Here is a 72,089-nt window from a genome sequence, read left to right as displayed (position 1 = left end):
CAGCCGACCGCCTGACGAATATTTGCAAACAAGACATCTATTTGCAATACAATTATCAAGATTAGAGTAGTCATACATAGGTTTGCTATATACAGATAAAATTTGCCTAAAAGAAAGCAACTCATCTATTCACACTGCATTCTTAAATCTACCAGTGGCAATAAAGATAAAGAGACCAGCACCATGCATAAATTCTTCTTTTTTTATTATTTTTTCCTGCAGTGTGAGTAGAACTCCTGACTGCCTCGATAAGCTCTCTATTTTCCAACATCTCTTTTCAAATTCTTTTTCCTGAGCTTTTACTAGTCAATCATAAATCAGCGTTTGTGACATTTTAAGAAATCATCATCACATATTGTCCTTAAAGGTGGGTGTTATGATAGCAGACCTGAGACAAGCGTCAGCAATCAAGCATGAACTCTACCAAACACCGCAGAATCTTAAATGATCAATGACAAAAGCACACCAGTCTTTCCCAACAGAGTAATGCATGCCAGTTACAAGAGAACATCAATTCATCCAAGTTAGTCGCTAACCTACTCTTCCTAACTAGCTGTAATTCTTTCAGCAACAACAAAAAAAGAACCATTTGAAGTAAGAGCTTAAAATTCTTCTATATTCAACTATCACCTTGTTTCAAGAAGGTTTTGAAAAAAAATAAACAAAAGAAAAGAATATCAGAAGTCTGTCCTTGAAACCATGTTCAAAAACCACAATTTATGGAAAACCCACCTGCAAGAATATATATTCTTTGAAATGCCTTCAAGAATACGAATTGCTACTTTTTATGTAACAAAAGCCCTCTTCTTAAAAGATTATGCATAACAAAACAGAAACAGTGCTCCTGTTCCCAAAACAGAAACAGGTCTACCACCGGAACCAAATTAAGTGGAATTGGAAGAAAAAAAGAAGAAGAAGAATTTAGAGGCATGATGCATTTGATAAGAAGATTAACAATCACTACTTCATCACTGACAATTTCATCGAAACTAATAGATACTGATCCAAACTAACTTGAATGGATAAGTTTTTTTTATAATTACCTTAATAAATAGTATTTGAATATTATCAAATACAATAAAAACATAATATGATATATATATATATATATATTGAATAATAAATAATACTTAGATAATAGATAATAATGTGAATATCTAAAACTCAATTAATAAAATATAAATATCTAATTTTTTATTTGTTAAATAATAAATCAAGTACAACTATAGTAAAAATTCCATCAATTATACCCATTACCATCCCAAATGATCATTGACAACCAACATGATTATGCGTGTCAAGTTTTTTATTTTTTATTTCTGGGGAGGCTTTTTTGGGTTCGAAAGAAACGAAAGGGCAAAATTCAATCCGAAACTGCACTGGGCTAAAATTCATTTATGCTTACTGGACCCTAAGAGGTTTGTTTCTCTTAATCTAAGGCATTTGAGAGATTAAATGCCTTAGATTAAGAGAAAAGGGCCTCGAGAGAATCAAGCCATTTCAGTTTGGCAGAAATTACAAGATACACTCCCGGATCCCATCATCCACATATATACGTTTCATATATTCCACTTCTCCATGTAAAAGATAGAGAGAATAACGTTGGATGCAAGAATAATTACACTTGAATTGATATGAAATATTTTTGTATGTATATGTTTTTATATAATTGAGAAACTAATTCAGATATTTAATTATTTTTAATAACATAACATGTCATAAATTCCAAACATCTTAAATAAGAAAATCACATTTCAATGTAGAAAGGCTTGCTAACAAAATTAAGTTGTGTGGTGATTTTATTGTTGATGCGGAACCATTTATTCTCTAACAAATCACTATAAATTGAAATAATCAATTTAAAAAATTAATTTTGTTCTCAAATTATTTTTTCACAATTAAACATTTTTTAGCCTAAATTGATGATCGATTGCATATGTTTTTGGAAGAAAGGATTGGATTAATAGACACAAAATCAAAGTGAAAAGAACAGGTAAAATAGGTGGCAACTTCAATTTTCATACAAAAAATTTATTTTGGTTTCTCATTTTTTTTATTTATAAGTGTGCTTGGTCTTTTTAGTTGTCAAAAATTCAATTTTGGTATTAATGCAATCCAAGTAGCACGAAAAGATTTGTTAAAAGTTCTAATTGGTCTAATGACAAGACTTACAGCTAAGAGGTTCGGAAAAACTTTCAATTGACTTCTTCAAGATACATGGACTAAGATGGACTTAAAGAAAATATTAAATAATAAAGTACAAGTCTTGAATAATTGAATTCATGTTCAATAAAAGCTTATAGGTGGGCATTTAGACATTACAAAAATATTGAAATAATAAGATTCAAATCTATCAATTTTGACCTTCGACTATTGTTCTAGTCATAACTAGATCCTTAGAATAAATCTTAATGTGATTTAAGTTTAATTGAAAACTAGACATTCATACCTTTCTAATTCATTAAGACGAGAGAGAACCATGTGATTGAAGTTTAGTTTTGATTCTGTTAGCAAATTACAAAAACAATTTTATTCTTATTTAAATTAGTTATGCTATTTTTTTTATCTTTTAGCTATTATTAGGACTTTTATAAATATAAAGATATTTATTTTAACTTTAATTCATTGGATTATTATTACTATTTATTAGGGATATCCTATTAGACTTATGGTTCTTTCGAGGATAAATATTTTTGTAAAGACTTTTTTAGGGAGATTTTTAGTAAAGAAATCAACATTTTTGCTATCTTTTTTGTGGTTGAGTGATTCTTATACTAAATTTTTAATTGGACTTACAAACTCTTTAAAGGATTGAACAACTTCGTTTATGATTTTATGCTACTCGCTCATGTCTCTTTATAGGTGTAGTTAGGAGTAAGTATTGTGTATAACTTTGGTTCTCCAAGAAAAATAGGTTCTTGTTGGCTCAAGTTGCAAACCATTTAAATATGATTTTAGGGTATATTGGGATATGTTCACATCAGTTGGTATTAGAACTTGTGTTATTATCATATTATAACATTTTAATCTTTAGTTTGTGTCATTTCTTGATTTTCTTTATTCCTAGTTTTGGCTAAGCTCTTGTTTCTTCAAAAAAAAAAAAAACAAAAACAAAAAAAAAGAATTTATTCTTCTCTTATTATTTAAAATTCTGCATCAAACACTATATGAAAAAAAAAAATCATCTTACTTAGATTCTTGATTTTGCTAAACACATCAAAGAAAAATTATGTTCTCCATCTTTATCTTCTATATTTCTTGACTTTGGCTTAGAGTAAAAAAACAAAGAAATCTTGTTCTTTCCAAATTGTGTTGATAAAAAAAAAAAAAAAAGAGAGAGAGAGAGAGAGAGAGAGAGAAGAATTGAAGAAAAAATTGCAAGAATTGATTGAACTACCAAGTTAGGGCATAATCAAATTCAAGCCATTGAATTTTAAGGTTGGCCAAAAGTTTCTTGAGTATTTTCTTGATTTTTTCCGAATAGGTACATACTAAATTTTGGTGTTGACGCATTGAATTCTTGTTTTTCTCGGATTATCTTGCCTTATTTCATTAAATTTTAGTTCATATAGATCTTTCTTGCATTATTTTAATTGTTTTCCTGAAAATTTTTGAAGTTGAATCTTTAATATAAACTCCATTGCTTATAGGTCATGTCTTCTTTTTATCATTATATTTTTCATGAATTACATTTCTATTTATAAATTTATCCTCGCAAGTTTCGCATGTCAACCTAGAAGGATCTATGTAGATCAAATATGTTTTCTTCTCAATATTAGATAAAAATTTCATCTAATATACAACTAATTTTAAATTCATGGTTAAAATTATTTTTCTTTTTAAAGACACGTTAACTATACTTAGACCCTTTTTTGCATTTGAAAGGAATTTTACTCCAACTTGTTGCGTAGTATCAGCCAATAGACTAGTCAAATTCTATTATTTCATGATCACGCCCTCTTTGCATATAATTATAACTAGCTATAGACCTGCATTACGCCACAAGCATGATTTGTTTTCATGAAAATGATGATTAGGTGTCACAAATGCATTTCATAGAAGAAAGATAAATTCATGACTCGAGTCATAGATCTAACTAAGTTAAATAAGTTGGTTTTATTTTAATTAAACAATAATAAATAAATAAAAAAAGGTAACGATAATAGATGGACTATGTTATAAAATTATCACAATAACCTGGAAAATAAATTCCTAAAGGGAACAACTATGTAGCTTAATTCACAACCCATTAAATACAAAATGATGAAATTAGGTAAAAAAAAAAGATCTAAAAAAATCAATTCAAGTCAACCAAAGTTTGCATGACAAACCTATAATTATGGTAATCAGGTCCGAGTCAACCCGATTTAGCTCAACAAACACATGATCCTGATCATGACCAGGATAACACGATCAAAAAGAAAATTAAAAAAATCACAAAACCCTTTTTTTTTAAATCACAAAGCCAATATTTTTTTAAAAAATATTAAATGTCAACCCCCATTAACTTTTAAAACTCACAACTTGTGTTATTAGATTGGAAGCACCCTATCTAGAAAAATCATAAAATAAAATTCTAAATTAATCAAATGTTAAATGATGAAATTGAAAAAAGAATTTCAATTATACAAAAAGATTAAAAAAATAGAAATTAAAAGAATGAGGATCAAAATTAAAACACAAAATAAGTTTACTTTTGATTGAAGGGTAAAATTAATAAGAAAAATCAATTTATTAAAAGGACCCAAAAATATCAAAAGAATAATGATGAAAATTGAAATAAGAAATACAACCAATTTTTGATTGAATGGTGAAACTAAAAAGAAAAATAAATTTAACAAAACATCATAAAAGAAAAACAATTAAAAAAATGAGGATTGAATTGGAAAAAAAAAAACATGTATCCCAAATTAGGATTAAGGGATGAAATTGAAAACAAATCTTTTTTATATATATAAAAGAACCAAGAACAACAATTAGAAATCAAAAGAATAAAGATCGAAGTGGAAATCCTCATAAATCATATAACAACTCTGAAATTATGCATGGCCACTGTGAATTTTAAAAGGAGGAGAGAGAAAACTAAAGGGGGAAAGAAAGCATCATTAGTGATAAATAGTGTCATCAACAACCACATTCCCACCACAGATGTAACAAGAAAAAACTGCACTTGTAATAACATAGTGCAAGGAGAATTTTGGCTGTTAAGAGGCACCGCACACGCCATTTAAAAAGCACAAACGCCTCTCATATGTTGGCACTTGGATAGTGCACACCAACAAATTTTTATTTTTATTTTTTATATTTATTAAAAATACTAGTTTTTCTTAAGTTTACTTTATAATAACAAAAAAAAAATCATTGTGAAAAGCGAAAAAAAGCTTCTTGACACCAATTTTAAATTTGTTACTTTAAAGGGTATTTTAATCGTTTCATTCTGCTTTTTGTTTTTTTATATATGGTTAAATACCAAATTGTCACTCGGCTGACCTAAAAAATAACAGAAAAAAAAAAGCATTATGAAAATACAAAAATACCCTTTAATGACAATATTAATTTTTTTGCTTTCAATGATATTTTAGTTGTTTCACTATGCTTTTGAAATAGAAAAAGACTTATTTATTCCTATCCAATTTGGTAATGACTAGTGGATCTTGTAAAAAGATTTCAATGTTCTCAATAGCTAGTTTTAAGGATTTTAGTGAGAAGGGGAAAAAAAATATAAAAACATTGTTTTAATGAATAATATTCTCACTTAGATGCTACACTATTTTTCAATCTTGTTTAAACTTTTTTTAATAAGTCATGCAACAAGCTTTCAAGTTTTTTTTTGTTTTTTTTTCCTTCTCATTTTTAAATTAAACGATGCATCAAAAATATTTCCTTTATACTTTACAAAATAAAAGGAAAAGGAAAATTTATAATCTCTCCCTTTTTTGAAGAGAAATTTGAGTGGTGAGAGTAAGCAAAGAAAATTTTCCTTACCTTTTTGTGTCATATTATTATTGGTAAAGGCTTTTTGCTTTGTAAAATAACATAAAAAACTTAGGTTGCTTATCAAAGCCCACATTTATATTTCATTCCATTACTTGTCAAGAAATTCAAGGTGAGCTAGTCACCATAGTCCCCATCGTATCTAAACGAACATATTTCAATTTCCCATCTATAGGTCATATAATTCCTACAAATAACAAAATTCAAGAATTTAGTTGAACCACCATATACTTGAAAGCACTTTTGAATTATAAAATTGAAGGCTAGGAAAGTTAAAAAGAGAAAGTGATAAATATTATTGAAAAAGTTGTGTGCATGTACGAGGTCCTGAATTAAGGCATATATGAGTATTGTGATGGGAAATTCGCGTATATCATTCTTACAACTTACAACAACCAAAGATATTGTATTATTTTATTATTATTATTATTATTATTATTATTATTATTAATGATGATGTTGTGAAAACTTCAAACATGAATGAGATTTTTACAAGTTATGTCTTGTGTTGTGATCTCTCTATGCTTGGTGTTTCCTGCACCACATGTCCCCCTACTAGAATAATGGACTATTTGATGATTAAATTAGTAAATATAGGAGGAAAGAATAATGTATAAAAAGAGAAATAATAGGAAGAGCAAGAGAAAAATGAGTGTGAATGGCTTTTGCTTGCCTGACTTAACCTGGATGTTTTACCTGATGTCCATAGATATTGTTAGACCTTAATCACATCAGCTTACCTTATGAAGTGTGGAGAGTGCTGTTGCAGTACCTTGGTGTGTGTGTGTGTGTGTGTGTGTGTGTGTGTGTGTGTGTGGAAAGAGTGGAATCGTATCATTGGTGGAAAGGTTGGAGCACATCATTGGTAGTCGTTCTTGTTGTGTTATTGGTGGTGAAGTTGGTAGCGCAAGAAGTGGGCACATAATATCCATTGGTAAGAAAAGTGATGCCTACCCTATATATACACATGATATGTCACTCCTGCACATATATTTTATGTGCAAAATGTATCGTGCCTAATATATGTGTGCTTGAATGTGCACAATGTATGTACACGTATTATATGCACTATAAATGTGCATATAGAATTTATATGTGCGATGTATGTGCATGTATTAATTGGTGGTACGTAAGTTGGGATGTGTTCTTAGGTCATTATTAGATAAACAGAGGTAAGTTGGGATTGGGCGAGGGAGAGCCATTCAGTCCAGACTAGAATGACCAAGATCCCGACCATTTAGGTTTTGGCCTAAACGGCTAGAAATATATATTTCTTTTATTGTACTATCAATTCCCCCCTAAGTCTTTGAATAATCATGTTTGAAAAATTTAACTAGTACAAGTAGGAGGGAATGTAAATACTTATTGTTTTATACAACTGTTGTTACCTTTTTATGACATTGGTTAATGTGTTTTTATAAAAGTATTTCTCATATTTTTTTAATTAATATTTCTACAAGAGAGATGAAAATTTAATTGATTTTATGTATTCCTCTTATAGTATAGTATATTAGAAAATAGAGAATGCTTTGTGCTCATGAAAGTGGAGTTAAAGAATTGTGTAAGGAGATGTTATATAAAGACAATGAGATTTTGATGGAGATATCAATATGGATATTTTTTTTGAAGACATTATAAACACATTTAGGGACCTTGAGAATTATTTTAGAGACATAGATATCTTGACATGGAGATTTTTCATTATAGACTTGAAAATATGTTTGAAGACATGGAAAATTCAATGTAGACATATATATCTCTAATGGAGATTCTTGTTAAATACATTAAAGATGTAGATAAACATTATTTTTTTTTTATTAAAATGTTTAATATATATTCTTAAGTAGAGATACAATTTATGGAGATTATGTGATCTCTAATAGTTCATGGTGAGTATCTTTCTCTAATTATTTAAAGAGTTAGGTTTCCTTCCTTAAGAATGATTAAATGTGACCATTAACGATCAATCTTTTTTTAGAGTATCACACCATTAGTATCATAATCATGGTTATAGTAAAAATGATAGAACTTGTAATGGTTCCATATGTTTGTTCCACCTTTTATAGAAGGTGGGTATCATATGAAATCATTTTCCTGAATGAAAACTAATACCCCAGCACATATAGTGGTTATGAGGTTAGAAAATGCCAGTTAATCATGAATGGATCCCTTAATGCTTCTCTTGGATGTATGTAGGAAATTGATGGCATTGGGAAGATTACACTCTTTGGCAACAAGGGTGTCCCCATTTGGTCATATTTGTTTTTTCTACTCAAATATAGTTTTTCATTATGAGTTTCATATTGAGAAAAGTTATATTGGGAAAAATGTATAGTCATTCTCATAAAGAGAATAGTTTTATATTTCATTGATCAACGTTGTAAATCATCGGTATAAAATCGATAAATATGGGTTAAATAGAGTAAATATTAATTAAAAAAAATTATGTAAAACCCTACATAAACATGGGATCAAAGATAGTAAGATCCCAACAAGTAATGAAAACTCAATATGGGGAGAAATGAATAAATGTGACAAGTAATAAAGAGGATGACCTCCATAACTAAATTAAAGATACTGTGGAAGTTGAAAAGAGATTTACAAAATTTGGGTTCAAAATTCATAATATCGGTGAAAACAATAATGATTTTTGATAAATAATAGAATAAGGAAGAAAAAAATTGAAACTAAAATATATTTTTAAATAAAAAATGGTATCAAGGATGTAGTAGAATGATTAATGCTAACCATGCAAGGATTAAAAATGAAATTCAGATTTTAAGTGTTAAATAACATGCTATCTAGTTTTATGTTATATATATAATTTTTAATTCAACTATTAGATAGAGTTAAAATTTAATAAAAAGTCTTCTAACATATTATTTGATCTTGAAATAAAATTTCATATCAATCACAATTATAAAAGCCAACAGTCAGGTAAAATACTGAAATCATTAATGGAGAGGCCATTAATTGAGGCACAACCGATGCTGCTAGCATGTCTAGCTATCTACCCCAAGCCCAAACAGTTAGATTTTTAATTTTAATTTTAATAATTTTTTATTTTTTGTTCGATCACCAAGATCTTGTAGTCTTGTACTAAAGCATGATAATATGCAGAATTACCGAACATTAATTCTCAAAACCTAACATATCGATAAGATACAGAAATCTGATTAACAGTTTAATTAATTGTTCTTGTTCAAGAAGGTGCCAGTGTTTTTCTTCCGCTTTTTTAATTTTATGTATTCTTTTTTTCCCACAAGTATATTTAATTATTGGAGAGTTCACCGGTTTGCTTAGCTACCGAGCAGCTTGAAACCCTTGTCTCCCAGCAAGCCATTTTTGGACAAAAGCACGAAGCAAAGAAGCAGAAGGGTAGATGTGAAAGGCAGTGCAATCAGATCTGTAGATGGAGATCACCTATATTTCAATACGTTCCGTGCAGGCATAAAAGACATGAAGAGAATTCAATTTGGTTTATATGTAGGGCATAGATAGGCCAATAAACATAGTAAAGAATAAGATATAACACGTAGTTTGACAGAGACATTTGCCTCGCATATAATTTGTATTTCTGGTAATTTATATGTTCTTTTTCGATTGAATTAAGTGCAGTTTTACACGTAAGTGTGAACTATGAAGGCATTTGTTTGAAGTAGATAGCAGTAAAGGACCTGGAAACTAGTCACTTTTTAGCTTTGATGGTTGCAGCAAGCTTGGATGTGGGTGAACCGACGTATCCATTTAAATTATATACTCTCGAAAAGTTCTTTCTTCTTTCTTCTTTCTAAAGAAAAAAAAGGACAGAGCATCAACCCTATCTGTATATTGTACACGGGTATAAAAGATTATTGAGGCTGATTTATCATACATCATTCTCCAGCAAAACTAGAGGAGGAAACGATCTTACATGAACCAAAGCTTTGATTAATTTTCGCATGTTGACGAAGATGTTAAGAGATTCTGTGATGTTGCTCAATTATAACTTAGATTTGGTTCCTGAAACCTGACTTGGTCAAAGGCTGAGCTAGGTCTGGTTTAAAGTCGCTGGTGTGTCATCAAACATACCATGCTTACGGATTTCAAGAAATTAGTGTCGAAAATTAAAGTCTTCTCTTCCTTGCCGAAGAGATTGCCTAGCTAGGGATAGATTTTTAGTTGTAAGGGGGGCGATTACATATCTTCCCAGAAAGAAATCCAAGAAAATTCGTGTTATAAATGGTTTCACCAAGAATGACCGACGGTCCCTTTTTTTTTAATTAAAAATGCTGCTAATACTCCTATTGGACACGAAAGAATAATTTAATGTTGTTATATGTATGTGCTAATGTAGAGTGTGAACATAAAAACTTAAAAAGAGAATTCGCAAATAGTGGTTAATTGGGGGCGGTGGATTGAATTTTTGCTACTTTTTTCATGTAATTAAAATACGTAGCTTGGCTAGGGAAAGAACCAAACTACTTGTTACCTTTTCTTTTATGCTCTTTTTATCTTCTCCTGTATTTCCCCTCCAAACATTAATTTCAGTATTCACATCATTTTCTTGCTTTCACATTTACAACCCTCTCTCTCTCTCTCTCTCATTCACTTTGAGTTTGACCCGTTGCCAGCCACCGGCAACTCTTTCTCTACTCCAATGGAGACCCCACCCTGCACTCTCTAGAGGATCTTCTTAGTGGAAACATTTATTTCTTGCCAAGTCTTTTTCTCTTTCAGAGCAAAACAGCTTAAATAACCTCCTTCTTCCCTTCATTTTCTCTTTTCCTTCTCCAAAAACCCTAATCCGTAGACATGCCCTGAAGCAGGAGAAGCAAAACTAGCTAGAAAGCTTCACGTATTCCCCCTTTTAGCCTTTACTCTTCACCCTTCTTTTCCTGTTTCTTTCTCTGCTCCTTTTCTCTCTAGCCATCGTGTTAATTTAAGAATATCTGTGTGCATTTTTTTTTCTTTTCACATAAACTTTTGCTGTTAGTGAAAGACAAGGGAGAAATTGCCTCCATTTTAGAGGCTGTAAAAGATATGGGAAACTTTCTCAAAAGCTGATATGTGAGTTTCTTATGTTCAATCCTCACTAGTCTTCATTTACTTGATGGGATCTTTTGCAGAATCCCCTTAAGTACTTTTTTAGATTATCTATTTCTCCTCTGCAACTTGGCAACTACCACTATCTTCTTTCCTTTCTTTTGTTTCAGCTTTTTGTAAGTTATGGATTCCGGTAACAGTGGCAGTATGCAATCCTCTAGTGGTGGTGATGAAGAGTATGACTCAAGACCAGAGTCACTCCCAGCTTTCTTGAATGCTTCTAGCCAAAACTTTGATCCTTCTCTTTTTTCACACCAACAACCAACCACTATTTTCGATCCTTCACCAGCTCTTTTCCATGCTTTCTCTCAATCTCAACCAATCACAAATCCCAATTCTTCTATGCTAAATCTGGACATGGTTCATTCACGAGACCTGAGATCTGACCACAGTTGCACTCGGCTTGGTATCAACTTACCAGACTCATTATCATCAAGCCAATCGGCACCTCTGGGTGCTCAAGGATCAAGTCAAGCTCTACCTCCATCCATGCAATTGCGATCGGTTCATGATAATGGAGTGCGCTCTTCTTCACCGTCAGATCAAACACATGGGGTAGCCAGAAACCCCAAGAAAAGAACAAGGGCATCAAGAAGGGCACCCACTACAGTTCTCACGACAGACACGTCCAATTTCAGACAAATGGTGCAAGAATTCACAGGGATCCCAGCACCACCATTTACAGGCTCATCGTTTACTCGTAGGCTCGATCTTTTTGGTCCTGGATCGGGATTAAGGTCTGGTCATTTGGAACCAATAGGGTCACTTTACCCCCTACGTCCCTCAGCTCAAAAGGTTCATCATCATCAAACCCCACTTCTATCTTCTTCTTCTCCTTCATTTTTTAACAATGATATTGTGGATGGCACTAATATTGCTAGTACTAGTACTACTGCTAACAATAACAATACTATTACCACAGCCACAACCAGTACTTTCAATCCCAGTTCTGTTAACTACCAACTGTCTGCTCATTTAGGCCTACACAAACAACCTCAAAATCTGCTAAACATGCAAAATCAAATGCTTTCAATCCAGCCACTTCTACAGCCTCCTGCTCCTCCTTTTCAACCTTTAGCTAATGTGCCTGGTTTAGGTGCAAAGTCTCAAGCAAGTTTTCCTTTACCTTCCTTTGAGGAATTGGGTATGGGCCATGGAGATGGACATGTTAATGCACATCTTGGTGTGCTAACAAGTCATGTAACAACAGAAGGGATGAGATTATCGAGTGATGGGTGTCAAGATCATAACTTGAGGTCTTTGGACGGGAATTATGGCAATATGAAACGTGTTAATAGCTGCAAGTTGAATTACTCATCAGCTTCTTCATCAGGTTTTCACCATGACAAGGTTTTAGAGAACGTTTCTTCAAGAGGTGCTGAAGGTACAGTTGATTCATGGATTTGCCCTTCAGAGTTCAGAGTAGGAGATCATTAATCAGGTTCGGCGATTAATGGGGCACGAGTAGGTGATCGATGAAGAAGATTTTGCCGCAGGCTACTGATTGTCATGTGTTAATGGTGGTCGTGGTTGTGATGATTTTGGTAAGGAGGGTATAATTGCGTTATTGACCTCGGTCCCCGCTACTTCGGCTAGATGGCAGCATCCTTCTTTTTTCTCTCCTTTTTCAAGAAATAATCAAGAATTTTAGGAGTATTAGATTATGAGATGTCACACTTTAAATTATATACATGTGTGTGTGTGTTTTTTTTCTTTATATTTGGCATTATACATCATTACTATGCATGATTCAGTTTTCCATTTCTGCTACTTTTCTTCTTGCTAGCTAGTTTGAATTAATCCAGTTCCAGTTGAATCTTCATCTAGCTAGTACTCTACTGGTGTGTACTATAATGTAGTCCCATAACACAGTACACAATTGTCTTCCTCGTACGTTATCCACCGGAAGAATAAAAATACGTCGATGGTGCCGCGTCAATGACGATGATCTTGTCTGCTGGGAAAGATCTGCAGCTCATTCCAATAATCCTGCTTTTCTTGAACACCAGGTAGCATACATCCTGCAATGCCACAGTATCATTGAGTTGCAGTACAAAGGAACAATTGTTTTGTAGCATGCCAACAAGCCTGTCATCTATCATGACTTGTTATCTCCTTCGTAATCCTTCAAACAACTCCATTCTTGTACATATAATGCCCTTTTAATTGTCTTTTTTTTTTCTTCCAATTCACTGTTAATTGTGATAAATGAATCCCACATGGTTCATCATCTTCATGGTATGTATGTCTCATGATCTTCTAGGATAATAATTCATTTCACTATAGATTATCGTACTACAGGGGTTATATATAATACAATATAGAGTGATTGGTGGCAAAGATCAGGGGAATCCTTACCTGCCGCAATCATAAACTAGAAGTTAAAAAATCATCCCCATTACATCCATGACATTAAGATTCTTAAGTTGTAATTTATTTTTGCTCATTAATGGATGCCCATAAAGAAAGAAAGAGATCAAACTAGTTTAGGTCGTTAGTTAGCTAGCTTCCTTGGGTTTGAAGACGTGTTAGAGTCGGAGTTCTTGTAGAGATATTTTTTCTTCCCTTTGTTTGTTTTGGATTTAAAATTCGGGAACAAGCCACTTCAAACAAGTGCACACACAAGGCTTTTCTTGCTCGCCTACCTTGAGACCATTCAGTATCAGTCTCTAATGAAGACAACCTCGTTGTTTGCTTTTTTCTCTTTCTTTATTGATGCCGTAGCCCAACAACCTTGCAAGTTAATAAAACCATCGAGCATGAGCATATACAAGATACAGCTTTCATAAGTTTTGTGACAATGTAGGAAATCCAGACAACACGCATATTAAATGGGGTAGTCATTATTAAAATATGGTGGGCTCGTGATCCACACGTTCCATTGATTTCTTAATTATTATTTTTTTATAAGAAACCAACAAAAGAAGAAAGATTGTGGAGTGTCATGTGGGGGTGTGGTGGATATGAGATGATGCCTGAGTATAAATCCCCATATAACTCTGCATCTACAACTTTCATGGATTTACTTCTTCAAGCAGTTCATGGTGTAGCTGATGAGAGTCTACGGTAATATAACAAGTAGAAGCAATCTGTGGTATAATTGATGACAAAATAATATAAGATGGGGATCCTGCCATCGAGGTCAATGATAATTCCAGCCAGTCTCTGCTTTTGTTGATTGGTTGTTCTAGATTTCCTTGCATCGAAGATATTTATCGTGGGAAGTTATAGCTGAATAATGAAGGTATGATCATACAATAACAAGGGCATAAACCGAAGGAGGAGGAGAGAGATTTTGATAACTAAAAAAAAAAAAGAAATCTGTAGTGAATCATTTTGATAGCTAGAGGAAATGATTAGCCATGAGAATTAGGGATAATGGTAGAAAAAGATGAAGAAAATTATTAACCCAATGCAGACACAGAATAATGATAGAATTTTGGGGAAACAAATTGGAAGAGAGATTATTACATGATTAGGTGTTATGTAAATAAGCAATTTGCAAGATGAGGAGAGGGAAGGAGAGTGGTGACATGTGACATATTCTCTTTTTGAATCATGGTGGCCCATGCCAGGGAATAATCTGGTTTTTAGCAATGATGGGTGTTTCTCTCTATCCATCTACCCCCTCCTCTCCTGTCCCTCAGGGTCATGTGAGAGAGAGAGACTGCTCTCTAAGTTTTGAACTGAAAAGGATAGTGCGAGCGCAGGCTCTCTCTCTCTCAATTTTGCCAAAAAGTTTGAATCCTTTTTCCTTCTACCGACCATTTTGCTCTCAGGCGGCAGTGTGTGCAGCTATAAAAAAATTTAATTTTTTTAATTTATTAATTTATTTTAAATTAATATATTTTTAATATTTTCAAATTATTTTAAAATAAAAAACACTTTAAAAAATAACCGTTATTATATTTCGAAATATCCTCTTCATACAATAACATAAATGTTATATTTGCATGTATTAATTTGTAATGTATTCTAGACTTGATATTCCAACACAAGATAAAGGTCACAGTTGTATATGGGTGTTTAAAAATATGATAATAATTATTTTTTAAAATATTTTTTATTTTAAAAAAATTATTTTTAATATTAACCCATCAAAACAATCTGAAAATATTAAAACCATATTAATTTAAAATAAAATAAAATTTTTTAATATTTTTAAAAATACTTCCAAAACATAATGCTAAACCTCGTCCCCAAAGGGAGGAAGCAGTCACTTTTTTCCAACATAATAACCCCAACTAATGTTAATAGTAAGCATAAGATAATCTAAAAGATAAAAGCTATTTAGAAATGCTAAATTTATTCATTGTAATTAATTAATACAACTCCAATTAAAACATTTTTTTTCATAAAAATATATTAAACAGATTTTTAATATTTTTGATCAATATATAGAAATAACTCTCCAACGTATAAAATTTATTTTGACTTTTCAATATAGCATTTTTCTTGGAGCTGTAAAATTAAGAGATTAAAAAGCTAAAAAAATTGTTGTGGCTTTCCATTTGGCGATGTCCTCATAGAAGAGAGGTCTGTCATTCTGTATGACAATGTTTAAAGGGTGTGTTTGGCGCAATATTTATTTTTATTTTGAGGTGTTTTTAAAAATTATTTTTAATTTATTTTTTTAATATTTTATAATTATTTTGATGTGTTGATGTTAAAAACATAAAAAAAATTTAAAAAAATTATTTTATTTATTTTCAAATGAAAAGCTAATTTAAAAAGGCATTATGGACAATAATTATAAGAACACACTTAATTACTCTCATTTTTATCAAAACAACATGATGAAATATAAATACTTTATTAATTAATTAACATTTTCAATGATCATGCTGTAGGTGGCATCCTTTTCACTTAATTTTTTTCAGCTGCTTTCATTGTGTACTAATTTAATTTAATTTATTTATTATTCGGTGAAAAATAGGGCACGTAAGCGATGATGAAAGGGGATTGCAATCTGACGCCAGGTCGTAGAACTTTGAGGACAAGCTAGTTCAAGCAACAGGAACTCGTGCCTAGGCTGGCACTGCTGCAATATTGGACCGTCGCCTTGGTTTCAAAATTAATAATAGATTCCTTTGACAATTATTTGGATTGGTGATTGGCCTCTCTAGCTTCACAACGCTACCAAAGATTTGCCCCTTTAATTAATTTACGACTATGGTGTACAGACATACATACATACATGTGTACATGTGTGCGTGTGTGTGTAAGAGTTTGGAACCGTAAACGACATGTTAATATGATAATTCCACATATTATCGAACCAGAAGAATGGTCAACATGGATTTATGTACAATATAAAGAGATTTGCTAATTTAGGTCCGCCATCGTAGTCATGTCTCCATCCTAAATGCCATTGCGTATCCCACTAGAGAAAAGTCCGAACGCAAGAAGTTACATACATTAGCATATTCCCGAACCATGTTTTTTAAAATGTAAAAATAAGTTATTAACAGCGCAGAAAGTTTTTAGCAATGTTCTGAATTCTAGCAAGATAATAAATTTTTAAGAGCTGATTTGATATAAATTGATTTATTTAAAAGATTTAAAATAAATTTGGATGATGATGATGAGATAAAAAATAAAAGAGAATATCAAGCCATGTAAATTTTTTGAAGAAGTAATCTGAGATATTAAATTTAAAATATCTTCCATAGAAAAGTAAAGAAACTCAATTCTTAGCAAATATAATATCGAATGATGAATTGTTACTATTATTATTATACCAATTATTATTTTCATTGTCATTATTATCATTACTAATACTATCATTATCATTATTGTTGTTGTTTTTATTAATGTTATTTTTATTGTTTTTATACTATTGTTATAATTATTATCACCGTCACTGTAACTATTATTGTTGTTGTTGTTGTTATAACCATCATTATTATTATTATTATTATTATTATCACAATCACAATTATTATTAACCATTACTATACTACATTATTACTAATAAATTTGAAAAAAAATAATATTACTATTGAAAAACAATCATAAATTTGATTTGAATTGTAAAATTAAAAATTATTATTATTATTATTATTATTATTGCTATCACAATCACAATTACTATTAACTATTAATATACTATTATTACTACTATCACCACTACTATCACTATTATTATTATAATTATTAATAAATTTGAAAAAAATATATTATTACTATTGAAAAAAACTCTAAATTTGATTTGAAGGGTAAAATTAAAAAATATAAGAGCTTTGAAAAAAGAGCCAAGAAAAAAAATAAAAAACCAAAAGTAGAAGGATTAAATTAAAAAAAAAACATAATATACATAATTAGAATTGAAGGGCTAAATTGTAAGCAAATAAAACAAAAAAAAAATGACCAAAATCAAAAATCAAAACAAAGAGCATGGATTCTAAAACATCAACAAAAAATAGAGATGGATTTAGGAGGACTAAAACTATAAAGGAATAAAAAATTAAAAGAATAAGGATTGAAATGAAAAATAAAGCATATAAGAAATTGTAATTGAAGGATTAAATTGAAAAAAAAAACTTCTATAAAAGTAATAAGGACGAAATAAGAAATTTAAAGAATGAGAACTGAAATTGAAAAATAATAAACACATAGGACAATTGTGTACTTTAGTTGTCAAGAGAGAGAAAAGAAAGCAAAAAAAAAATCACTGGCAGCAATCCAATCATTATAAGCCTACACATATGTTACACCATGTGGAAGAGGGCACGGTAATGCATGTAAAGAGACGACGGATGGTCAGATTTGACCACTGAGTGGCATCACTCGCACCACCTGAACAACGCGGATGCCGCCCACTCGTCGTTGCATATAAAACACACGCCAAATCATCAAGCATATCACACACACACACGCACGCGCACACACTTTATTGTTATGTTATTGATTGCTCTATAATCAACACACATTCTTTAAATATTATTTTTTAAGTTATAAAAATATAGGAACACGCATGGACTCATGTTTTCTCAAATGTACCCCTTCGACATTAATTTTTCTACTTGTCTTTGAAGCTAATTTGTTTCCTCTAAATTACTTCTATAGGTTGGTCTACAGAAATACATGAATCTTGTACTAGGTCAATCTGATGTTTTATTCTTTTTATATGTGGTAATCTACTAAGAATTTTATGGGGAAATACATCTTAAAATTCCTATAACAAAGAAACACAAACATTAAAAACACATAAATCAAGTTCGTTGGTGTTAAAGTATGCCTCCTAATGCAAGAGTAAAATCATAGGCATATAAGAAAAATAAAAATGAGTAAGATTATTTTGTTTTACATGAAAATCAAAGTGTTTCCCCATTTTTCCTATGTACTCTTTTTTCTCACATTTTTTCTTCTTCCTACTCATTTTCTCTTTATATTTGGCATTTCTTTTAAATTTTTTTTATTTTGATAAAAGCCTTCAAACTTGTTTCCAATTTCCAAAAATTTACTCTTTGGTGTTTCACATTCATGACTCACTTTATTTTCACTTAGCCTCACATCCTCGCCATTATTTTGTAACAAGGCTTGTTCGACTTCTTCTGTTTTCTTCAACTTCAACTAATCTTCATCCACTTGTTTAGGTGATAATAGTGTAAGCACATATGTTTTCCCATCCTTTTCTAGTGTATATCTATTTTTAAAACCATCAAGTGTGGCTTTCCTATCTAATTGTTAAGGTCTCCCAAATAATAGGTATGCAGTAAGCATAAAAACACACATCACATAAAACATTATCCTTATATCTCCCCTACTAAGAATGAGATTACATCCTATTTAATCACCCTAACTTCTCTATATTCATTCAACCATTGAAGCTTATAAGGTATAATATGCTTAGTAGTAGTCAATTTCAATAGTACAGCTGCTATTATTAATAATCATACAACATACCTTACTTTTTTATAAAAGATATTCTCTCTTTGTTGCTTAACATCTCATTCACTAACATAAACATTCAAAGATCTATTTATAACCAAGGATTCACCATTAATAGCATATTCAACACCACTAGCATCTTCAAATGCTATCATGTTTTCACATTCATATTTATCACTAGCTAACTCTACTCTTCCATCATCTTTTAAAATCATAATCTTTTTATTTAGACACTCCAATGCATAATGCCCAAGTCGTTAACACCTAAAACACTTAATCTTTCATTTATGCTTCTACTAAATATTATTTCTTCATTTTTCCTCTATTGTTGTAACCTGTTTTTTAATATATTAAGGTTCGGCAATTTTAGGTACTGATATTGGCATTATTTGTGCATTACCCTCTCTCTTGAAATTCAACTTCCAACTCTAAAACGATCCCAAATAATTGTCTAGTCTTGCACTACCCTTGCTTTTCAATTGTTTTTCTATCTTTATAGCCATATGCACCATATCTTTGAATGCTACATAATGTTGCAATTCAACCACATTAGCAATATCTCTATTTAAACCATTTTAAAATCTAGTCAATAGGGCTTACCTATCTTCAGAAACATTAGCTCTAATTATAGTTATTTCCATCTCCTTAAAATATCCATCAACACCCTTAGAACCCTGAGATAAAGATTGCAATCTATTATATACTTTCTTATACTAATGATTAAAGACAAACCTTTTTCTTATGATTGCTTTCATCTATTCTCAAGTGTCAATGGGTTTTTTTTCATTACACCTCCTACCTGCAACAAGGTGATCCCACCTAATAATAACATAATTAGTTAATTCAACTACAACTAGTTTTACATATTTTTTCTTTGAATATTAATGGCAATCAAATATAAATTCCACATTCTTTTTCCAATCCAAATAAGTATTTGGATCTTTATTTCCCTGAAATGCTAGAATTTTAAGGTTTATGCAACCCAAATTACAATCTAAAACATCATAATCATCAAAATTCCTCTTTTGGCTGAAATATACCACCAAACTCTCTCATTGATCGTGTCTTACATACAAGATTTTGATATGTACAAGATTTTTTTTCATGATTAACTACATCATCATCCTCGTCATTATTTGAGTTTTCAGCTACACTTTCATTTGGATGAGAACAATGATCACTTCTAGAATCAAAGCCTAACTTCAAACATATGGTTTTATCTTGTACTAATAAGTGTTACATATTACCGGAAATATATAGATGCCAACTTTGCAATAATATTGAAATCGCATTAAAACTTCTTTTTTAGCTCTATTTATGACCAAAACAATAGAAAAAGGTAAAAAATAACATATTTGAAGCTTATTATTCCAATCTTTTTATAATGTCTGAATGTCCACCTAGAAGCCTTTCTTGAACGTGAAATAAATAAATTAAGGCTTATACTTCATTATTTAATGTCTTCTTAAACTCCACCTTAGCCATATGTCTTAAAAATTCCATTGAAAGCCTCTTTAAATCTCTTAGCCTTAAATATTGTCACTGGACCAACTAGAATCTCTAATGGATATCTTGGTGTTGCCTGGATTGCATAGTTATTAGCCTTGAGAAAACTTACATCTAGTGGGGTTTTTCCTAAAATCTTGTTAATGATATATTTTATGAGAATCTTGAACAAAATTCAATTTATCTCTCTTTTTATAGATTTTCTAACTAATTTCATAATTCACGATCCTACAATTTTAAGGTATGGGAAGGTTATAGAACTCTCATTATAAGGGCACCTTTAGCTTTTATAAATCTTCAACAGCTAACTAAACGAGTGAGAATGTTCAGAGATGCCCTTTTAGTTATATAAGAGCAACTTAGGGTCTTATCTCTTCCCCAATAAGAAGCATCATCACCTATGCCACCTAGTGCAAGTAAACAATTATAGTTCCATAAAGAAAAATGTTAAAATAATATATAAGAGAGTGAAAGGTAGCGTCATTGCTTTTTCAAATCCACTTACAAACTACTTTGCACTTTTGAAGAGCATTCCCAAAGCATCTATCCAAAAAAATTCTAAAGATAAAACCAGTACGTGGTCACAACTATAAAAGTAATCAATGTCATCATTGGTTGATTAGTACTTAAAAGTGTATTTTTATCAAGGTTTTATATCATCATTTTATACTTAAAGTATCAATAACTCCTTAACTAAAGCATGTTTTATAATAACATATCAAATAATATAAGATACCTTTAATTTATGGTAAATATTCATCTTAAATGCAGGCCTATCACATGAATAAAAGGATTGATTGATGAGTTTAAGTACTGAAATTAAGAGGACAAAGAGAGGTCCAAACATAGAAAAGAGATGTTGGTTCGGTCCAAACTGGAACACTGTTCGGTAGTTGGATCATATCTGGAGCTGTAGATCTTCAGTTTAGGTCTACTTTATATGGATGGCAATCTAAGACATAGACCTAAAATTTTCATATGGAGTCTAAGATTTAAAAAGGCCATTTTCAAGTCCAAATTATAGCAACAACAAAGAAGTCTGAATCTGTCGTATAGCCCAGACCCTAGTACTCATCTTCATGGTCTTTCTTCAACAGCTAGACTAAAAAAGAGTTTAAAGAAAAACTAGGTTTATGGTTATGTGAGCTTTTGATGTGGGAGTATACATGTCCTACTAGTTAAGAAGTTCACCATTAATCAAGAAGGTGTTAGACACTCACCTTTCTAAGGATCTCATTTATTAAAAAAAAAAACCTACATAATTATAATAGACTCAATAACCAGTAGGAGCACTTACAGAATGTAAGTATTAGTTTAGAATTAGTCATACAGAAAAATAATGTCATATGTAAGATCCTTTTAATCATATCTCATGGGTTTGTATAGACCCGATGTCATATTTTATAGCCTAGTTTTGCTATTAACTTTGAGGATCTTTGCACAAAACTTTTAGTCCATTTTAGCACAAGTATCTCATCCAAGAAAAGTTTCACTAATCTTTTCATAGTCATATAATAGAAGGATGAGAGCACCAAAATATTTTGTTTCCAACAATACAAGAAAAGGGCACCCAAACATGGTTGGTCTCTTACCAATCCTTATATAGTCCACCAAGAAAAGCCCAAAGAGAGTAGTCCACTATGATCTAGTCTTTCTAGAGATGCAGACTACATCATTAAACATAAAATAGATAGTGGTGTTTACCATTAATAAAAGGAAAGATTTTATGTTTTACCCTCCCCCATAAAAGATGACTCGCGCACTTAAGAAATTCTACTTCTTTCATAAAGACAACATTTAAAGCAAAAGACTTTTATTCTTTAAAAAATAAGATAGTGAGGTTAATTAAAAAAGGCTTCCTTTGATGGTTCATAAAGGGAGAAAATTGACCCGAACAAAGAGGGGAAGAGGACATTGCATCACATGAGGCATTTTTTAAAATCAATGTGTTCATGGATAAGCCTTTGGTAGGTGAATTTAGTGGAGAAAGGGAAACATATGGGAAATAGGTATTAGTCTACTCTCATATTCCTAATTCGTGGTAAGAACCAATCATCTTTATACCCGAGGACAAAGAAGGTATAGCCTTTCTGTATGGTGCATAGGATTCTTATGGATTATAGAAATGTGGTGAACATTATCTCTCAAAAAGTGATGAAATAGAAGGGAATTGATTCTTCTAGTACAATACTAGTTTGAGCTCCCTTGATTGGGATAAAAGAGAAAGATGTGCTAATATAGGACATTTAAGTACTAGTTATTATTGATAAAGATGGATTTGTCCTATAACATCATCTTTGAAAAATTATTTCTCCATGAAATCAATGCATGAGATTCTTCATCAAAATAAAGATTGCCACAGTAAGAAAAAATCACATGGCCTCCAGTTTAAAGTGTAAAAGGCTTTAATAGTGGCTTGGGGTAGGTCCATAAAGGATAGAAGCATTGAAAGAGCTATAGGAAATCAACCATCGTTAATAGGATATGAATGTCAACACTAACATAAAGTCCATTTTAGATTTTGAACAAGAAACTCTACCAGAATTCTTATCCATCAGCAATAAAATTATTGATGGATTTACTAACGGGAAAAACATGCAAAAAAAAAAAATCCGCTTTATTCTGTCAGTATTTCCCTTGGAAATGTTGCTATATAATTGTTAATAGGATATACAATCCTATCGGTGATAAAACAAAGGCATAATGGCATTTGCAATAAAAAAAATTTCAACTCTCTGAAATATACCGATGCCGAACTTAATTCATTGATAATACCATTGGTAATTATTTAAAAATATTTCAAAAAAATCAATTTAACAGAAGTAGAAAATAATTAAATTAATATAAATCAACACTCTATAATACTCAAGAATTGAGTTGCTTGGAAAAAAAAAAAAAAAGAGAGATAAAATCAACTCAAACAAATTGGCAACAAATAAATAACACAAATAAATAAACAACAACAACAACAAATAAATAAGTCAACAAAAAACAATTTCCACATAACCTAGAAAACCTATTTAAAAACCCATAATCTAGCAACAAATAAAATAATTTAATTGAAATTGAACAACAAAGTTGAAAAAACAAATCCAACTAAAATCCAACAAATTGATCTCATTTGAGAAAAAATCCTACAATAACATTCATATATTTATTAAAAATAGAAAAAATAAAAAATAAAATAAAATAAAAAATATAATGAAAAAAAATATAAAAGAAAAGAAAAGAAAATCTTACATTAATGTAATTGCGAGTGAAGCTTAGAAGAGAAAAGAAAAAACAAATTCATAAAGTATGTTAATAAAAAAAAAACTGAGAAGAGAGAAGAAGAAGACATACTTACTCGTGGATGAAAAGAGAAGAAGGGGGAAAGAGTTGAGGAGAGAAGAGAACGAAAGAAAGGGATGTTGGTGTTTTTTACGTAAGGGGAAGAGAGAAGAAGAGGAGGAGGAAGATAAAGGTGATTCCATCTGTAATATTTAATTTAAATTTTTAATTTAATCAAAAAATTTCAGAAACCCTTCACACGTCACTAACGACTTTTCAATCCGTCAGTAATTTTGTCTGTAAAGAACAGTAATTAATAGTGCAATTGAAAAGTGAATAGTTTTAGAACTCTCTGAAAAACACCGACATAATTAATTCATTGATGATATCCTTTGTAATTGATATAATGAATAATGTCAGGAAGAAGTGAACAGTTTACCAATGAATTTACGAATAGATTTTATCGACGGTATTAATATCATCAATAATTTTTTCGGTATAAATAAATGTCATCGTACTTTTAGACTTTGTTTTAATTCTTTCTTTTTCCATTGTAATTTTCTTGATTTATACTAAAAAAATATTTATGTTGATGTTTATTGATAGATATAATAAGAAAATATCCTATTGATAAAATTCGTTGTAATTTATTAATAAAAATATTATATCAATATTTCTATTTATATTTGTTAATTTTCTTGAAGGGCAAAGCCATTGTGGAGCTACTCAACAACCAAAAAAAATCTCTCGGACTCAGATATGCCACTAATCCTCAACTGTTATTACAGTACCAATTTTTGTGAAGGGATTTTTCTCTCTTTCCATTATGTCATGGAGATTCCGGTAGGAGTGCATCTCTTCCTAATTTTTACACGGCACTATATCATTTTGCTCTCTCTCTCTCTCTCTCTATCTCTCTCTCCACACAACACACACAACAACAAACACACACACACACACAGAGACACAAACACACATGGATTGTTGAAGTTTGCTTGCTGAAGCTGTCAAAGAAGGAGCTGTCGTGAAGTCTGTTATTTCTGTTATTTCTGTTAGTTCTATTTATCATGCTAATAATAAGCTTTTGTCCTAGTCTCTAGGTATTAGTTAGTCTGTTATTAAGTTAACAGAACATAGCATGATTTCATGCTATAAGATTGGAATTCTGTTATGTTTATTTTAGTATAAATGTGTAACGATTGCATGGATAAAATTAATAAGAATTATTGATTCTATTCAAATAAATATCAGTTTATTATTCTGCTCTTTCTCATCTTCCTTATTCTATCTTATTTCTTCTCGTATACATTCTCTTCACTTCTTTACAAACACTGTCAATTGGTATCAGAGCTGATTTCTTAAAGGACCTGTGATGGATAATGAAGCAAGTTTTTCTCACATTTCTTCTCCAATCTTCAATAGAGAAAATTATCAACTTTGGGCAGTAAGGATGGAAACCTACTTGGAAGCACTTGATCTTTGGGAGGCTATAGAAGAGGATTATGAAGTTCCACCACTACCAACAAATCCTACATTGACTCAGATTAAGAGTCACAAGGAGAGAAAAACCAAAAAATCCAAAGCAAAGGCATGTCTATTTGCTACTGTCTCAACAACAGTTTTCACAAGGATTATGTCCCTAAAATCTGCCAAAGATATATGGGATTATCTGAAGGAGGAGTACGCTGGAGATGAAAGGATACGTGGAATGCAAAGCCTCAACCTCATAAGAGAGTTTGAGCTGCAGAGGATGAAGGAGTCTGAGACCATCAAAGAGTACTCAGAAAAATTGCTTGGAATTGTCAACAAGGTGAGATTACTGGGCACAGAATTTAATGACTGCAGAATTGTAGAGAAAATCCTGGTTACGGTGCCTGAAAGATATGAGGCATCTATAACTACCTTGGAAAACACCAAGGACCTGTCCAAGATCAATTTGGCAGAATTGATAAATGCTTTGCAGGCTCAAGAACAAAGGAGACTGATGAGGCTGGATCATGTTACAGAAGGAGCATTACAAGCAAAGTATACTGATTCTAAAAGTCATTTCAGGAAAAATCAGGCTTCAAGTAGTAGTAACAATACTGCTCGCAAATTCCAGAATAAAGGAAAATTTCTCAAAAGAACTTTTCCACCCTGTCAACACTGCAACAAGACAGGACATGCACCTTTCAAGTGCTGGAAAAGGCCTGATGCAAAATGCAGCAAATGCAATCAAATGGGACATGAGGCAATCATCTGCAGGACAACAACTCAGAGACAAGATGTTGATGCACAAGTTGCTAGTCAAGATGATGAAGATCAAATGTTCGTAGCTTCATGTTTTTCAGTCCAAACCACCTCAGATCACTGGCTGATAGACAGTGGGTGTACGAATCACATGACCCCTGATAGAAGCCTCTTTCGAACCTTGCAATCTACTGAAGTTGCAAAGGTCAGAATTGGGAATGGTGCTTGCATAGCTGCAAAAGGAAAGGGGACAATTGCCATCACCACAAAGTCAGGTACAAAAACCATTTCTGAAGTTTTATATGTACCTGAAATAGATCAAAATCTATTAAGTGTGGGGCAATTGATTGAGAAAGGGATGAAGGTTGTCTTTGAAAATTATTTTTGCTATGTCTTTGATGCTGCTGGACAACTAATTTTACAAGCTAAGATGAAAGGAAAGAGTTTTTCATTCCTACCATTTGAGGAGGAGTATTCAGCTTTTCATACAAAGCTGACTGATATGGAAGTGTGGCATAAAAGACTAGGCCACTGCCATCAACAGAGGATGATAAGCATGAAGAAACATGATTCTGTAAGAGGAGTGCCTCAATTCACTGATTTTCCATCAAATTGCAGTGCATGTCAATTTGGTAAACAAAGCAGGAAGCCATTCCCGAAATCAACTTGGAGATCTACACAGAAACTCCAATTGATTCACACTGATGTTGCTGGTCCACTCAGCACACCTTCAATCAAAGGTAGTCGATACTATATTCTTTTTATTGATGATTTTTCTAGGATGTGCTGGATTTTCTTCATGAAATACAAATCAGAAGTTGCTGGGATTTTTTTCAAATTCAAGAAGAATGTGGAAAACATAAGCAATTACAGAATTCAGGCCATTAGGTCTGATAATGGCAAAGAGTATACCTCATCAGAGTTCAATCTCTATTGTGAGGAAGCTGGTATTGATCATCAACTCGCTGCCCCTTACACACCAGAGCAGAACGGTGTTAGTGAAAGAAAGAATCGATACATCATGGAGATGGTGAGATACATGTTGCATGACAAGAACTTACCAAAGGATTTTTGGGCAGAAGCAGCCAGCACTGCAGTGTTTCTTCAAAACAGATTGCCCACAAAATTGCTTGACGAGAAGACACCTTTTGAAGCTTGGTATAATTACAAACCTTCATTAAGATTTCTTAAAGTCTTTGGCAGTCTGTGTTTTGTTCACATTCCACAGATCAAAAGGGATAAGCTGGATAAGAAGGCTGCACCAGGAATATTTGTTGGCTATAGTGGTACATCTAAAGCTTACAGTATACCATCCTCAAACACAAAAAATGGTTGTTACCAGGGATGTCCACTTTCAAGAAGAAGATCAGTGGGACTGGGGACAATTACAAATGAATAATCAGCCTCATGAAGAAGAAAAATGGAACTGGGGACACTCACAAAGAAATCAGCAGCCTGCAGATCCATTGCTAGATGAAACATTTGATGATCCACCAACAAGAGGCATCCGATCACTTGAGGATGTTTATCAAAGAAGTAATGTAGCCCTCTGTGAACCAGAAAACTATGAAGAAGCTAAACAAAGCCCAGAATGGCAGAAAGCAATGCAGGAGGAGATATCAATGATTGAGAAGAATTGCACATGGGAACTTGTTGACAGACCACCTGGAAAAAACATCATTGGCGTGAAGTGGATATTCAGGACTAAACTGAATGCTGACAGCACCATCAACAAGTTTACTATCTCGGTTTATGCATTGTCCGAGTGAAATTCATATGAGAGCTGCTAAAAGAATCCTAAGATACATCAAAGGGACCTGCAGCTATGGAGTTAAATTTCAGAAGTGTCAGGAATTAAAACTACATGGATTTTCTGACAGTGATTGGGGAGGATCCATTGATGACATGAAGAGCACCTCTGGTTTTTGTTTCAACCTAGGGTCAGCTATATTTTCATGGTCATCCAAGAAGCAAGACACGGTGGCTCAATCTACAGCAGAGGCAGAGTTCATTGCTGCCACAGCAGCTGTAAACCAAGCTCTTTGACTTCAGAAATTGCTACGTGATGTACACATGGAAGAAGAAGAAGAAGCAACTGAAATCTCAGTTGACAATCAAGCAGCTATTGCAATATCTCATAATCCAGTTTTTCATGGAAAAACTAAACATTTTAATATCAAACTGTATTTCTTGCGTGAGGTGCAGAAACATGGTGAAGTTAAGTTGATTTATTGCAAGTCTGAAAATCAATTGGCTGATCTGTTTACTAAACCACTTCCAGCAAACAGGTTTGAGTTTTTAAGACAAAGGATTGGAGTTTGCAGCTCCTCAAGCAAGAAGGAGTGTTGAAGTTTGCTTGCTGAAGCTGTCAAAGAAGGAGCTGTCGTGAAGTCTGTTATTTCTGTTATTTCTGTTAATTCTATTTATCATACTAATAATAAGCTTTTGTCCTAGTCTCTAGGTATTAGTTAGTCTGTTATTAAGTTAACAGAACATAGCATGATTTCATGCTATAAGATTGGAATTCTGTTATGTTTATTTTAGTATAAATGTGTAACGATTGCATGGATAAAATTAATAAGAATTATTGATTCTATTCAAATAAATATCAGTTTATTATTCTGTTCTTTCTCATCTTCCTTATTCTATCTTATTTCTTCTCGTATACATTCTCTTCACTTCTTTACAAACACTGTCATGGATGCTTAAGATTTCACATAAACTAATGGGGTTCTTACAGACATGAAGACATTACAGTGTCTGCCTCAGCAGGTCTTATGTGATTTTCATGAACCCCACATGTTCCCCACTTATAAATTGTCTCTGTTTTTTTCCCCCCTCTTTGGTTAAATATGCGAGAATTAGAAAATAGATGCGCAAGTAGCCAGGCATTTATAATATCGTGATGATGCAATGATGCTTCTTTATCAAAGAGCTACAAGAATTAAGTGTAGCCATCTATTATACGTAGAGCGGTAGGGAGAACAAGACCGATGCACATGCATGACACAGGAATATTTACTGTAGAAATCATAGAAGAATCTATACGTAGCTATACAATGAATGCTGGCTAGCTGTGGTCTGTGAGGCCCCCTTTTTTATTATTTTTTTATTCATTTTTCAGGTCATCTTCTCCTCAAAATAAAGGTTCTACGACAAGAATAGAATCAAATCCATTGCAAAATCGCATTTTCTGTCATGTTTGTATTGTACGTATTACAAATATTAAACTTCAAGCTCGACAAGTTTCGCATGAAATACATGTTAATGATTTGGAATGGACAGCTTGAATTTATTCTATCTAGCTTCCTGTTCATCAATACAAGATTTAGAATATTTATGAAAGTGGATGCTCTACAAATTATTTCACCAAAGCTTAGATCATGTCAATATTATTCTTACACCTTTTCGTTTTTGTAATAATTCAATATTAGTGTTTGAAAGTGGTCTTTTATGTAATTCATGTGATTTGTATCTGTTAATGATTATTTTATATGATATAATTATAATTATATTATTAAAGAAGTTAAAAGATTTTGATTTTATACACTGTTCATCTTTATATGTCCTTTCATATTTCACTATTCGCGTATGTTTATATCCGATTTTTTACCTTTCTAGGTCTTTGAAGTTTTTATTGTTTTTACATTTTGATTATTAAACTCAATTCCTCTTTAATTTCATCATTGCAAATTATACTAGCATGATTTTTATGTTTTAAGAATCATTTTCATTTGTATGCTCTTGATTATCTGATGTGACATGAAATATTCAATGCTAGATTAAAGGTAAATTTTAGATTACTTTTTAAAAAATTAAAAGAACAAGGTTCGAAAATAATTTAAAAAAAAATTAATTTTATCTCTTGAAAGTTTCATATGGTTCATTAAAGCAGTGTCTATCATTAATGATTTAATTAATCCAATGGTTTCATTACGTTTTTGCTAATTGAATTAAGATTTTAATGAAAAGTAATAATAAATATGTAGTTATGCAATAGAAAATTATTTCATGACAACTCCTAACATTTAAATTTATAATTGTGCATGTAGTCAACTGTTTAAGCAATGGCATGTCCTAGAGCTTTTTACAAATTATATATATATATATATATATATATATATATATATATATATAACGGGCTTCTTCTACTTTAGAAGACAGAGGGCCCGTACATCTTTTTTTTTTTAAAAAAGAATCCAAATAATAATGAAAAATAGTAAAATGTAGTTGTATCGTTCTATAATATTTAAATCTTGAAAAAGAAAAGAGTTTATTAATAAATTAGGAATCTAGATTATTGAAGGATAAGGTGACAGGACGCTTCCTGACAGTCAAGTGACGCAAAAGACGACGTCAGTGCAAGTTCAGGCCAGCAAAGTACCCGAGAGACACACGTCACAGGGGCTCCCGAGACCGCCAAGGCGAATATCAAGGAGGACGATGCACGTGTAGGGTTGATTGATGTTCCACGTGGGCCATTCGATGACAAGCTGTTCGCTGTGATGATGGGCGCCCCTGGGTAAAGTGGTGACTCTGGTTTGCGTATGAATTGTACGAAAGCAAGATGATAACCTCCTTTTACATTTCTAGAACCCATATTACTTTGATTGCGACATCTATCAACCCCACAGTTTTGGCTAGCAGCCTGGCGCTGTCATCGAGTCTTTCCCCGGCCTGTGTCAAGACCTTGGGCTGCAGCCATGGGCGAGTGGCTCATCTTTCCTCGGCTAGCTCGTGCCTTTATGAGTGAGCATCTTTTATATATATATATATATATATATATATATATATATATATATGTTTTAAAAACGTTTTAAAAAAAAATTAAAATGTTTTTTTTAATTATTTTTTTCTTGTGTTGTTTTATATTGTTTTGATGTAATGATATTAAAATAAATTTTAAAAAATAAAAATTTTAAATAAAAAATAACTTCACGGCATTATTTGGACGTGGACCCCTTGGTTTGGGGCATTCTTTTAAACCTTTTTCTTGTCACTGTCAGGGGGGGAATTGAGAAAGCATCCGGGACAGGCAGGCCCATAAAGACGCTGTCGTTTATGTAGGAGCAGTAGCTAGCCTCTCTGAATTCAACACTCTTCTGAAAAAGCCTGGTCTGCCCTTAAAACTCTCTATTGAATTGCCTTGGGCCCAATAAATCCAAGTGTCGCTCCTTGGTAGAGAAAAGGAGCGTGCAAGTACTTGAAGAATTAATTAAAATACACCGCCAAACTACTATCAACCAGTCAAGCCCGCCATTTTCCGTCCATCTAACACGTGCCCATGAACGCCACCCGGTTTTCAAACCCTGCTTTTTCGGGGGATGTTTGTTTTTTATTTTAAAAAATATATTTTTTTATTCATTTAAATTTCTTTTTATATTTTCATATCATTAATATAAAAAATAATTTTTAAAAACCATCATTATTACATTCAAACAATCTCTCCCCCAGCCTCCTTATTGGACTATTTGAACAATATTTATAATATTATTTAGCTGTCAGGCATGACCGTGCCCATGTTATAGCTCTCGGTGCCTTTCTTTTGAGCTTTTCAAGTTAAACAATTTCTTAAGAATGCTACGGTAATTTCTCATGGAATTAATATTTCAAAAATACCATTTAACTCTGAATTTGCTTGACTGAAGTCTTAAGAATGTGATTTGGTGGGAAAACATTGTTATCCAGGAATTAAACAATTAGGCGTCATAATGCATGCTCAGAGGTGAAGGAACTGTTTCATGATTCCATCTTTCCAGATTGTTGTGGCTCGGGGAGTCACCGGTTCAGTCCCTTGGTCTGCCTTGGCATTGGCACCCATGTGGTTAGAGCCTGTTGGTCTCTCTCGTGAGAAAACTGCAGTCCTCATTGCCTTGTTTGGCATTGCTAGTTCCTTTGGGGGATTGTTTGGTGGCAAAATGGGGGGCTTCGTTACTGCTCGTCACCCAAATTTTGGGAGGACAGTTCTAGCACATATAAGCTCTGCATCAGCCATCCCTCTGGCAGCATTGCTTCTTCTGGTTTTATCTGATGCTCCATCAACAGCAATCATGCATGGAATTGTATTGGTCATAATGGGATTATGCATGTCTTGGAATGCTCCAGCTACAAACAAGTGAACTCTCTCGAACTCTTTTTTTTTCTCATTTTTTCCTCCCTTTTACTTATTTGCATCCTCTGCAATAAATATTCAAAATATTAATGTACAGTTAATCAAATAAAGCCATAAGACAGAGTAGCCAAAGAATTTGAACGAGCAAGTTCATCGATATAAAATGGGATCAACACCAAATAACATTGAAAATTTCTAGATTCTTTGCAAGACTGTCAAATCACTAGATTCTTACATGCATAGACTATATTACTGCGCATGTTTATTAGCATTGCAAATTCTTGATGGTTGTTATATATATGCCCATGCAGTCCGATTTTTGCTGAAATAGTACCCAATAAATCCCGGCGTCTATGCGTTGGATCGATCTTTTGAGTCTCTGCTGTCATCATTTGCTCCCCCTGTTGCTGGAATACTTGCTCAGCATGTTTATGGCTATAAACCACTTCTGTATCCACTGAATCTGAAGAGATTGCTACAGATAGAGGGAATGCTGCATCTTTGGCCAGAGCTTTGTACACTTCAATAGGACTTCCAATGGCTCTGTGTTGTCTCATCTACTCATTCCTCTATGGTACCTCCTACCCAAGAGACAGAGAGCGGGCTCAGATGGAAGCGCTGATAGAGTCTGAGATGCGGCAATTGATGTCTGATAATAATTTTAACCATTGTTGGAGATTATTCTCAAGTTCATTTCTTTGAAGAAGCATGCAGAAGAACCATCTGTTATGGACAGAAGTGTTATTGAAATGGATTATGAAGGAGAGGATAGTCTTGATCTTGATGAAAGTGCTATCATCATTTGCTCCCCCTGATAATGGTGACAACCGACGAAGACGGGGAAACCAGTTAATGTTCCGTTGGATGAGCACTTGCACCATTATAATTGAAGTTCCATTTGTTGAAGATCTTTGTTATGTTTTTGGTAGGTGATATGTAGACGTTAAAATTTAAAGAGCGCTTGCACCATTTCACCATTTCCCAGGGGATTGGATTGTTCATTTGGCTTTCAGAAACATGAATCATTCGAGGCCAAAGTATTAAACCAAAAAGAATTGGCTGGTCTTACGCATGCATTTTGACATTTTACCTTTGTCGAGTACAGCGTGATTGGGGCTCGTTGCTTCCTTTCGAAAAGGCGTCAAAGTTTCGACCATCTACGCAATAATGATGGCTAGGACGACCCTTATCTCTATATATTTAATGCCGTCATCGGAACTTGCCACCTAGAGCATGTAGAAATGGGAAAGATCTTTTCAAATACATGCTTTATAACCCTTTATTTATCTCTCTCTCTGTCTCTTCTATTAATAGCATTCTATGACCTAGGTATATAGGAGATACAAACTAATCAAACGGGTATAAAGTAAAGCGCGGGGTTCTGTGAACAACATAATTTGCAAGGATGAGAGCACTATAGCAGCATGGGAAGCTTAGCTGGGTTTTGTTGCTGAAAACATCACAAACCGCCCATTTCTTGTGCATGTAAAATCAAGTAGCCCACAGGCTCTACAGACGTCTTCTAGTTCACGTTCAGATAGGAAGATGCTGCTCCCTGATACTTGTGTGAATCTCTATAATGGGAGACAAATAAATTATCCATCGACCATATATTGCTTAAAGAAGACAAAAATATGATGCTTGAAATAGCGTCTTTCTAGCAAAGCGTGTTGGATAAGCTATTTCGGCCTTGGTTGTGAGATTATTCCCATGTGAGGATATAGAAAATGTCAATGAACAAATTGAGCATGTTGAGCCAAAGTCCTTGAGCATTGCCATTCAAGTTCCTAGTGGTTAATTTTTATTTTCCTTGCTTCACTGATGTTTTGCACTTTATTTTACAAAGACAGTGCAATACGATGCATGGAAGAAAAAAGGATGAATAAACACCACTGTGACAAATTGATTTCTATTGATTCCGCTAACCAAAGCTCTACTTGTTTTTCCATCCTATGTGTCCAAAAGAGCATGTTGTCTAAAGTCATTACGTATAGCAGTTCAAGTTCAAACTGAACCACGTACCTGGCTTGTAGGCTTCAAAAATGGGATGAGACTGAAATGCCCATCAAGTATGCAGGTGGTGGCAACGAACACTCCTCCAGGCCTCAAAACTCGACTTACTTCAGCTACCTGCAAAAGAATAGCTACCACATCATGGAGATCATAAGCTGGTAAACTTAAGCAAAAGTGGAATCATGTAAAGCACACTTGTTAAAGAAGCAGGTAGCAATGCAAATAATAAGGTGCGACACTCATCTCAAATGTAGAATCATGAAAAGAAAACAAAAAATAAGATATCTCTTACGAATTAAGAGGTCTGTTCACGATACATAATGAAAACAAACCTAATGCAAATAATCATTTTTATGAAGATCTGTTATTATTGTCGTCAATTGAAATTATTTCACTTCAATATATCTTCTAACTAGCAGAATGCAAAACCCTGTGATAATCAGGAGTGTGCAATCAAGTTCAGTCGCATTAGGTACGTACTTTCATAGAAGGTCAAAACATATTCATGCTTCTGATATGTTGACATAAAACACCTCATCAATGTTTTAGGAAGATGCCACATTCAGGGGTAAAGAGATGGGTATGTTCAGAATGAAAGAGCATCCTAAGGTTCCATGGATGACTTGCTAGCATTTTAAGTCCAAAATGAAGCTTTCTGTGAAAACAATGAAATAGTGTACTTTCTACAAGTGGAATATTATGATTTATATGCAAGGGAAGGGGGCGTTTATAATGTGGCTACAGATGTCAAATCTATAGCCAAGATTCTTTGTATCAAGTCCTCGAGCATGTGAATTATTTCCATAAAATCATGAGAGAGAAATAAGATTTTGCAAAACAGATTGTCCATCAAGGCTTTTCACAGGGGAAGACATAATGCAATTTCTTGTCCTCCAATAAGGCCAGGATTACACAAATTGTGGAATATGTGGCCAGAGTTTTAACAAAAAAACAAGCATATAACTGTTAGCCAGGCATCAAAGTGTGGAAGCTTGAGCTTCAAAACTGCCTAATCCTTTGAGCAGTAATTCTCATGGCTTTCCCCTCCAGTCTCATCTTTACACACCATTCAGAACCATGGTCACAATCTCACATATATAGTAATATGAGGATCTAACGCCTAAAGAAATATTAGTTTAAAATACTACCAAGTTAGGAAATGCTTACAGCCACGGATGGTGAAGGCCAACAGTGTATAGCAGCAGCAGCATGGACAGCATCAAGAGAACCAGAGATGAAAGGAATTCTAGCTATATCAGCTCTGACCAATATTAAGTTCCTAAAGAGATCAAATATAACCATTGTCCCTGATCAATATTAATTTCAGAAGGAAATCAAAACCAGTTAGAAATAGAGTCTCAGCTCAAGCAAGCTTTAAGCCAAAACTAGTTGAGTAGCAGATCTATCGAGTTGTATTATTAAAGGAAACTCCAAATATATTTCAGCAGGAATTGCAGCTGATATCATCTATAAATTTCACTGATTTGCGGAGATGAATTCAAATCATCCAAAGGAAAATTAAACAAAGTTAGTAGAAAGGTTTGGTTCATACTCTTTTGGAAAGTTCTCCTCCTTCTTGATGAATTCATAGCACTGTTGCAGCATGTTTTCTGAGTAGTCCAGAGCCATGACAAGAGAAAACAACCCCCTCTTGGTGAATAGTCTTCAAAATAAACCACTACCACAACTAGCATCTAGAATATTGCCACCTAAAACCGGCTTGAGGTAATCCTTCATCAATTCAAACTGCAGTCCAGATCACAGTGAGTTTACAGCGCCACCACACAAATAAGATTTCCAATTGAACAAACAAATTTCCTGTGAAAGCTTTCAATGAAGAGATTGTCCTGTTACCTCTTTCTCTGGGCCTGGAAAACCACCCTATACAAAATTTTGACGCCAACCTCTCTCGTAAAGGAATGACATGAATGAGAGGCACTCATACTGACCATGCGAGATAGCATGAAATGCATCAGGCTGATGATTATATATTCCTACTGAAATTCGTACTCATTCAATGCATGGAAACCAAGTCAATCCACAATGTTCGACAAAATTTCCTGCTGTATCTAGGCAACAGATGCAACAAGATGCAATTTCCCCAAAGAAATTCCAGAATAGGTTGTCTGGGGCTGCAAATGGATTTAGCCAAGATTAACGAAGGCCAGATTGGTTGTGGGAATCAACAGACACCAATCCCTTCAAAATCAAATTTACAATGACAGAATTGGGGCACCGCCATCTAGAGAGCATGCAATAGAATCCAAAAAATACCAGGCTGAAAGTTTAGCGGCAGGAAACTTGACCTTTCGTTAGCATGACAGAATAGATGGTTTAAAAAGACTAGCTTGTCATCTTGGAGGCAATTTCTAGTTTTGGACATGAAAAACATCATTGTAAAGCATGATGGGTCCGGAATCTATCTAATAAAAATTAATAACTGTAATTGATAATTGATAATTTACCCCTATCCTGTATTTGAAATTTTGAATTGCCTCAGGATGGACACAAATCTTCTTACTTGTACTCTGCAACGGTCTTAGTGCGAACATGTATGAACATTATCCAGGTCCCAAATTTGCAACAAGCACCATTTCCTCAAACACTATCTTACTCATGAATATCGCAACAACTATTTTATTCACACCTGAAAAATTCTGTGGCCAAAGGCATAGCATCACGATATTCCTTAGACCCACTAGCTACCGTCAATTCAAGATGTGTTTCCTTGCCAGAGTATGTCTTCTTTCAAGTGCTTCACTGCAAACTAGATCCACGTGCAGAATCTCTGTACCAAATCCAACCATTACAAACACAAAACTATTTCCATGCCAAGAGCAATAACAATTTCCGCAAACAATTTTGAAAATAACTTGCACAGATAGGACAGTTGCGCCAATCAAAGTCACGGGCTCGTAACATACGGGACAGGCTAGGATGTTCTTGCTGCTACGGACATCCTTTTCAACTGTCACGGGACCCTAAATCAAAAAACAACACAAAACGATATATATATCGATTTGGAACAATCTATGACTAATCATTCAAGATTAATAACCTATAATCTCAATTCTCAAACATTAATAAAGCCTGTAACATTTGCTTTTGCATCAATTCCCTTTCATTTCTCTCAGCAACCAAACAAGGAAATGAGGGAAATGCTTGTGATCACAATGAAAGATGACTTAAGGCGCAGTTATGCATTGGAAAATAAAAAAACTGGGCAATTTGAAATGGTCTAAAAAGAGAAGGCAGACCGTTGGCTTAGTCTCGGCAAAGGCGGTGGAAGAAGCGCGAATTTTTGTCGCGAAACTAGTGCGTTTAAAGGTCGGGGTACAGTATTGATGAGTTGACTCGGGAGAAACGAGGACGAGAGAATAATGGAGGAGGCCATGGCTTCTTTCTGTGTCTTTGTTGGATAGCAGAGAGGGTGTCGGGAGTGGATGAATTACATGGGATTAACCAAAATAAACAAATGACAAAAGATTAATTGGATTGGGGGGGGGGGGCGGCGCACAAGTTCAAATAAACTATGCAGGAATGCCGGCGGCCCGACGGCATGACACAACCGTTGGCTTGCTTCCCCTTACATACAAACCACTACAAAGCAAATTCAGATTATAGTATTTGCTCCTAGAAAAACACATGTTCCATCTATGTTGGTCCAAAAAAAATATCTTTTTTTTCTTTATTTTGGTACAAACATAATTGGGTGTTAGTAAATGTAATCATATAATGAGTGTGCTTGGAATCGTAGTTTAATTTATTTTTTAAATTAATTTTTGGTTTAAAAAGTATTAAATTGATATTGTTTTTAAGTGTTTTTTTAATGATTTTGATTTAATAATATCAAAAAAATATAAAAAATATAAAAAAAATATATCATTTTAATATATTTTAATTAAAAAATATTTAAAAAAAATATTATATATCGTGTTTCAAAACACACATTGCTTGTATTTAATGACAAATAAAATACCTATTCGGTTAGAGGCTTCACATTTACTCTTCTCCCAATATCAATCAAATAAAATAATAATATTCTAATTATATATTAAAAAAAAAAAACTTTTGATATTGTTATAAAACTCAGTCAAGTGAGTTAAATTTAAAAACTCATGATTCATTGTCTAGTCCATGTTTAAAATTAAATAGTATGAGTATTGTTTCATATAATTCAATCAACTTAATAAGTTAAAAAAAAAAAAACCATGATTTGGCTTATAAAAGAAATTTCAAAATGAGATTTTCTTAAAACATTTAGGTTGTGTTTGTTTTTGCAGCTCGTCGTGCATTTTCAAAAAAAAATTAATTTTTTTTGTTTAAAATAAAATTTTATATATTTTTTGATCATTTTGATGCCCTAATATCAAAATGAATTTTTAAAAAATAAAAAATAAATATTATTTTGATACATTTTCAAGTTAAAAGAACTTTAAAAAAATCATTACCACAATGTTAAACACTACCGTAATGTAAATAATAATAATAATATTCATGCGCATAGAATTTTTTGGCATTGTCATTAAAGTCTACTGAGTCAAACTTGAAAAGAAATATTAAATTGACTCGAGTTAATCCGTCAGACATGTGGCTCAAGTCATAAAAAACATTGCATTCACTAAATTTTTTTATTTAATTATATAATTAAAAAATATATATTACTACCAAGCCAAATTAACTAAAGAAGGATAAAATTCGGAAACAAGCCAATAAAAAAACATCAACAAAAACTTAATATTTAGAAATAAAATTGAAAGAAAAAGAAAAAAATAGTTTTTTTAAGAAAACCAGAAGTAATTCTTGATTAGCAATTCATATATCTAATGAAATAAAACTAAATAAAAAAATTCTTTTAAATTTCTTTTTCCTTTTATATTTTTTTTCTCTCTTATATCATTTTTTATGAAAATATTACGCAAATCAAGAAAAAATAATTTTAAAAAAATTTAACCATAAATCATGCATTCACGCTGAAGCCCAACACAATTCATATTTTTCTCTTCAATTACTCGGCACCATCGACACATGTTTATCAATGATGTCCAATTTTATTTTAAACAAACCTTTAATTTATTTTATTTTGAAAAAAAAAGGCATACAATGTATTGCTTGTTGTTTCTAAAATCTAGTATTGTGGTTGAAAAAATCAAGGGTTGGGAATTTTGGGTTGAAATTTAATTTTTTTAACTAATTTTCAGACAAAACATCTGGTAAATACTATAAAAATATTTCTAAATCATAAATTGGTTATTAAATCTAAAAATATATGCAAAGATATTTCTTGAATTTTTATATTTAAGGATGCTAAATCATGCCATGTATTTTTTTTATTATTATTTATGCAAATGTGATTTTTTTAGAGACTTAGCCATATGCAATTAAAACATTAATTGTATTTAAAAAAAAAAAGATTTTTGTTGTTTTTTTAAGGAAAGAAACAAGGCTTATTTAATATTAAAAAAGCATCTCGCATGTAAGTCACAATCTCAAATATTAAATATGAGCGTGTTAAAAAAAGTTGAGAACTCAAAATTAATTATAAAATAATCTTCCAAAATTTTTAAAATTTATTAATAATAGACTGATGGTATGTTTGGCAAAAACATAACAAAAAAAAGGTTTTAATCAAGCTATTTTAACCACAATGTCGACTCAAGATAAATTATCATTCATTAACTCAAAAATCAAGCAACACCAAGAAAGTCCACACGAATCTTATTAATTTCACAAACTTTGTTCAAATTGCATACTAATTCAAGTAAATTAACACAAACCCAAACATAATTCATGAATTAACTCACTAATATCAATAATGTTCAAATATCAATAATGATCCTAAAAATAAACTCATTAATCAATATAAATTATTAAATCATTTCAAGCAAAAAACACACATCAATCCAAACCAAATAATATCCAAATAGTCCAAAAATTATACATGCATTATTATAAATCATTTAACTATGGCTTGTGAGGCAATGAATTATAAATTACAATAATGAAGTGTTGATGTTTCCCTTCACAACAAAGAATGATGAATTGGTCATTGGTCAAAATGATATTTTTCACAAGGTTTATTTATCATTATTATATTGATCGGAGTTAAACTAGTCTTTTGATATTTCTATAAATAATGAAATGAATTAAAATACCCTTAAAAAAAAAGTTCTAGGATATTTTAGGTCTTTTACACTTTGATTGCACAATGTAATGACTAAATCGCATTTTAAAGAAAAATAAAATAAAACTGATGTCTAGGGGAATTTTTGTATTTTTCTAATGGGCTTTTAGTTATAATGAGAGGTAGTTCAGGTTTTTAACAAATATAAATATAATTAAATAATTAAAAGTGAATGGTGCATGTATAGGATTTGCCAACAAGTAGGGATGATTATTTTCAGTTTGGTTCAGTTTTTATCAAAAAAAGTAACCAAACCGGTTTTTTTAACCAAAACCGGTTCAACTGAACGGTTCTGGTTTGGCGTGGTTTTTTCAGGTTTGGCTTGGTTTTTTTTGTTTGACTTGGTTTTTTCGGTTTGGGTTTTGTTCAGTTTTTTCGGTTTTAGGTTTATAAAACCAAACCAAATCAATCAGTTTTTTAAAAATTGTAATCGATTTAATCGAGTTTTTTTCACGATTTGGTTTTTTCTATTATTTTTTTCCAGTTTTCTCGATTTGATCGATTTTTGATTTTTTTGCTCATTCCTACCAACAAGTAGAAGAGGTCCATACTTTTTGGATAACACATGCAACTCCTTCCACTAGTCAAATGCCATCTTTGATGATGGCGTTGGAAGTGATGTGCCATCATTTTATCGATGGTCAGATGTGTGTTCTCGGAGGAGCAATAGATGGGCTCCGATGAACTTTTTTCTCTTTTCTTTCCTATTCTCTCTTTTTGCCTCAGATTTCACATTAGCCCTTTTAAAAATAAAATGTGTCATATTAGTTTGTATTTGTATTAATCTTAATCATTATTCTTTTGATTCATATATTGTTTTGTTTTAAATGCTTTTTGAAATTGATTTTTTTTTAAAATTTCATCTCTTGATATTTTATTTCATTTATTTTTTGTATCCAATTTTATCCTTATTTTTTTTTATCGCTATTTAGTTTTTTTTTAATGAATGACATTTCTCTTCATGATTTTTTCGGGTTTACCTGTTATGGGATAAGCCGGTCTCATGACCCAAGTTATGGGTTTTAAAGATTAACCTAATTTGATTTCAGTATTTTTTAGGTTTTTATTTTATTTTTTTAATTTTCATCATTCAACATTAGGTTATTGGGCCTTCAACTTTGTGATTTTTGTTGCTTTCTTTTTATAGGTTTATACTGGTCTCATATAGGGTTCACGAATTAGTCGAGTTAACCCAAATTGACTTAGACTTTTTATATATATATTTTTTTGTCATTGTTTTATTCTTTTTTTTTTTGTACAAATTTATCCTGACCTCAAATAGGGCCGCAAATTTCGCATGCTTACTTGAGTCAGGTTTTTTGTTCTCTTTTAAAATTGATTTTTTTTTTCAATTTATCCTTCAACGTTTGATTTCTTGGTAATTTAGATTTAGATTTTTTTTTCCTCTTTACTAAGTTATCTCGTTCTTAGTTAGTTTTTGTTTTGTTATCAAATAAGACTATTGAGATATTTTAAGAATATTTAGAGGGTATATTTTCATAATATTGGTAATAGTTTATTTTTTTTATTAGTCATTGTTATTTTTTTAGTGTTTTTTAAATAATATTATTAAGTTAACCGAGTTTATTTAATTCATTCGAATCAATAACTCGAATCTCAAATTTTTCTTGGTATTTTAAAATAACTATTATCACTTAAATATTTTTTGTTATATTAGAAAAAAACTTAACGCAACCCATAATAAAGCGTGAACTTTCTATCTAGTTTGTTATTTAAAAAAAAAAAAAACTCATTAACTTAGATGTACACAACGGAAACTAAAAGTCTAACATTTATTTTGTCACATTAAAAAACCAATCTCTATCAACAACAAAATCTCAAAACTAAAATCTAACTCCAAGCAACTAATAATTCGATGGCAGTGATGATTTTGACCTATAAATTGGTGTGTATGGTGTTTGTGATAAGTACTAGGAGAAATGAAAACTATAGGAGGAAATCAAAATAAGAGAAGGGAGGAGGAAGGAAAGAGGATAGATTAAGATCTTATTGTATAACCGGTTTGCATGATGGGATATGTTTTAATGATGGCGGTGATTCTCAAAATCATGGGTTTTCAATTTTTATGAATTATAGGTTTTGTGAAGAATTGGAATTTTCGTAATTTTTTTGTTAATGGTTTTTTTTTTTAAAAAAAGAATATTACAAAAAGGTAAAAGTGGGCCATTTATTTGTCGAGGCTATCAAATTTTATTGGAACTTCGAGCCAGTCATAAGGGTAAAATCCGGGAAGTTAAAACAAGAGGGAAAAGAAACGGAACGTTGTCGAAAGTCCGGGGACAAAAATTGAATCGTTGATGTTTTGTCTGTATATATGTATATATATGTTAAATAGCATCGGGTCAACAAGAAGCCCGTCTAGCTCAGTTGGTAGAGCGCAAGGCTCTTAACCTTGTGGTCGTGGGTTCGAGCCCCACGGTGGGCGATAGCTATATTGTTTTCGAGCTTTGGTTTTCTTGGTATTCCCATAATAAAAGACCATTTTTTTTCTTTCTTGGTAAGGGGTGGGAACTGTTCATTATGAACGAGACCTGACCATTTTGCTACTGAAATTAGTTAGCTCAGTATTATTGTACTTGTTTCTCCATGCAGCAGCAATTGTTAGGCAAAGGATGAACTAAACTAAATTAAAGTTAAGCAAACACACTAAAACACTGGGTTTTATCTTTGTACATTATTGTTCGTCTTACAATGATTCTTTTTTTTATTCTTAAATTTTATTTCCTTGTTATTTCATTATTTTATTTTACACTTGATAGTTTCATCCATTTATGTGTCCTAATTCGCTTTTATTTTCATTCTATTGTATATGCGAGGTCTCTCAAAGTATTTTCTCTGTTAATTAACCATCAATTTTATAAAAACAAAGTTTAATTTGTACCCAGGGAAAAAAATAAACCAGAATTAAGAAGAAAACCATACATTTCGTTTTCACTGATCAAGAGGCATGGAAAACTATAGTTTAGTCCTTGAAGTTTAAAATTTTTACATATTTGGTCTCTATTATTTGATATTTTTTGTTTAGGTCCTAAATTTTAGTTTGTTTACATTTTGGTCCTTGTATTGAGGGAGGGGTGAGAAAGTTACCGAAAAAAAAAGAGAAGGGTAAGAAAATATTCATTTGTCCATATCCTAACAAAAAAAAAATTAATATCAGTATCAATAAGCTTGTCTATTAAAATTGTTTGAAACTTTTGTGTTGTTAAGAAAATAGATGCAAACTTGGGACTGTTTTTTTTTTTTTAAATTAGTTTTCTTTTAGTTTGGGCTGATTTTATGGTATTTTAGGGTTACAAATAAGTGTTGTTTTTTAGGGTTACAAAATAACAACTGTTGTCTATTATTTTAGGGTTACAAAATAACAACTGTTGTCTATTTTTTTTTTTGCTTTTAAAAATAATAAAATCATTTTACCGTGCAAAAACATAATAAAAAAAAATAAAGACACCCGTGAATAATTCTCAAAATGACAAATGAACAAAAAAAAAAACTATTTTACCTCTAAAACAACAGTTGTAATTTAAGAGTTTTTCTCAATGATAAAATTATCATTTCACAGTTACAATTCATATTAAACATGTATATATATATATATATATAATGATTTTTACTACATATTTTAGCCTTTTTCTTTAATTTCCTTTTCAACAATGAACGCCTTAAACGGAGTTTATTTTCCAAATTGTTTGTAATTAGTGATAGTAAATGTAATGTAAGGTGATCTATGCAGGCAATTGGCGGGCCGCCTTTTCCACCTCACGTGAAAGCTGATGCTTTGGCACACGACCCTCGGAATGATGTGGTGTCAAGTGTTGAATGGGCATCTCAAGGTCACCCCTTCTGGTTGCTCACATGGGTGGTGGAGTAGCGGAAACGATTCATTTCTTTAATAGAAAGAGGAAGCAATATTATTCTACATAAAAAAAAAAAAAAAATTATATATCAGTTAACAGTTGGGTGGCATTTCCTTTATTCATCTCGAAAAGAGGAATATATACAAAGATCGATCAAACTTCAAAGAGAAATATTATGTTTTTATAATTATATATATCTGGAAAAAAAATTCATAATATTCATGTTGGAGAAAAAAGTTTAAGATAATTTTATGAGTCAACGTATATATCATCCACATAAAATGTAATGACAATTCTAACGTAAATAATGGCATGTGAACGCAGTTTGGAAAATGGAAAATAATCTCAGTCACCGTCTCAAAACCGTCATCTGGTCGTAACGGAAAGCGCTCATGCTAAGCGGAGGAAAGAAAAATCCCAGGGCGGTACGAAATTCAAATTTAGCACTGGAGAAAGAATTAAATAGTAATAATAATAAAAAAAAACCCAACAACAGCTGTGCATCCAAGCCTCATTTTTAACTCTATTTTTTTTTTTTTTCTCTTTGCTTTTAAAACAGAGGAAGAAAGAAAGAGTAGCTACTACACTACTCTCTGCCCGCTTGCTCTCTCTCTCTCTCTTAAAATCCCCTTCTCTCAGAAAGCTAAGCCAACCATAAAAACAGAAAATTCTAGAGTAGAGATCAGGTCACCAGCATCAAGGACATCGTAGTCATTTCCCTCAGATCTATCCATTTTCTCTCCCTGAAACGCACAGGAAAACCAAGGGGAGACACTCTCCTCTTATACACTTTCATACTGTCTGAAAAGGCAAGCGAACAGCTGCTCTTTCTAGTTCAACCATTCTTATTTACCTTTTTTTTTTTCTTTAAATAATGGAGAGGAGCACTCCGGTTAGGAAACCACACACTTCCACTGCAGATCTGCTCACGTGGTCCGAGACTCCGCCACCTGATTCTTCCTCCGTTGGCTCCGCTCCTCGCCCTACTCGGTCCCACCAGGTCGCTCCCTTTTTTCTTTCTTTTTTAAATTCTTAACTTGTTAGTTGATTAAATTTTTTGGTGATTGATTTATAGCCTTCAGATGGGATCAGTAAAGTGGTGTTTGGAGGCCAAGTTACCGAGGAGGAGTTCGAGAGCTTAAATAAACGGTGAGATCTGCCTGCCTTCTGTTTGTTTTTTCTGTCCCGTTACTTTTCATGGATCTTAATAATTCATCTTTATTTCCATTATAAACTTTCTAAATTTGGCTTTGATAAGAAACGGAGAAAGAAAAGATTTTTTTTTGTCTAAAATTGGAAGAGTTGTCATTATTATTATTTTTCGCACAATGGGGGTCTGATATATAATTCTAGTCACTTTCTGTTCAATTTGAACCATTTTGTGCGATATATATAATTCTAGTTACTGTCTGTTGAATTTGAACCATTTTGTGTGTGATTAATCCATCTCGTTGTCCTTAGATCTGTTGAAACATACATTTCCATCAGATTTCACAGAGCTTAAAAAATGTTTACTCATAAGGTCCGTGTCAAAAATTTTGTTTCACACATCTTATTTCTAATATTTGTTCTTTTTGACTTATAATCCTCTCTAATTTTATGTTACTCTTTGCCAATATTCTCATTGAAGTAGTATAATAATCTCTACCGAGTTTTTTTAAAGTCATTGATATTGCTTTTAACAATTCTAGTTTTTTAGGTTTATTTCAAAATATTGAAACAACCACTTTCAATATTGTTTTCTCCGTAGAAAATTAAGTGATGGAGTCTTTGATGGCCGTGGGGGTGTCAAAATCTCTGTTTTCTGATACTAAAAAAACTGCAATGATGTACAGCATTCTGCACCTTGTTGTTGTTCATTGTTTTGAGTTTTCCATGTGAGGTCTTTGAATTGGTTGACTTTGGAATTTTCAGGAAACCTTGTTCTGGGTATAAAATGAAGGAGATGACTGGCAGTGGCATTTTTGCAGCCAATGGAGAAGATGATACCACAGAATCTGGCAGTGCCAACCCCATTCCTAACAGCAAAACAGGATTGCGAATGTACCAGGTACCTATTACATTGTTCTTGGTTAATTTTCTTCTAGCTTACGCACCACTCTTTGCCCACATTAAATAATTTCGCTAAATGATATGATGACTTGTGTTTCTGTATTTTGATTTCGGGAACTGCCAGCAAGCAATTGCTGGAATCAGTCACATTTCATTTGCAGAGGATGATAGTGTTTCTCCCAAAAAACCTACTACTCTGCCCGAGGTAGCAAAACAACGGGAGTTAAGTGGAACCTTAGAAAGTGAATCCGATGCCAAGCTGAAGAAGCAGATCTCCGATGCCAAGTCCAAAGAGCTCAGTGGACATGACATCTTTGCACCCCCTCCTGAAATTTTACCACGACCGACAACTGTGCGTGCTTTGGCTTTGCAAGAAAGCATCCAATTGGGTGAACCGTCTCCGCATAATGTAAGTGCTTCTATCAATCTTTATAATTTGAGTTCGTGTGGATGCATAAGCAAAGTGTTCTGGTTTCTCCCAATCCCTTTTCCTCTCTTGCTTTGCAAGGGAATTTAATCGACCAAATGAATTGGTTGGGGGACATGGTAATGGTTGTCATACATGCAGGCCAAAGATTTATTGTTCTAAATTTTTAGGTTATATCCGCCTAAGCTTAGGATGACTGTTTAAATAAATGGACTTTGTTTACCAGAGGAAGTATATAATTTCCTTGCAGCAGGACTGACCTGCTCTGTAGGTTTGAATTAAAGCCTTACTGGTTATGTGTTTTGCTGGAATTTTTTAGCCTGTTGGAGGTCAGCAGCCTAGCGAGGAATCAGTAGTGAAGACAGCAAAGAAAATTCATAATCAGAAATTCAATGAACTTTCTGGAAATGACATATTCAAAGGTGATGCTCCTCCATCATCTGCAGAGAAACCTCTAAGTGTGGCAAAATTGCGAGAGATGAGCGGCAATGATATATTTGCTGATGGGAAGGTAGAGTCTCGAGACTTCCTAGGTGGCGTACGCAAGCCCCCTGGCGGCGAGAGCAGCATTGCCCTGGTTTAATTTATTAGGTCTAACCCCGTTATTTTATCACGCAGTGTCTGGTTGTGTTTATTGCTAGTGGGAATGTGTTCCAATATTATTTTGACCTTGCATTGTGGGTTTTGGGAATTATATTTTAGGTCTTAACACGCTAAACAGTGTTGTGGACTGTCTGCTAATTGGTTTGTGTGTCCATACTCGTGTTTTTTCAGTGCTTGTTTTAGTGAAGTACTTGGGCTGTTGACCAGATTTCATTTTGTACTTAGGATTATATTTGCCATTGTTAATTGTCTGTGATTCATTCTGATGAACTACCTTCTTGTCCCCACCGAGCGCCATTATAGCTCAGCAGAAGATTGTTCGGTGTTTGTTGAACCTTAAAATCTGTAGCTGTTGGTGTTTGTCCTTTCTTATCATTCTCCCGACCTTCAAGACCAGTCCAGAGGACAAGAAATCCATGAAGGGATTGTGTAGAATACTGTAATCGTAGTTTTGTAGTGCCCAGATTGTCGTGTTTGCGCTCTGCACTTCAGTCCACTGTTTTAAAGCCCAACATCGGTATGTGACTTGTGACTCGGATTTAAATTTGACTGGGTTTTAACAAAAAAATAAAAATAAAAGTAGAAACCTTTCAAACCAAGTTATTATGTCAACTTTCAAACCGGTTTGAAGTAAAACTTAACCTGTAAAGTTGCTATGTCATGTTTAATAAGCATAAGAGGAGGAATAAACAAGCTTGCAAAATATATAAAGAAAACACCTATACGGAGAGGTTGGTACCCCGCAATGTCTCCTTTATCCAATGGGAGGAAAGTCTTTGTTTTTGGGATTGGCTTGTGGAGCTGTTATTGAAAACAACCTTCAAGTATTACGAAGCAACTTAGGAAAAATTATTTAAAAAATGTTATTTTATTTAACATGTGGAGCTGTTATATCCAAACAATGTTATTTTATTTTAAAAAACAAAATAAAATTAATTTAAATTAACTCAACAAATTTATTATTGAAACTATGATAACTAAGTATTACGAAGCAACTTAGGAAAAATTATTATTGGGTTATAGAGAATTTAATCATTTTCATAGCTATTAAACTCATTCTATTCTCCTTGAGCCTAATTTGAGTTTTATTTTTAACGGGTTTAAAAATTTACTTGATCAAATACTTGATCAAATATAGGCGTGACAAGATATAAGGTTAATTAATTTTAATGATTTTTTTTTTAATTTATATTCAAATAATGTTGTTTTATTTAAAAAATAAATTAAAATTATTATAAATTTAATTCAAGTTAACTCAACAAACTTATTATTGAAACTATGATAACTAACTATACCATAGCTCATAGCTTAGGGTGTTGGATATCTTATGCTTCAAGTTTAGTGAATCGATGAAAAAGAAATGTCCTGAAAATCAATTGACTTGGGTGAAAATGGACAGTCACATAATACAAAGTATATAATAATGTTTTTTTTTTTTAAAAAAAAAAACATTTTTAATTGATGTATTTGAGAACAAATTAAAAGGGTGATTTACTTACTTCTATGATTAAAAATTTATTGGAATTTATTCTCCAACATAAGCTCTTTAATATAAAATACTAACATGATTTAAAAGGAATGAGAGTGAATGATAAATTGATCTTGAAGAATTCCAAGTAGATATATATGTTTTGGAGAAACCCAAAACTCTATAAAAACTCTATATATCTATATATAAGCATTCAAGCTTCTAAAAGGTTGAGGTCCTCGACAAGCTTCTTAGGACTGTTAGATGTTGAACGTCAGTCACAATTGGCAACTGCTATTCTGTCGAGAAGCTCACAACTTGGGCTCTTTGGGACTGGATGGCCTCCATGATTCTGAAAGCGCAAGTGGAAAGTTATCTAATTCCAGTAGTTTGATGATGCAGATAGAGCATGCGTTGTTTTTTCTTCCTCTTGCTGCCTGGTTCTCTAGATAGCTTGTAATATACGTCGACACATAGTACGTACGAACCTGGGGATTCTTGTTTCCAGAGCTTTGTAACTTGGGGATGGCTGGATTACCTTCCTGTTATCTCCCATCCTTGTTTGCTTAGGGTACAAGACAACTTGGTATGCATGGATGAAAAAGTTATTCTTTTTAGTTGATTTTTGAATATGAAAACGAGGTGGTCTGAAGCTTTTTGTGGTTAGATTGCATAGCGGATAGTATTAGAGAATAATATAAATTATATTCTGAAATTTTATTTAATAATTTAAACTATTGGATTAACATTATTCTTTGACATGATATTAAATTTTTAATAATTAAATAATCACGAGTTATTATCTTACCATTCGTTTTTATTGTTCAGTTGTTTTCTCCTTCTCCACTTAAATTAATGAGCATCCGACTGTATAAAGCTTTTTTCAAGTTGTTGTTTTTACTCTTTCTTTCAATTGTATTTAAAAAAATTAAAATTTTTTAATTTTTTTTATATTTTTATATCATTTTAATATATTTTTAAAGAAAAATTATTTTAAAAATAACTATTTACGCAATTAAATTGGACTAGCTCTAATATTACTCGATTTGAAATAGGTAATTCATGGATGAGGAAGGAGTGCTACATTATTAAGGACTCTTTAAAAGACAAATATTTTATTAATTGACCACATGTCAAGTTCTTAAAAACCAGGAGATGCGCAAATGACAGGACTGACAAAACACCGCATCACAAAACCAAAATAACAAGAAGTACCGAGATATATTACAATAGTTTAATTAATTAGATTTTAAATTTAATTTTTAAAAATTATTAATTTAAGTATTATAAATTTTAAAAATCATTAAAAATTTATAATTTTAAAAAATTAATTGATATATATAAACTAATCGGATATCTACAGTAAAAAAAAAAAAAGAAAGAAAAGAAAAGTAGCAAGGCAAATAGAGAAATGAGGCTTGCTCCTTGCATACCTTAGTTGATATCATTACCAAATTCATATTTTTACCGATTAAGAGTAGCATTGATCTATGCTATGCTCCTTGCAGCCAAAATCAGTCAGTAGCTCCAATTCTCTCTTCCTCTAACTTTATACAACATCCACATCCATGCTCTCTGCATTTTAGCTAAAACAGATAAAAAGTCATTTTAGTTAGCTAGCTAAAAAAATAATATCACATTTATACTTTTTAAAATAAAGAGTCATGATTTTTCTTAAAATTTTTTGAATCAATTAATAATTATTATTTTTAAAATTCAAATACCACAATGACTATGTTTCAACATTTGTATTCTTAACAACTATATTTTCTCTTATAAAAAACAGCACTTGAACCCTCATTTTTGCATTCATCATTTCTCTCACATCCTCCATCTCAACTACATTTTTTTAAAAAAGATTTTGTTCAATCAATCTATGTTTATGGCTAGCTTCTAACAGTTTCTTACTTAAAATGCTTTTTTATATGATAGTAATTTTGATGATAATTTTAAATTATTTGTAGCAGCTATAATTAAAGAAGAAGAGCAACAAGCTATCGAGGGATGATTGATGCAACCATATTATTCGATAGTTTCACCCATATTTAACTAGTGTTTTGCCTATATTTTATATATAAAATGCCTTGATATTCTTTGTTTTATGTTTTGAAGGCACTTTTGGATGAAAGATGCAAAAAGGAGTAAATTGAAGGTAATTGGTAGATTTGACGTTCAGTCGATGTTTTGTGCAGAATGTGAGCTCTAAAGGTCGAAATGAAGTGATTCCAGTGGCATTAAAAATCTAACATCCATACCTTTCTGGATATCTAAGGCAAGACAATAAAATAAGAAAGAGCATGGAAATCGCAGCTTTCAAAGTCAAATCTCGCAATCTGCCAATGTTGACCTTCGGTCATTCCGACTTGAATATCTAGAGCTACAAAAGTCCAATTGATGCAAACTCAATTGTTTTGGATTCCTAACTCAAAGGCCTATAAGCGCTCCAAATTTCAGCCAAACAAGATGTCATATGAGGGAGATATGATTTTTCAAAGATGACAACTGAATTCTGCCAGCAAACAGGTTTCGTGAAGAAACGAGTTCAAATTACGTTCCGAAGCATCTAAACCGACATCCAAGTTTTTATTTCAGCAATGTAGCTCCTCTAAGTCAAAGCTTGAAGATTTCATGCAAAGCTATTTCTCCTTTTTTAGGAAAATAGTTATTGAACTACTTAAATGTAAATTGTCTACTTAAGGGAGGACTATTTTGTAAAATAGAGATTAGGATTTCCTAGCATATAAAAAGAATAAGAGAAGAGAAGGGGGGCAGCCACCCAAGAGGAGAAAAACGCCCCCTACTCTAAGAAACCCTAAATCATGCATTCTTCTATCTTTTTGGTTAGTTGTTCAACAAACATGCAAGGCTAAACTCATTTTCTTGGTTGTAAGGACACGGAAACCTTCGGATTTCAAGAACTGTGAGATCTATTTTACCTTTTCTTTTCAGTTTATATGATGAATATGTTTGTTCTCCTATGCTTATTTTTCCTATGATTGTTTATTTTAATTGCTAGAGCGGACTCTAAGTTATTATTATAGACAATTTATTGCTAAGTTTGATATCAAGACCGGAGTTGTGGTATATGAACTTGTGAAGCAACTGAGTTTAATAATTGTAGCGGATCTATGTTATTAATCTTAGGGAGAACATTCGATCAAAGCAACATAAGCAGACAACTTAGTTGTTAAGATAATGAATTTATCTAGATCTTAAGGCTGCCATTGGATTAAATCATTAGTGCGGACACTGTGATTATTTGTTGGTTAGGGTTAGTTATACGGCGGATCCGTTAATTAACCAACGTTAAGAAAAGATAAAAATTCAGAATATAAACTGGAATTTCGTTTCAAGGATCAGTTCTGATTTCTATAGGTGGATGTGTGATTGTGACCAAGGTTTGTTCTCTTGATAATTTTCTGATTTTATTAAATTTCCTTTGATAGTTTTCTGTTTTCTTTTGCTTTAGCCTAGATAACATCCAAATCCCCCCAAACTGCATAACATATAGCATAAAAATCTGAACTAAATCTTCCTCGTGGGATCGATCCCTTGCTTGCTCTATACTATCTTATGTGTTGTGTTTGAAGCTAGGGTAATTAATTTGTGCGACCGCGACATCGCAACAAAATTTTGGCGCCGTTGCCGGGGAAGTAATTTTAGTTGATTCTTGTGCTTTTACTGTTATTTTTAGTTGCTGTGATTGTTATTTATATTTCTGAAAAAAAAAAAAAAAACAGAATTTTTGCTTGCGGCGGTACTGTTCACTTGCGGCAACGGTACTGTTCAAAACAGATTTTTTGGTGGAATTAGGTTTCGGCCTTTTGTTTCTTGAAGGTAAACGACGTTCTACACAGGACAATTTGCAGTTTTAGTTCAAGGCCAAATTCCGCTGTTTTCTAGGGTTTTGAGGCAGTTTTAGTTTTCTAACGTAAGATTTTCGTACAATTTGCATTGTTTTCGATCTCTTGCGTGGTTGGTTTCTTTTGAGTTTTCTTGATGCTTTATGCCAGTAACCCATTCTACTAATCAAAGTCAAGTGCAGTTAGATCTCGAAATAGAAAAAACTTTACGTAGGTTATGAAAGGAAGCTCGCCTCAACACCATGGCTAATGCACGACAACAAACACTCAAGGAGCTTGCTGCTCCTAACGTGGAAAATCAGCCATTGTGCATAAACATCGATAATAGTGTAAACTTTGAGCTCAAATCTGGTTTTATACATTTGCTACCAACATTTAATGGTCTTGCAGGAGAAGATCCTCATACTCATCTCAAGGAGTTCCATATGGTTTGTGTTGCCATAAAACCGAATGGAGTTGACGAAGAACAGGTTAAGTTGAAAGCTTTCCCTTTCTCTTTAAAAGGGGCAGCAAAAGCATGGCTTTTCTTCATTCTCCCAGGTTCAATTGGAACTTGGAATGGCATGAAAAAGATCTTCCTTGAGAAGTATTTCCCAGCATCTCGAGTTGCCAACATAAGAAAAGAAATATGTGGGATTCGACAATCTCATAGAGAGACACTTTCCGAGTATTGGGAAAGATTTGAGCAACTGTGTATTCAATGCCCTCATCATCAATGATCATCACACCGACGCGGTTCTTCCATTCCTCGTGAGAGACTTTAAGATCATAAGATGCTTGAACATCACTGTTTTCTAAAACCCTTATGATCAATCGTCAACTTTTTTACGTATTAAATATGCAGTGGAAGTATATGATTCATACTTCGTCTAAAGAAAGGATGCTTGAGGGTATTTTGGATTATAATATTCCCTTCAAAAGATAGTAGTTGCAATCAGGGGCGGAGCTAGAATTATTTGTTAGGAGGGGCCATAATTAATATAATAAAATATCATATTTATTTTACTTTATTGTACATGAGTTTGTAAAAAAAACCTGTATAATTTAGTTTTATTCAAATAACTTACTATAAACATATAATGATCTTTGTATGAAGTAAAATGTTTGAAGAAATACCAAATTGAGTCAAAGCAACGAAGTTAATTTCATCTTCATAATATATTCATTACTTTAATGTTGGTCTTTATATCTATCAAAATATAAACATACAAAGTATATAAGAAACATTAGCTAAAACGAAGCATTATTTATGTTTGATAAACTTTGAAATAAAGCAAAAAATAACAAAGAACTATTCTCACTAATTAACGCGGGTTCTTTGTAAACTGAGGCGCATTGGAGTTGCTCAATCATAACTTTAACATTATACATTGGAGTTGGTTCACTAGGCTGCGAGTTATCAATATTTTTTTTTTTAAAATCAAATTCTTATTATTTTGTTCATGGTTCAACCTAAAATCAAAACATATATCGTGAGAAAAAATTGATAATTTTGGTGATTCTGCTAAAAACAAAACATAAAAAAAAATCAAAGTATAATCAAAACAAACCAATGAAATATATCTAATTAATTAAAAAAAACACTATAACAAGAATTCAAAAAACAATTGATAAAATTAGCAGATCTAAGAAAAATATAAAGCAAAAATGATAGAATTATATATAAAAAACCTCATCAAATTATTAACAAACATCTCAAAATAAAATAAAAATAGATTTTAAATTTAAGTTACCTTGTTTTGTTTAATGAAAAATAAATTAATTGATGGCTCTACTTCAATTTTTTCATTGAAAACTTTTACTTATAATTTATATTTATATTTTTGTTTGGTTGGCTGCAAAATTTATTGTGCAAAGTAATGAATTTATATTTACAGGATTTATATTAGGATACGTAAATTAATTTTTAAAAAAATTAAATTGAAAAATCGCACTTAATTACAGTAAAAACACTTACTTTTATAGAATAAAATATCTCATCCACACTTGATTACCTATATATATATATAGAAGAGGTTAGCAGAAGTTTTCTATATATATTATACAGGGGCGAAATATTTTAGAGGGGCCCGGGCCCCTGCTTCCCCCCCTCCCGCCCCTGGTTGCAATGAGGATCTTTGCAAATGAAATATCTGCAGATGTTGGGAAGTATCGATTGTATGCTTTCGAAATGGAAAAATTGTCTAACTGCATGCTCATGCTATGTATGCAGGTCATGTTTACGAACCAACAATTATTATAGAGGTCGTAGCGTTATATGATCTTTGGATATAACTTGCTTTCTTTGAATTACTAGGATCTCACAAATGGCATCAATGTTCACCACCAGAAATTCGCTAAATACCAACGGACATACCGACAGAATTTTTTCTGTCGGTATTTTTCGGCTGAAATCACCGACAGACAATATTCATCGGTAATTAGGTCCCTCGGTAATTACCGACCGAATTACCGACAGAAAATTCAGAATTAATGAAAAAAGGGCGGGTAGGTGGCGTAGAGGTTTTGACGGGTGATTTTTCTGACGGAATCACCGACGGATTTGAAATGCCAGATCCGTACCGGTGACGTGACCGGTGCACCGTTAAAAATATCGACTAAATCACCGAGAGATTTGAATAGCAGGTCCATGCGGTGATGTGTCGATTGCCTGTCAGAAGTACAGACGGTTTCACCGACGGAATCAAAACCGTCGGTAAGTCCGTCGGTAAAAGTGAATATATGGCCACTCTGCTGTCACTCTCCTCCCCCATTTCTCCTTCTTCTTCCTAATCCTAACCCTCCCCATCTGCAAAATAACCAGCCCCCCTCGCCCCAAAACAAAAATCTTCCTCATCTCAGCACAACAAGTTGTATTTCTTGAAGTTTTGTGGTCACAGTATCCGTGTTCTGATTTACCGATGGATTTTATCATTTTTTGTAAGTAATTCTATCTTTCAAAATTTTAACATTTATTTGTCAATTTTATTGTTTTTTAGTATATGTATTTTTTTTAGTAGATGTACATGTTTTATTGTTATTTCTCAAACAAACTTGTAGTATATGAATGTATAATTTTATACTTGTTATGGTTCGTTTTAGATTTTGTAAGATTGTATTTGTTTGAAAATTGTTAAAACTTAATTTGTAGAATTACCGAATTACATGTTATGTTTTGAAATAATTAAGAGCTTGCTTAATGGGTCCTTTTTATAGAGGTTCGATAGAAGTCATGGATGATCGTTCATGGATGTATCTAGATTCACCCCAAGGATTGCGGAGGATGGATTATTGTAACGGGGTTCAGGGTTTTATTAATTTCGCAACATCTATTCCCAGAAATTTTATTGGAGGCGGTATTAGGTGTCCATGCAGGAAGTGTCAAAATAAAAAGTATCTGCATCCAGATGTTGTAATGATGCATCTTTTACACAAAGGGTTTGTGGAGGATTACGAGTGTTGGTATGCACATGGAGAGGTATTTGTTAGTAATATGAGAATGGGAGAAACGGTGGTTGGGTCAACTTCTATTGCTAGCAACGTGCATGAAGTGACAAATGACAACACTAATCCTTACAGAAACATGGTTATGGATGCAATGAGAATGAATCAAGATAATGTCAATCAATGTCCAATCGTAGAAGAAGAACCTAATGCAGAGGCAGCTAGGTTTTTTGATTTGTTGAAAGATTTTGACGAACCATTATGGGATGGCTGCACAAACCACAGTAAATTATCGGCTGTGGCACAGGTGTTCACCATCAAGTCAGATCACGGGTTGAGTGAGGCCGGGTATGACAAAATTATTGATTGGGCAAGAAGCATTTTACCTGAAGGGAACAGGCTCAAAGAGAACTTTTATGCTGCGAAGTCCATGATGAAACCCCTCGGTTTAGGATACCAGAAAATTTACATGTGCCTTAACTTCTGCATGTTATACTACCTTGAAAATGCTGAGATGACCGAGTGCATGACATGCGGGCATTCCCGTTACAAACCTAGAACTGGCAGGGGGAAAACTCTAGTGGCATATAAAAAACTTAGATATTTCCCGATCACACCTAGACTGTAGAGGTTATTTATGTCACCAAGGACTGCTGAGCACATGACATGGCACCAAACACACGATGCCGTTGATGGTGTGATGGTGCATCCTTCTGACGGCGAAGCGTGGAAACGCTTTAACAGTGTTCATCCTGACTTTTCTACTGAATCAAGGAATGTTCGACTTGGGTTGTGTACAGAAGGGTTCAACCCATTTGGGTCATTTGCTGCTCCCTGTTCTTGTTGGCCGGTCATTCTCACAGTTTATAACTTGCCACCGGGAATGTGTATGAGGCCGGAGTTCATGTTTCTATCTACTGTCATACCCTGTCCAAGCAGCCCGGGGCGGAATATAGATGTTTGTCTTCGACCGTTGATAGATGAGCTGGCGCAGTTGTGGTCCTCCGGATCTCTGACTTATGATATATCGAGGAAACAAAATTTCCTTATGAGGGCGGCTTTGATGTGGACTATCAGTGATTTTCCAGCTTATGGAATGCTTTCTGGTTGGAGCACGCATGGGAAACTCGCATGTCCATACTGCATGGAAAACAACAAGGCATTCACGCTAGCAAACAGAGGTAAAGCTTCTTTTTTTAACTGTCACCGTCGCTTCTTGCCACTTAATCACAGGTTCAAAAAGAACAGAAAAGATTTCTTTGTTGGTAGAGTTGAAAAAAATGTTGCATCCCCGCGTCTTTCTGGTGAATAATTGCATCATGTTGTATCAGAGTACGGTGACATTATGTTTGGCCTTCAATCAGGTAAGCAAAAGTTTCCTGGTTTTGGTTTGACCCATAATTGGGTAAAGCTAAGTATCTTTTGGGAGCTTCCGTATTGGAAGACTAATCTTCTCCGCCATAACCTTGACGTCATGCACATCGAAAAGAACGTGTTTGAGAATATTTTCAACACCGTCATGGATGTGAAGGGGAAGACAAAGGACAACATGAAGGCTAGATTGGATATAGCTTTATACTGTAACCATAAAAATATAGAGTTGGTTTATGACGAGTCACGGGTTGCAAAACCAAGGGCAACCTTCGTGTTAGAGAAAAACGCACAACTGCTAGTCTAAAAATGGCTTAAGAGTCTGCGTTTCCCGGATGGACATGCATCGAACATATCAAGGCTTGTTAACATAGAGGACTGCAGATTGTATGGAATGAAGAGCCATGACTGCCACGTGTTTATGCAAACACTCATCCCATTAGCTTTTCATGATTTGTTGCCAAAGGGAATATGGGATGCACTAACGGAGATCAGTCATTTCTTCAGAGATATATGCTCCAGCAAGATGAATGTTGAGCACATTGAGATGCTTCAAACGAATATCATCGAGACACTATGCAAACTTGAGATGATATTCGCTCCTTCATTTTTTGACTCAATGGAGCATCTCCCTATACATCTACCGTTCGAGGCAAAAGCTGGAGGACCGGTCCAGTATAGATGGATGTACCCATTTAAACGGTGAGATATTACAGTTGCAATGGAATTCATATCTTAAAGTATTTTCTATGTTTTTCTTTTTTGAAAATACTTGAATTGTACTTCAATGCAGGTACTTGTTTAATCTAAAAAAAAAGGTTAAGAGCAAGGCGCATGTTGAGGCTTCCATATCTGAGGCCTATATTGTTGAAGAGATATCAACATTTATCTCGTACTATTTCGAGCCTCATCTGAGAACAAGAATCAATCGCGTTCCACGGCATGACGATGGCGGTGAAGTGCCTTCTAGTGGGAACTTGTCAATATTCTCCAATACTGGACGACCCACACCTAAAAATGCCGTAAGAGGAAGATATTTGTCGGAAATAGAATTCAAACAAGCACACAACTATGTTCTATTTAACTGTGATGAGCTGAGACCATTTATTCAGTAAGTCTATATATGTGTAATACTAATTAAACTTTGTCAGTAATATACTGTTAATTATATTGTACTATCATACACTCATTATCACTTGCAGGTAACATCGACAATATTCGCTCTCTAATAACTCGCAGCTGACCGAATCCTAGATCTTTCAATTACAAGATGAACAATTTGCCACATAGTTCAGAACACATGTAAGCACTATCACAAACTCATTCTAACGTATGCATGTCATTACGAGATTCTCATTCATTTACCGTGTATTGATGTACATTTAATTACATATATTTACAAAGTTTATCAAATGGGAAGGAGTGCGCCCAAGTCATTGTCTTCACTAAGCCTCGACCCTGAAAGAAAAGTTAGGTGCTACAACGGGTATTTTGTCAATGGATATGTTTTCCATACTGAAGAATACAGGCAAGGAAGAAAGACATACAACTGCGGTGTTTATGTTAAGGGATCCACAAGTAGCCAGTTAGAAGTTGACTACTATGGTAGATTAGAAGAGGTCGTCGAACTGCAATATCATAGCGAGCAGAATAAAGTGTTTTTATTCAAATGCTATTGGTATGACACGACGGACAGAGGAATCAGAGTTGATCCGCACCATGGTCTGGTCGAAATCAACTCAAAAGCTAGACTCCGCAACATAAACGATGTCTTTGTTTTCGCAAAGCAATGTCAACAAGTTTATTACACATACACCCCTTCATTTAGAAAGAATCGTTCAAGAGTTGATTGGTTTTCCGTTTTAAAAACGAAACCACGGGGTCGTGTTGAGGTTGTTCAAGATGAGAACGAAGACACAAGTGTGCGAGATAAAGTCTTTCAAGTTCGTGAGTTGGTTGAACCATATCGAGTTGCTCCTTCGATTGAATTGGAAGAAAATTCAAATTTTCGAGTTCTCGATGATAGTCTTGTTGATATTGACGGAGAGGAGTTGAATGTTGTTCTCAGCTCTAGCGGAGAAGCAAATGTCGATGAAGAAGATGATATCCATATTGAAGATTGCGATGAAGATGATGACAATTCAACTGATGAGGAAGAAGAAGAAAATTCCGACTAATTATGAAAATGAAGCCCTATGTAAAAACATTTATCTCATGTAATTTAGATTATAGATGATGTATTTTGTAAAACAAAATATTTACTGTTTAAGCAATGTGGTTATTGTGTTTATGTGATGGACAATTTATCAGTTAAGTTTCTGCAGGAAGGTAAACAGGCAATACAAAGACAACCTTTCTTGCATCATGCAATCTTACCGACGTCCATACCGACGGATAGTGATCCGACGGTATCTCATAGAGAGTTCGAAATTAATTACGCGAAATGCCACCAACACCGACGACATTACCGACGGCTTCACCGACACATACACCGACGGATTATAGTCCGTCAGTATCTCACAGAGAGTTCGAAAATATTTACAACAAAATGCAACAATCAGCGACTGGTATACCGACGGATTCTAGTCCGTCGGTATCTCACAGAGAGTTCGAAAATATTTACAACAAAATGCCACAATCAGCGACGGGAATACCGACGGATTATAGTCCGTCGGTATCTCACAGAGAGTTCGAAAATATTTACAACAAAATACCACAATGACCGACGGATTCACCGACAGATTTGTCGACGCTAATACCGACGGAATAGGTCCGTCGGTAATTTGTCGGTCACACATATTACCGACAGAAATACCGATGGACCGCGCGATTTCCAAAGTGTGTGAATTAATGTGCCTCTGAACTTGTCATATTACCGACGGAATCACCGACAGACTGCGAAAAATATGGAGGGCTTTTAAAAATTCGGGGCGAAATTCAAAAAATACCGACGGATTTTTGACCTGTTACCGACGGAATTTTTTACCTTTTACCGACGGATATTAATTCCGTCGGTGAGTCCGTCGGTAAAACTGCCCTATAAGTTCCAGCCCCCGCCGCTTCGCCTCATTTTTTCTTCTTCTCCCCGCCGCTTCGCTTCTCCATTTTTCACCTCAGATTTTTCATTTTTCCCCCTCAATCCTTAAACACTTTCACCTTTAATCTCTAGCAAGATTTGGTGTTGTAAATCTTCATCATATTAAAAGGTATGTGTTTTTTTTCTATTTTATTTTATTTTATTTTATTTTATTTTATTTTTGTTGTTTTGGTGTTTTTTGTTGCAATGTAGATAAAGTTTTGAATTTGACACATTATTAAGGTATGTATATTTCATTCCTTTTCTTGATGTAGGTTTTTTTTTTGAATTTTTTGAATATTTTTTGTTGTTGTGTTGTTAGAATTGTTATTAGTTAATTTAACTTAGAATTAGTTAAAGTTGAATATTTGAATTTTTTTTGAATTTTTTGAATTTGTTGAATATTTTTTAATTTAATTGTTAGTCTATATTTTTTTTTAATTTATTGAATATAATTTATTGTTGTATTGCCTATATAATTATTGATTAATTTATTGAATTAATATTGTTAATGTTGAATTTACCTTAGAATTAATAATTGCGTTTGTTGGAATAATTATCGATTTCCAATTTAATTTATTTACTTTTAATTTATTTTTAGCTGTTTTTATTTTTGTTATTTTGTTGTTTTGGTGTTTTTTTTGGTAATGTAGATAAAGTTTTGAATTTATCACATTATTAAGGTATATATATTTCGTTCCTTTTATTGATGTAGGTTTTTTTTTTTTGAATTTTTTGAATATTTTTTATTGTTTTGTTGTCATAATTATAATGATTAATTTGTTGAATTATAATTGTTAATGTTGAATTATAATGATTTATTTGTTGAAGTATAATTTGTTGAATTTATTGAATTTATTTTTTGTCATATTTTTTATTGTTTTGAATATAATTATTGATTAATTTGTTGAATTATAATTGTTAATGTTGAATTGTAATGATTAATTTGTTGAATTATAATTTGTTGAATTTATTGAATTTATTTTTTGTCATATTTTTTATTGTTTTGAATATAATTATTGATTAATTTGTTGAATTATAATTGTTAATGTTGAATTGTAATGATTAATTTGTTGAATTTATTGAATTTATTTTTTGTCGTATTTTTTATTGTTTTGAATATAATTATTGATTAATTTGTGAATTGTAATTGTTAACGTTGAATTTATCTTAGGATTAATAGTTGAATATGTTGGAATAATTAGTATAGATTGGTTCAATTGGTTGTGGCTATTGTTAATATTTGCAGGTTTGTGGATTTGGGTAGTATCCAGTATAGGGGAGGTGCTGCCGATTTTTTTTTTAACTTTTGAATTTTATTATACAATTATTAATATAAAATTGTTTAGATGTGCAAAATGAAAACCAGAGCTGGTCGTTCACGTCCAGTCGAATCAAGTTCGTCCAGCAGCGATGATAATGTTTCCTTAGGTGCCTCTCAAGAAGAGGCACCTACACCACCTGCGCCGTCAACCGATGCTACCTCTTCCAGCGATGTTTCACATCATAGAAGCGGCGTGCCTTCGAAGCGGAATCAATTTACCCGCCAGTACGAGGCACAGTGGAAGGACGATCTTTCAATGTAAGTTTGTTAAGGTTTTAGTTTTTTTTTATATATAAAAAAAAACAAATTTAAAACATAATTTATGAAGTAATCACAAATTAATTTCATTTCTTTTCAGGTTCACAAACATTGAGGCCGCCCGAGTAATATCATCGGCGTTTAAAGCGTCGATGGAGATTCCATTGTTTCAATGGAGTCAAATATCCAGACATCCTGAATGGATGCCTCAAATCAATGCATGGTTTCGTAGATTTGAGATTCGTGTTAATATATAATTTTCAGCTTATTTCTAATAAATTCTAGTTATAATTGTAAATAAATTATTAACATTTTAAAAAATTATTTTTTTATATACAACATCGATTCTACTGGGACGATGAACATGACACTGTTGTGAGGAGGGTGTGGGAAAATCACGCAGCAATTAGGTAACATCGAAAACAATATGACTTTTTTTTACATAATTATTTATGTTTTGAAATGTAAGTTTTTTGTGCGTGAATTAGGTTGCGTGATTTTTGGTATGACACCTAGAAAAAAGCAAAAAAAACAGCGAGGGATAAGGGGTTCCAAGGCTGGAACGATGTTGCGGTTTGGAGGGATTTCAAACCAATATACATCCCGGAAGATATATGGCCGCACTATCTTCAGCACGTGACGTCTGAGCGGTTCACTCGACGCTCACAGTCCGGTGCTGGCAACCGGAATCGGCCAATTCATGGCTCGGTGACAACGCACACCGGCGGCTCCGTTCCATTTTCTGCACATGCGAAACGGATGGTAAGATTAATTTAAATGAAATATATCGTTCAATTAATTTGTTGTTAATACATTTTTTTCATTATAGGCTACGTCTCTTAGACGTGAGCCGAGCCCTATGGAGCTGTTTGTGGAGACGCACGTGCGAAGTCATGACCGCCAAAAGGGGACGCAACAGTTCGTTGACAACCGTGCTCAACATTTTGTGATATGTTTGTTCAACCATTTTATTGTGTAAGTTATTATTATGTTTATTGAATTGAATATGATGATTTTTTTTTTCAAGAGACCTATAATAATCGGTTGAGGGAGAGATACAAGGACGATCCATCGACCCATCCGAAATTCGATCCGGATTTGTGGATGGAGGCTGGATCGTCAGGTGGACCCGATAAAAATCGGGTTTACGGGCTCTCCAACACTACCGCGGCCAACTTGCGGTTGACCGGTACTGCTTCAACCGCTGGGAGCTCCCAATCTGTATTGAGCTCCCAATCTAAGGAGTTTGTGGCTTTGCAGCAAAGGTGCGACCACCTATTAGAGGCATACACATAACTCAAAGAAGAGCAAAGATTGGCAAACGAACAACACAGAGCAGAGTCTGAACAACAAAGAGCGGCCTATGAAGAGCTTCGGCAAATGGTCATGAACATGACACAAGGTGGAACATGTGCGCCTAATCCTTTTTGGCCGCCTAACCCCCATCCTCCTCCTCCTCCTCCTCCACCTTTATATTAATTTTTAATAAACATTATTTACATTTAAAATTTTGTTTAATGTTTTTTTGAAACACATTCATTTTGTAATGAATATTATCTCACTTTGAGTTTTTGTTGCTTAATATAAATTTTATTTGCATAATTGGTTTGTATTACCATTAATTTATATTATTTTTTCAAAATAATTAAAAAAAAACTAAAAAAAAAAACAATTACACAGGGATTTACCGACGGAAAAACTCCGTTGGCATTGGATAGTGTCTGCCACCGTCACCGACCATCACCGACAGAACAAATCCGTCGGTATACATTTACCGACGTATTTACCAACGGCAATATTCGGTCGGTATAAAATATCACCGACACTTTTGCCGACGGAGTTAGTCCGTCGGTATTTTTATAACACCGACGGAAAATATTCTGTCGGTATATTCCAAGCGGGAAACTTTTTTTTTTGGCGCGCACGGTCCATCGGTAAAAGTTTTTTTTGTATTTCCGACCGATATAGCGACGGAATGTGGAATCACCGACAATAGGTATTCCGACGGGAGTATTCCGTCGGTAAATACTTTACCGATGAAAGTTCTATCACACACCGACGGAATATTTCCGTCGGTAAAACTGTGAAATCTTGTAGTGGTTCTAGCTAGAATGCTCTTGTATCTTTTTTGAACTAGCAAAAAGACGTGGCATATGTGTTAATTATTCATTAATTAAATGGTACTTATAACCATACAATGAGATATTATCTTATTGATGGTATATATCCAACATGGTCATCTTAATTTTGTAAATATAATTCCATCTTCACAAGGAAAAAAACCATTAAAAGTGTGTATTATAAAACGTTTGTGTTTGAATGGGAGGTAGTTTGTGTTTTTTTATAATAAAAATCATATTTTTTTTAGTTTTTGAAAGTATGATTTGTGCTTAAAAGATGTTATCTTAAAAAATATATATATCACATCTTCAAACCAAACACATTAATAATATAATCATTGAAGATGAGCGAGATGTTGATAGATTTAACTTTAACTATAAATCAAATGATCAAATTCTAATTATATCATCTTTTATGAGCGTACATCTATATTGTTTAAATCCATTCAAAGATATATATATATTCGTATTAGAGATAGAGGAACTCATTCACAACTTAAGTTGGACCTTCTTGAGCATTTATGGAAATTAAAAATACTTATGTTAACATCTACGGATTTCCTCAATTGAAGTGACCTTAATTATGTTTCTATGTCAAGATAATTAAATAGCTCAACAACGTAGTTAGTACTAGGGGTGTTCAAAAAAACCGCATAACCGAAAAAACCAAGAAAACAGATGGAAAATTAATCGGAAAAACCGAACCGAGATGAAAAACCGATTAAACCGATTGCTAAAACCAGAAATCTTTCCGGTTCGGTTCGATTTCGCCACTAAAACCGGTGAACCGAACCGGTCCACTCAAAATAAAGTTAAAAACAAAATAGTATAAATAGTACAGTAAACCTAAATAACATTACAATTTACTTTTGAAGCCGCCGCCCACACCAGACCAGTTCTTCTTCCTTTTCCCCTTTAGTTTTCATCCTCTCTGCCTCTTGCCCCTTACCCCTTGCCCCCTTCATTTGTTTCTAACCATTTCCTTTTCCCCTTCAGTTCTTCTTCATTTGTTTTCATGGCAAGAAGAACGAACCTTCAACTCCACCTGAGAAATGGCAACCAAGTTTTTCTCCGTTGGTGAAATAATTTTGCATAAATCAACCAAGCTGCCTTTATCGGAGTGGGATTTATAATGGGAACCGATTCGGTGAGTTTGGTTGTGGGATTTGCTCATTTACTGTTGTGCTTCATCTGGTTTCCTTGTAATGATGGAATGGGGACCAAACACACTGGTTCTTGGTCAAGAAATAAATGTGGTGACCAATCTTGAGTGGCATCTGGAAGCGTCCTTCCAAATGCTGAACATGCTGCAAAAAACTTCGAACATTTGCTGAGGCTGTCAGTTACTAACCATAGATGCCCAGAGGTGCTCGCTTTCATTTCTTTGTAACGTGTGGTGCTCTCTTGGTCAAGATTTACTGTTGTCATTAGGGTAAAAAAAAAAAAAACTCTAAGGTGGGCAAAAAAAACCAACTAAACCGGATTTTTCCCGGTTTTTCCCTCAAAAAACCGGATTTAACCGGACCGGACGGGTTCGGTTTGAACCGGTTTCTGGTCCGGTTCGGTTAATTTTTAACAAGAATACTGTAATTCGGTTCGGTTGGTTTTTTGGGTCTAAACCGAACCGAACCGGACCGTGAACACCCCTAGTTAGTACTATAATAATACAAGAAGAAATAGATAGAAAGCGAAGCTCTAATGAAAATCAGAAAGCTCAAAGCTATTGGCGATGCATATGTCACTGTACAAGGTGAAGACTGTTATAAGTAGTATGCATGTCGAAGAGGGAAACAATATTAAAAAAGGTAATGGAATTCAGAGCTTCAAAGTAAGATCAGGTGCTGATGAATATGTTCTTGGTAGCAATGCCCTTGCTTCATATCCATAATCGGACTTTGAGCCAGCTCTAAACCTGAGTTACCCCTAACTACCTCACCAACCTGCCTGAAACTCACAGGCCAATACGATCGAACCCTTATCATCATCTTCCATGAACGTCTTGGCATTCCATCCAGCCTTGCTCAAACATATATAGCTCCGCATCTTGTAAATGGAGGCGTTTGTGATTGTATGATACTTTGGTGGCATTGTAGCATTAGCTTTCATTCCGACAGACCAAAACACAGAGCCATTAAGCGGCGGAGAAGCCGAGTTAGCGTACCTATCTAAGAATATTTTCATTCGCATTGCCAAGTTAGTAAATCTTGTGGTCCATAAGAGTCAGAATACAAAACAATTTCCAGTTTCTAATCCCATGCAGTAACAGAAGATGGAAACAAGAGCAAAACTTGCCCACAAATGTGCACTGAGGTTAATGTTTGAAGCCACAACATCAGCTGCTCCAGAGGACCACAATCCCATCCATAAAAGCATGAATGCATACGAAACTCTCGTAACTTCAGGAAGGATCTTTCACAGCTTTTCGAAGCACCAGCAAGGAAAATGGGAGCCTGTGAAAAAAACAATGGTCAGTGGGAGATCTTGATATCCAAGTTTTCAATTAGAAATAGAACCCTTAAATGAGACTAAATATTGCATCTACTGCGGCATTTAGGGAAATTCCATGTACTGACAAATTGCACATGAATCAATTAACAGAAACTAAAAATGGTGAACCTCACAAATAGTGTTTTGTTTTTCTTCATCTTTTTTTTTTTTAATTTTTTTAATCTATGTTTTCTTATTTAGTTCTTCAGTATTTTATTTATTAGAAATTAGATTTCGTAATTTAATTTAGTTTGGTATTTATATAATTATTAATGTCTTATGACCTAAGTTATTAGTTCGACTGGATAACCTAGTTGACTTGGGTGTTTTTTCTTCTTCTTTTAATTGTCTTTTTTTCCTTCTAATTTCACCATTCATATAGGGTTAATTGATAATTATATTTCATGATTTATTTGAGTTTGTTTTCTTTAAGGTTATATCAATTTTATAACCTAGGTTATTTTATTGAATTCTTTTCTTTTTTTTTAATTTCATCATTCAATAATGAGTTGATTGAGAATTGAGTTTCTTAATTTGTTTTGATTTGCTTTTATATGGGGTTATCTCAGTCTCATGACTCAGGTTGTGGGTTTAAAAGGTTAGGTTAGGTTGACTCTGGTCAATTTTTTAGTTTGCTTTCTTTGATGTTATTTCTGTCTCATGACCCGGGTTATGAGTTTGGCAGATTAACTCAAATTGTTTTTTATGTCCTTTTTTTCATTGATTTTTTTTTCAATTTTATTCTTCAATATTAAGTTTATTGGGAATTGAGCTTCATAATTTCTTTTGATTTGTTTTCTATGAGGTTATCATGATCTTATAATCAGACTGTATATTTGACAGGTTAACATAGTTTGACTCAAATATTTTATATATATATATATATATATATATATATATAAATTTTATTTTTTAACATTGAATTGATTGTGAATTGAACTTCAAATTTATTTTAATTTGCTTTCTATGGGATGTTATGGTCTCATGACCCGGATCATATATTTAACAAGTTAACCCAGTTCAATTCAATATGCTATTATCTCAATATTAAAAAAATAAAATGTCTTGATTTTTTTTTAGTTAAATTATATTTTTATTGGTAATCTGAATTATCTTTAAATTTAATAAATCAATCTGGGTACATCAGATTTACTCCCACATAATTTATTTATTTATTATTACGGAGATGTTAGCAATGTCCATACACTTCTTTTACATTAAAAAAAAAAAAAAAGAAGAATTATTCCACCTGAACTCGTGAACCATCAATTTACTAGTTTTATCAATTTTGTCACTCCACGAAGGATCTATTGGTTGTTTAATTACAAATTCACCATTCCATTGGTGGTTTTACATACTGGTGTTGTATCTTAGCTAGCGAGTGGATCTTCAGATCGAATTTAACTGCAGGACAGTAATCCACGAGAAAAACATGGACAAGAATTGCAGAATGATTTTTGAAATCTCACATGCTTAAATTTACTTGTGAGAAAGATTATGAAATCAAAAGGAGAGATGAAGAATAACTGGTATTTTAGCTACCACCTCATTACAACTCCCACTCTCTTTCGGCTTTATGTTTCAATTTTCTTTATGGTGAGAGTCTTGAATTGACTAGCATAAGTCATCCAATTCTCATCTATAAAAGTCTCATGATCTGACCTGACTTGATCGGTTTATTTATAATAGCTATATTATCTCACCTAACTTGATCCATCGAAGTTTGATAATCTAGGCATTCTAAATGGATATCAGGAGGTTGTTCACGGTAATCGGACTCCATTATACAATGTACTCGTTTTGTTTTTATATTTGATAATTTATAAATAACATTTATTTTTATTTAGAAATGTTTTGGCTTTAAAACTTTTATTAGCGATTTTTCTATTAAATTTATTTAACATAACAAAAAAGAATTTGTCTCTTTACTAAAAAGAAAAAAGGAAATGATTATAATTAAATGGTGGTGTAATGTATAGATATGGAGTGTCATGATACTTAAAGTCTATGCTGTAAATTCTCTTTTAAAAGCAAAAGCAAATTCATGAAAATTTGCAATATAAGATCAAGTTATCAACTCATGAATACATGTAATATTCATGAATACATGTAATATCCAACCTGCTTGTATCTAAAAAAAAATAGATAGACAAAGTTTATAATTTATAAAATAACAATTTAAATTGGATATAATTATAAATACAAACCCAACCCAACTATATCAATCAAAACCACAACTAGGTTCTGAATTTCTATAGCTTCGAGTTTAAGCCTGCTTTTTAGATCTGGATGGTTTATGATCATGTCTTTTAACTCTTGCTAACTCTTGCTGGTTCTTTTTATTGAGAGTGCTTTTTATGCCTTGAGTCGGTCTATGCTAAAATGGTTTAGCAGACTTACACTTATTTTTATTATTCCTTATTTTTTTCATGGCTTTGATATGCAAGTAGAAAAAACGAAAGGCTAGATGCACACAACATACCCATACGCGCCTGCCAGGTGATTATAGATGAATTGAGCTATGGAATCCTGCCAGTGCCAAAGTTTGATATGCGAGCTTCTGTATTCGAAATCGAGCAAAAGGTTTTTATGTCTTTATGAACAAGTAGGGGTGAAACATCGTGGTGCATGCAAGCCACCCCATGAGCAACGCCTTAGTAGACAATATTTACCATCTTGTACCAATCCAATTCTTTAGCTTCTTCATCGTTTCTTAAGATTGTTGCCAAAAATACTTACCCTCAGTTCGTCTTAGCGGACAATATTTACCCTCTTTGAAGGCTTGTCATAACCTAAAAACGGGTACCATGAATGCAAACCGATACCATATATTCGTACTTAACATCTCGGGAGTTGCAATGATAAAGCACCTTGTTTGCTTTTATATTTGTGCTCAACACACGTACGGCACAAACATACCTAATGGCGCCAGTTTTCATATTCATTTGGATCTGGATCGATCCTTTTCGCCCTGAATCTTCCATTCAGTTCAAACGTGTCAAAGAATGGAAAGGGCTGGCAGGATTGGTAATCAATCTGTCAATGCAGCCACTTCCATGGAAACTAAAACCTGCAGAAGTAGATTCCAGGACCAAAGCCTCATCCAGAATAACTTTATGAGAATCAAAATCTTCAAATACGTAGATCAATAATTTGCACAGAATTGACAATCTTTCTGCTGCTTCGGCAGAAAAGAGGGAATCTAGAACTTAAAGACAGCTCTTTATCAGCTTGCTCATGCATTACTATTGGTTGGTGGAGTGCTAGAAGTACTTGGTAAAAAGCACAACATCACCGGGCCAAATCAAGACAATGTCACAGTAAAGTTGTTAAAACACCAGATTGGCCAGCATTAATATGAAATCGTTGATGGCAGAGTAGCAACGATAGCTGGTGCATTCTCTTCCAGTTAGCATCATTCACACTTCCTAAAAAACACTATATAAGGCCAATATAAATGAACCGTAAGAAATCATATTGATTAGAACATTTAGTAATAGAATTGGACATGACAATCATAACAGAAAGAGAGATCATTTAAGGGAAGTAATGAACCAAGGAATCAGTGGGAAGGAACAAAAGAAGAAAGGAAAAGGAATCCACCCAGAGGTAGTAAAGTCTCGACAATGGCAAGCAACAAAGCTGGAATGTTAAAGCAATAGCATGCGAATGAGCAAGAAACACCTGAGAGACTCATACAGCATCAGGCAATGAGAGCAGGTACAAAAAACTTCAATCAAGCCTAAATTTGGAGAGCAATGCACCAAGAACGTAGATATATGTAACCTTCAAAAGCATAAGTTGATTAAATCCACCATACAATGTTTCATCCATCAAAAGATAATTCTAGCATGTCATTATTCTTACAAAAGTAGGAACACACTACTCCAAGATCGAAATTCCCAACATTCCTGAAAGGCAAGAAATCATAATACTAAGGGTCCAGCCACTAATGGAGAATATAATCAATAATCAAATTGCATGGGACTCACATCGGTATCAAACCTTCATGTGAATGGGCTCAAGAATCAACAGGTTCATTGCAAGGTGAGACACTCTTTGAAGCAGGTGAGCGTTTGTTATCATTGCGTCCATTAGGACTTCCATCCCTACGATGTGCCCTGAGTGGAGAAGGGCTCCTTGGAGAATTAGGGCTGAGCCAAGCAAGGAAGGCAGGTAAACATGGATCAAGTTTCCAATCAGATAAACAAATTACAAGCAATTTTGATGATGAGAAAAGCATAAGAATGATCTAATAATACCTTCCATTAGGTGAGCCTTTGTTATCATTGCGTCCATTAGGACTTCCATCCCTACGATGTTCCCTGTGTGGAGAAGGGCTCCTTGGAGAATTAGGGCTGAGCCAAGCAAGGAAGGCATGTAAACATGGATCAAGTTTCCAATCAGATAAACAAATTACAAGCAATTTTGATGATGAGAAAAGCATAAGAATTATCTAATAATACCTTCCATTAGGTGAGCGTTTGTTATCATTGCGTCCATTAGGACTTCCATCCCTACGATGTGCCCTGTGTGGAGAAGGGCTCCTTGGAGAATTAGGGCTGAGCCAAGCAAGGAAGGCATGCAAACATGGATCAAGTTTCCAATCAGATAAACAAATTACAAGCAATTTTGATGATGAGAAAAGCATAAGAATGATCTAATAATACCTTGCATAAGACTGACTCCGACGGTGTCGTTTCTCATCATGTCCTCTACCACATTCTTTGCGATGATCTGGGCTGTGGCTCACGCTTCGGGGATGATAATCTCTATCCCTACCTCGATACCCATCACGGTCATAACGATCTCTGCTTCTACTGCGACTTCTCTTTCTGTAATCCCTGTCCCTGTCCTTGTCCCTGTAGCCATCTCGATACCTGAAAAATATTTGGTGAGACACCACAGGCAGTGAAACTACAATAACACTATGCCACATTTACAAGCTTTAAGGTGGAATCAATTTGCAAGATGATGGCATCTCCTCATAAATGTTCATTTAAAACCTAAATCTTCCACAATACAAACAGAATGCAAGCCAAAGTCTGGAGAAGATCCTCACCTTGGACGAGGGCTGCGGCTTCTGGACCTACCTTTAATCTTTGAAGATGATTCCACTATCCTCCCACTCTGACTGAAAATATAAACAAAACAACTGAATTAAAATGGAAAAAACCCGAAGCAACAATTACTTGAAGAAGAAAATGCAACTTCTCAATCAGTTTTAATAAAAAATATCCTAGTGTAAAATAATCATATAGCAAACAAAAGTAGAAAACTAAATTTGAAAACAAGAGAACACAAAGGGAAAAATAAAAAGATTTCACCTAGGTAAAGAAAGATAACATACTCCACAGAAGGGGAAAAAGAACAAGTAGAAAGCTTCCATCTAATTGATGTAGTTGGGCTTGCAATAACAGATGATTGTAAACAGTCAGGTGTGGGTTTATCACAAT

The 72,089-nt window shown here is 33.2% G+C and overlaps 5 protein-coding genes and 1 non-coding gene across 11 annotated transcripts in view; 4 read left to right on the top strand and 2 right to left on the bottom strand.

The window, feature by feature from the left end:
• Window positions 1-10,578: 10,578 nt before the first annotated feature.
• LOC118030437 (uncharacterized) lies at window positions 10,579-12,838 on the top strand. The gene is made up of 2 exons (XM_035034548.2): window positions 10,579-11,043; window positions 11,190-12,838. The coding sequence occupies exon 2, from the start codon at window positions 11,203-11,205 to the stop codon at window positions 12,514-12,516; it is 1,314 nt and encodes a 437-aa protein (XP_034890439.1). The 5' UTR covers window positions 10,579-11,043; window positions 11,190-11,202; the 3' UTR covers window positions 12,517-12,838.
• Window positions 12,839-25,198: 12,360 nt separating this feature from the next.
• LOC118030436 (retrovirus-related Pol polyprotein from transposon TNT 1-94) lies at window positions 25,199-32,096 on the top strand. The gene is made up of 5 exons (XM_035034547.2): window positions 25,199-27,075; window positions 27,206-27,742; window positions 27,858-28,005; window positions 30,312-30,479; window positions 31,737-32,096. The coding sequence occupies exons 1-5, from the start codon at window positions 25,199-25,201 to the stop codon at window positions 32,094-32,096; spliced, it is 3,090 nt and encodes a 1,029-aa protein (XP_034890438.2).
• A 292-nt stretch (window positions 32,097-32,388) lies between these two features.
• Window positions 32,389-37,689, bottom strand: LOC118030435 (uncharacterized methyltransferase At1g78140, chloroplastic). Of its 2 annotated transcripts, XM_035034545.2 has the most exons (5): window positions 35,957-37,689; window positions 35,655-35,848; window positions 35,270-35,381; window positions 34,112-34,219; window positions 32,389-33,663 (listed from the first exon to the last, which is right to left on the bottom strand). In XM_035034545.2, exons 2-5 carry the CDS (start codon window positions 35,729-35,731, stop codon window positions 33,523-33,525), a joined length of 438 nt encoding a protein of 145 aa, XP_034890436.1. In that variant the 5' UTR covers window positions 35,732-35,848; window positions 35,957-37,689; the 3' UTR covers window positions 32,389-33,522. The 2 variants fall into 2 exon arrangements, with proteins under 2 accessions (XP_034890436.1, XP_073265204.1); XM_073409103.1 differs by having other exon boundaries at window positions 35,655-37,689.
• Window positions 37,690-42,659: 4,970 nt separating this feature from the next.
• On the top strand, window positions 42,660-42,732 carry TRNAK-CUU (transfer RNA lysine (anticodon CUU)). The gene has a single exon. It is a non-coding gene; the product is annotated as a tRNA-Lys (tRNA).
• A 1,980-nt stretch (window positions 42,733-44,712) lies between these two features.
• Window positions 44,713-47,513, top strand: LOC118030434 (uncharacterized). The gene is made up of 5 exons (XM_035034544.2): window positions 44,713-45,161; window positions 45,237-45,310; window positions 46,076-46,211; window positions 46,338-46,622; window positions 46,960-47,513. The coding sequence occupies exons 1-5, from the start codon at window positions 45,036-45,038 to the stop codon at window positions 47,221-47,223; spliced, it is 885 nt and encodes a 294-aa protein (XP_034890435.1). The 5' UTR covers window positions 44,713-45,035; the 3' UTR covers window positions 47,224-47,513.
• Window positions 47,514-69,692: 22,179 nt separating this feature from the next.
• Window positions 69,693-72,089, bottom strand: part of LOC118030433 (uncharacterized) — a 3,845-nt gene continuing 1,448 nt past the window's right edge. The window contains exons 5-11 of one of the 5 annotated variants that reach the window (XR_012169798.1): window positions 71,696-71,767; window positions 71,304-71,513; window positions 71,100-71,195; window positions 70,896-70,991; window positions 70,626-70,787; window positions 70,501-70,544; window positions 69,693-70,071 (exon numbers count right to left, since the gene is read on the bottom strand). Coding sequence is in view for 2 of the 5 variants with exons in the window: in XM_035034540.2 (XP_034890431.1) it covers window positions 70,655-70,787; window positions 70,896-70,991; window positions 71,100-71,195; window positions 71,304-71,513; window positions 71,696-71,767 (607 nt within the window). In the remaining 3 variants the exon portion in view is untranslated. Of the gene's footprint in view, window positions 70,072-70,392; window positions 70,545-70,625; window positions 70,788-70,895; window positions 70,992-71,099; window positions 71,196-71,303; window positions 71,514-71,695; window positions 71,768-72,089 lie in introns of those variants that run through there. The other 4 variants (XR_004684337.2, XR_004684335.2, XM_035034540.2 and 1 more) reach the window with 4 other exon arrangements.

Source organism: Populus alba, chromosome 5, assembly GCF_005239225.2.
Source record: "Populus alba chromosome 5, ASM523922v2, whole genome shotgun sequence".
In the NCBI taxonomy this organism is placed as follows: domain Eukaryota; kingdom Viridiplantae; phylum Streptophyta; class Magnoliopsida; order Malpighiales; family Salicaceae; genus Populus; species Populus alba.
This window is presented reverse-complemented; position numbering and strand designations above follow the sequence as displayed.

Coding starts and splice junctions, on each gene's coding strand:
- LOC118030437 (XM_035034548.2), top strand. CDS start 11,203: ATGGATTCCGGTAACAGTGGCAGTATGCAATCCTCTAGTGGTGGTGAT.
- LOC118030435 (XM_073409103.1), bottom strand. CDS start 35,731: ATGGCTCTGGACTACTCAGAAAACATGCTGCAACAGTGCTATGAATTC. Junction 34,220..35,269: donor GGCCTTCACCATCCGTGGCT/GTAAGCATTTCC, acceptor ATTCTTTTGCAG/GTAGCTGAAGTAAGTCGAGT. Junction 33,664..34,111: donor TTTTGAAGCCTACAAGCCAG/GTACGTGGTTCA, acceptor CTCCCATTATAG/AGATTCACACAAGTATCAGG.
- LOC118030434 (XM_035034544.2), top strand. CDS start 45,036: ATGGAGAGGAGCACTCCGGTTAGGAAACCACACACTTCCACTGCAGAT. Junction 45,311..46,075: donor TTCGAGAGCTTAAATAAACG/GTGAGATCTGCC, acceptor TGGAATTTTCAG/GAAACCTTGTTCTGGGTATA. Junction 46,623..46,959: donor GTGAACCGTCTCCGCATAAT/GTAAGTGCTTCT, acceptor GGAATTTTTTAG/CCTGTTGGAGGTCAGCAGCC.
- LOC118030436 (XM_035034547.2), top strand. CDS start 25,199: ATGGAAACCTACTTGGAAGCACTTGATCTTTGGGAGGCTATAGAAGAG. Junction 27,076..27,205: donor GAAGCAGCCAGCACTGCAGT/GTTTCTTCAAAA, acceptor CACATTCCACAG/ATCAAAAGGGATAAGCTGGA. Junction 27,743..27,857: donor TCGGTTTATGCATTGTCCGA/GTGAAATTCATA, acceptor ATTTTCTGACAG/TGATTGGGGAGGATCCATTG.